The 60,370-nt window shown below is 35.6% G+C and overlaps 2 protein-coding genes across 4 annotated transcripts; one reads left to right on the forward strand and one right to left on the reverse strand.

Moving 5' to 3' along the window:
* Positions 1-15,860: 15,860 nt before the first annotated feature.
* LOC129254689 (bleomycin hydrolase-like) lies at positions 15,861-27,532 on the forward strand. The gene is made up of 10 exons (XM_054893197.2): positions 15,861-17,745; positions 18,202-18,351; positions 18,700-18,930; positions 19,391-19,483; positions 21,163-21,318; positions 21,625-21,783; positions 22,663-22,730; positions 22,933-23,050; positions 23,417-23,489; positions 24,874-27,532. Exons 2-10 carry the CDS (start codon positions 18,220-18,222, stop codon positions 25,041-25,043), a joined length of 1,200 nt encoding a protein of 399 aa, XP_054749172.2. The 5' UTR covers positions 15,861-17,745; positions 18,202-18,219; the 3' UTR covers positions 25,044-27,532.
* A 1,958-nt stretch (positions 27,533-29,490) lies between these two features.
* Positions 29,491-52,870, reverse strand: LOC129254688 (vacuolar protein sorting-associated protein 33A-like). 3 transcript variants are annotated; one of them, XR_010296090.1, is made up of 16 exons: positions 52,503-52,870; positions 51,452-51,517; positions 50,767-51,006; positions 48,342-48,446; positions 47,788-47,904; positions 46,162-46,336; positions 45,365-45,582; positions 43,678-43,768; positions 42,431-42,505; positions 41,218-41,297; positions 36,704-36,790; positions 35,066-35,197; positions 34,357-34,525; positions 33,288-33,404; positions 31,769-32,639; positions 29,497-31,273 (listed from the first exon to the last, which is right to left on the reverse strand). XR_010296090.1 is itself a non-coding variant. In XM_064111322.1 (15 exons), exons 1-15 carry the CDS (start codon positions 52,650-52,652, stop codon positions 32,530-32,532), a joined length of 1,932 nt encoding a protein of 643 aa, XP_063967392.1. In that variant the 5' UTR covers positions 52,653-52,863; the 3' UTR covers positions 29,491-32,529. The 3 variants fall into 3 exon arrangements, 1 of the variants encoding a protein (XP_063967392.1); XR_010296087.1 differs by having other exon boundaries at positions 31,748-32,639; positions 52,503-52,825; XM_064111322.1 differs by having other exon boundaries at positions 29,491-32,639; positions 52,503-52,863.
* Between the last annotated feature and the right edge of the window lie 7,500 nt (positions 52,871-60,370).

The following is a 60,370-nucleotide window of genomic DNA, read 5'->3' on the forward strand; positions in this document are numbered from 1 at the left end:
CTCGCTCCTCATCAGTTTTTTATTTGGTATAAGGTATTCGTCCAGTTCTTGGTAACAAAACATGCATAGAATGTCCACTTTTAAGGTTGGAATATCACACATTTTTGGTTCGCGTTTTGCGCTCGCACTAATTATTGCTCATTAAGGTAGTCATTCTGATCCTGGTGAAATAAAATTCCTAGAATGTCCAGTTTCATGGATAGAATATCACAAATTTTCAGCTCGAGCTTCGCGCTTGCATTAATCGATTGGTGAGATATGTAGGCCTAGCACATAATTTTTTTTATCCCATTCATGAGCCACCAAATGCAAAAGGTTCCTCTCCTGGTCAGTATATGAAAAATTTCAGCTCGCGCTTCGCGCTCGCGTTTGATTCTTTAGTTAAATTCACATCCTTTTTTCATGTTTACGAAATAAAATCGGAACGTTTACTTTTTATGTGGGGCGTTTTGGCCCAGTGGATAAGTCTTCTGACTTTAAGGCAGAGGGTCGTAGGTTCGAGGCCAAGTCATGGCATTATTTCCTTCAGCAAGAAATTATTCACACTGTGCTGCACTCAACCCAGGTGAGGTGAATGGGTACCCGGTAAAAATTCGTTAATGCCTTCCTTTGGGCGCCTAGGCAGCCCAGCTAAAGCCGGGATAATAATAATAGCTGGGAGAACAGTTTTCAGAACTGAAGTGGCTTCCCTGGATATCCATATCATTATTATTATCATTATTATCATTTTAGGCCTACATGAAATTTCCACAAGTTTGAGCACGTGATCCGCTCGCAACATCTCACAAGGATGCCCTTTTAACAGTAATTGACCAAAAAGGTGAATTTTACATCTTCAGATTTGATTTTTTCCCCAAACCGCTTGCTCGCTACGCTCGCAGAAATGAAACGTAAATATATAACTTATCAATCAGAGATCACTTAAAAAATTTTGCTCAACTTAATTACTACAAAACACACAACCTCTTTACACAGATGATAATCTTATGGCGAAAATATCCGTTTGCACCAAAATACCTCTATTGGCCCCTTTTTGGCTATGCCCCCCCCCCCCAAAAAAAAAAGGAAAATACGTTCCGCCGCCACTGGTTTAAAACGCATATTTTTCCAAAATGGGAAAGTTCCTTTTTCAAAAATAAATATGCCGTTTTTCATGTTTTTCGAAATATAATACTTTTTAAAGTATACAAGTTAAGTTTTCAGGCTGGAATATTGCAAAATTTCAGCTTGCGCTTTGCACTCTCAATCATTCGATTGGAGAAATATGTATCCTAAAGAGGTCACTAAATGCTTTCTTTAACAGGTTCCTTTTCTGGTCAGTATGTTTAAGCTCGCGTTTTGCGCTCGTGTTAATTCTTTAGTTAGATGCACATCTTTTTAATGACAGCAGAAATCTGCTCGGATTTTTAAAAACTTATTTTCATTTTTTATTGAAATACCCTTAAGTTTTAGCTTGTGATTTACGCTCGCAACACCTCGTAATAATGGCATTTTAAGAATAATTGACCCCTAAACGAGTTTTACAACTTCACCTTTAAATTCTTTTTTTACCAAGCCGCTCGCTCATTATACTCTCTCCCGAAAAATAAAACCTAAATATACATTTTGCCATAATAAGAAGTCACTTCAAAAAAGTTTTTCTCTACTTATAATCACTATCACACAATGACTTTAAGCAGATGATAATCTTAAGGTGATTATATCACCAAAGTGCCCACTGACCTATGAGTTTCATTTTTTGGCTTTACCCTCCGAACGAAAATTCGTTCGGCCGCCCTTGCCTTCACATCCTCATAACAATTGAACGGCAACAGTGTCCCCCGCCCCCCCCCCCCCCCCGTGCCTCTGCCTCTGCTTTCCCGGTTTTCATTTTTCGGATTAACGAACCTTATTTCGTTTTCGGATTAACGAACCTTCGGAAAAACGAACCTTATTTTGTTTTCGGATTAACGAACCTTAATTCGTTTTCGGATTAACGAACCTTCGGAAAAACGAACCTTATTTCGTTTTCGGATTAACGAACCTTCGGAACAACGAACATTATTTCGTTTTCGGATTAACGAACCTTCGGAACAACGAACCTTATTTCGTTTTCGGATTATCGAACCTTCGGAACAACGAACCTTATTTCGTTTTCGGATTATCGAACCTTCGGAATAACGCCACAAATGTTCGGATTAACGAACCCTTTTTCGTTTTCGGATTAACGAACATCGAGGTATAGGCAATTTACGTGTTTCGGAATTACGAACCTTCGGAATAAAGAACCTTCGGAATTACGAAGCTTCGGAATTACGAAGTGTAACCGTTTAGAGTACGATGTGCGAGGTGTAGGAGGTGGGGCCGTACTATTAGTACTATACTAAACCCAATGATGTAGGTAAAGGTATAAAACCGACGACCAACGTCCGTGACATAACAATTGCTTGTTTAGGGGTTCAATTCAGGGAATTCTTGCCAAGAGTGTCGTTTTGCTAATATTTGATAAGGGTAGGGTTGCACACGCCAATACTTGTTAAAGGACAAGTCCACCCCAACAAAAAGTTGATTTGAACAAATAGAGAAAAATCCAAGAAGCATAACACTGAAAATTTCATCAAAATCGGATGTAAAATAGGAAAGTTATGACGTTTTAAAGTTTTGCTAAATTTCACAAAACAGTTATATGCACATCCTGGCAGTATGCAAATGAGGGGACTGATGACGTCACTCACTCACTATTTCTTTTGTATTTTATGATATATGAAATATTTTAATTTTCTCCTCATTGGAAGGTGAAACAAGTTTTCTTCCTCCATGAACATGGGGAATTACAATTGTTCTAACATTTTATGGTTCAGTAAAGCTGGTCCTTATTGTCAAATCTGTAAAAATGGAAATATTGTCTAATTCAAACAATAAAAAATAAAAGAAATTGTGAGTGAGGGACATCATCGACTCTCTCATTCGCGTGTTGCCGAATTGTGCATACAACTGTTTTGTGAAAAATAAGCGAAACTTTAAAATGTCACAACTTTCTTATTTTACATCCGATTTTGATAAAATTTTCAACGTTATTTGATTTTTCTCTATTGATTCAAATCAACATTTTCTGGGATGGACTTGACCTTTAAGGGGTGCATTTTCTGAATATAGAAAATACGTGTTTAGGGTGCTTTTCGAGACCCCATGGTCGCGCATGGTATCATCGTCAATGGAAGTGTCTCCTCGGGATTATTTTTATGGCATCTGAAACAGTATTGTCTAGTCCCACCGGCAATTCACGTTCATGTGATGTGCATCATTGATTTTATGTGAATGAAGTTTCCACGTGTAGCCTATTGAAAATTGGGCCGCGGGAATTTTGAAAGTGTGGACAGGATGGTGATCATTGAAAGATGCATGAGTTTGGGTTTCCTATGATTTTATATAGGCCCTATAGGCTAACAAATGGATGCTCTGCCGGGAGTTTGATTTAAGCTACGCCTATAATTAGTATCCCGTAATTAGTAACCAACTGGAATAAAATTATTGGAAATGGTTTTTTGACTGATCTGAGTAGGTATGGGTGTCAACATTTACCAAAAAAAAGTTAGGAGGAATACGGGTTGGGGAAAGTGCTTTTTTTCAAGGTCAAAGGTCAATGACCTTTTTAAATATACTGTATCATGGTATCTCCCAGATAAAATATTACAGGTTGGTGATCATGGTGTCAAAATGCACAGATTCTTACAAGAAGATCAAATAAAATCAAATCAAGTACCTAAAATGCTCATTCACCCATGAAATTCAAGGTCAAAGCCTTTCAAAGTTCAATGACCTTTATTACATTATATACCATATACGGTATAATGTTATCTCTGAGATGAAAAGGTGCAGGTTGGTGATCTAGGTGTCAAAATGCAGAGGTTCTTACAGGAAGATCAAATAAAATCAAATTAATTACCCAGAATGCACATTAAACAATAAAATTCAAGGTCAAATTCCGCCATTCCTCGTTCAGCTCTAGTCAAGTTCAAAGCGGATGCTAAAAATTGTAGCCTATAGAAAAAAGCATACAAGTGTGAGAATAAACTATATGGCAATTCTTTATTATTTATTTTTTTGATATATAAATTATGGCAGGGTGAAAAAACTGTGGGATAGAGTGTAGCATTTAGTAACCCTAAATTAGACCCCAAAAGAGCCAATCTGGAATAAAATTATTGGAAATGGTTTTTTGACTGATTTGAGTAGGTATGGGTGTGAACATTTACCCAAAAAAAGTTAGGAGGAATACGGGTTGGGGAAAGTGCTTTTTTCAAGGTCAAAGGTCAATGACCTTTTCGTACATACTGTATAATGGTATCTCTGAGATGGAAAGGCGCAGGTTGGTGATAATGGTGTCAAAATGCACAAATTCTTACCAGAATATCAAATAGAATAAAATTAATGACCTAGAATGCACAATCACCTATAAAATTCAAGGTCAAAGCCTTTCAAAAGGTCAATGACCTTTTTTACATTATATACCATACCGTATCATGGTATCTCTGAGATGATGCTGGTGATCATGGTGTCAAAATGTACAGATTCTTACAAGAGGATCAAATAAAATAAACTTAAGTACCTAGAATGCACATTCACCAATAAAATTCAAGGTCAAAGCTTTTCAAAGATCAATGACCTATTTACATTACCATACTGTATAATGGTATCCCTGAGATGAAAAAGCACACGGTTGGTGATCATGGTGTCAAAATGCACAGATTCTTACCAGAACCTTTTATACTACATATACCATATTATATAATTGTATCTCTAAGATAAAACGGTGCAGGTTGGTGTTCTTGGTGTCAAAACACGCATATTCTTACAGGAATATGAAATAAAATTAAGCATCGAGAATGCACATTCACCCATAAAATTCAAGGACAAAGGTCAATGTCCTTTTTAACATTAGATAATAATAATGGTATCTCTGAGATAAAACACCGCAGGTTGGTGATCTTGGTGCCAACATCCAAAGACTTGTACAAGAAGATTAAAGAACACTAAAATAAGTATAAAGAATAAACTTTCACCCTTGAAATCCTAGCTAGATCAGAGGAAATATATAATCTATATGATATAAAAATAACAAAAAACAATATCTTTTGTGTTCATATTTTATATCTGAATAATGTAAATAACCATGGCTAATTTGTAATGAAAACATGGAGGTTTCATAATTTCGGTCTGATATAATGAAGGTCATGGAGAATGTATTTAGGGGTCAGAGGTCAATGAGCCCTTTCCAAAATATCAGTGGAAATTAAGTTAAAAAAGTTTATAACCAAATAACACTTTTTCATATACTGCGATGCATTGCCAAAATAAATTAAATCAAGTATATAATTTGAAATTATTTTTATCTTAAGTAGCAGCATTTAATGCATCATTATATCTAAATCAAGGTTGTCGTGTCTTTTCTCTCCAGCGATAGGCCACTCACCTCAATGCTATAATAAATACTATAAACTATTAGCTTAATCTTCTGAAAATGGATAGGACAGGTCTAACTCTCAGGTCACAGCTAGCATCATCTGAGAGCATTTCCAAACAGCAGAGGGATAATGATGAAATGAAGGCCATCATTAGAGCTGCAGCTTCTGTCATATACATGTAGTAAATTATATATATATCAACTTCAACAAAGGAGAATTCCCGTATTATTAGTACAGTTTCATCAGTTCATTGCGAGCTGCCAGAATCTCTTGTGATGCTAATGCTGCAAGACAAAACTTCATATCTGCTCTCTGCCGTACGTCACCCATGATCCTCTATTCGTGGTCTATCTCAAAGCCAAATGTGAAGAGATCAGTGCTCAAAAATAATTGGTGCAGGTTGAAAATCTGTTTGTCTGGCAGAACATCAAGGGGATCGGATTAGGTTCGCCCAATGGCGGCTCAAGATCTTTGATCCCACCCTCAAAATTACGAAAAATAAAATATGAAAAAATGTATAGCATCCTATTCAAGCTGTATTAGTGCTCCAAAACAACATTTCTTCAAATTTTGAAGGAAAAAAAATCATCCGGTCACTGTTAGCTCGATCCCAACATTATTTTGTTACTGTATAAGTCTGGACTTGTCTGACTATATTAAGAACTGTTTTACAATGTTAGGTTTTACCACGGGCCGGGCCTGCATTGCGGGAACGATTTTTAAGAGGGCCGCTGGGGGGTACTTGCTTGAGTCTGGGATTATACCATAGAGATGTATACTGATAACGTTATACATCTCTAGCTCTATGGATTATACACGGTGCAAATCATTACCGGTACGTGGCGTTCCATAGCAAGTCTGGTGAATTCTGTTAGGAAAAGGTTAACGATTTGACTTTAATTATTAGAATAATGGGTGGTAAGTTGTTCTTATGTTATTCGGTACATTTTCAGAACATGATTTGTTGGTAGAACATTAAAGTATTACTTCAGTTGAAAGTTAAGGGATTAACTTTTATTCATTATTTTGAAAAATGAAGCTAACGACGTCGCGTCAAAATCGTAATTCGGAAGTCCAGTCACCATGCTCATGCCTTCACTTGGCCCTGCCCACCCCGGCCGCGCAGGTGGGCCAGGCCCACTGAACTGGAAATACGTGGAATACGTGTCCTTATTCCCAACGTACCGTAAGGGTACTAGTATTCAACCCGTTTGGAGAGTTTCCTCAAATATATAGAAATATAGAATTTACCTGAATTTCAGACCCGTCTTATTTCCAAGAGCAAATGCTGGTTATTCTTTTTCCGTTATTTTTTTCTTCAACCAGTTGACTGTGTGCGCGGGCGATCGAATTATACGGCGACGGATTTTAGTACTAGTATTCAACCCGTCGGCACTAGTATTCAACCTAGCGATGAAAGATGGCCCTGTCTCTCAATCTGCCCTTGTCCCATCCGACTATGGACTAGACCATTTGAGATGAGACCAAACAGGGAATTAATCAAAGCCAGAGACTTACCGGTACATAGATGTAGATCTAATTTAACAATGTAAACCCTTTTGAGATTTGCTATCAATCCTCACTAGGTTGAATACTAGTACCATTCAGTGCAAAAGGCCATCGCCGCATAATTCGATCCTCCGCGCATACAGTCGACAGATTGATAAAGAAAATACCGACAACAGATTACCCTGGACATAACAAAGGTATGAAATTAAGATAAATTCCCTATTTCTAAATATTTTGGGGAATATGTCAAAATCTTTGAATTATGCCGGGTTGAATACTAGTACCCATACGGTACACAAAGCCGTGCGGCAACGAAGAGCATCGGGCTTCACGCTCGACTCAGCGCGCCGCCATTTTGCTAGGTCAATACTGGCTGGTCGACAAACGCTGCATGTATAATTGTAGGCAGATGGGAGAAAGGAACGCAAAGAAAGTGTTCCTTGTGCTGTTTAAAGTTTTAGTGGTGCCGTTTTACTTTTAGTTTGCTTTGTTAGTTCATGAACTATATTTTATTGAATAGGCCTAGGCCTACTTTCATAACTGAAAATGTTGATTTAGTCACATTTTTGTATTAAAGCCAAAGGGGAGTAAACATACAGACATGAACAGTAGAGGCCCACGGCCAATATTGGAGACTGTCTCCAATGTGGGAGATTATCTCCAATATCAGAGACTTTTGTAAAGAATTTGGGTATCCAATTTCAGAGACAGTCTCCAGTTTTGGAGACCAATTTCCTTTGTTTACATTTGCTGCAAAAGGATTACCTTGGCGGCAAATAAAAATGTGATAAGCAGATTCCTCATGAAAAATTGCCCCTTTTCACCGTCTACTTTAAAAATTCACCGTCTACTTTTGTTTTGATAAGGATTTTTGTTGTCAATCACACACAAAACAAATGGGCTTCTGACCTCAGTGAGACAAAATTTGGGTGGAAAAATCATGCTTTTGTTGGTGTTGTTTCTTTTGTCCTTTTGCAAAGCAAGTCTCCAATGTTGGAGATTGTCTCCCCTATTGGTTAGAGTCTCCCATATTGGCCGTGCGCCTCTACTGATGAAATCATAAAAAACTCGACCTATTTCACGCACACGCCTGTGACAAAGTCAAAGGCCCCCCCCACAACAAATTTGCTTTCTGAGTAGGCCTACAATTTGTCTGAACAATAAAGGCTACTAGCTGGTTGCGTTAAAATAAATTATTTTAACGATTAGAAATCATTTCCCTTTTCTCTAGCTTTTTTTTTTAAACCTCCCTTCTCATTCAACTATTTATATTCGTCTCATTCGATGGAAATCGTTCCAGACTTAATTCTGATCATAAACAAGGCAAAATTAATTAAGTTTAATCAGTAAAGTAGAAATAATGATACATTCCTCTCATTTTCTCTGATCTTCCTCTTCTGTCCATCTCTCTTATCCTCCCTTTTCTCCATCCCCTTCTATTTCTACTTTCATGCCCCTCTCTTATTTCTCCCCTTTATCATCTCGATCTCCCTCTATATTATTTTTCCTTTCATTTCTTTCTCTCTGATTTTCCTCTTCTTTCTCATCTCTCTCTCTCTTACCTTCCCTTTCTCTCTATCCCCCTAGTTATATCTCTCTTTTATTTCCTCTTATATCCCATCTCCCTTATATCGAGCCCTCTTTTATCTCCCTCTCGTCTCGCCTTTCACCTCTTTCTCATCCCTCGTCATTCCCCCCTTTCTCTCTCTCTTTCTCTTTGATCTTTCTCTTCTTTCCACCTCTTCTCGTTGATCGTCTGTTTCTTTTTTTCTCTCTCCATCTTTACCATTTTGCCTTTCTCATTTCAACTTTCTCTATATAAATTTTGAGTAACTAGTCCCTTCCCTCCCTCTCATACTGTTCTATCACACATTCAGGGTGAAAAATTGAATAGAAGTTTGAATGCAAGAAGGTTGTTACTTTTAAATGAAGCCTTCAAAGTTGGACCTTCGTGTGCTCAGCCATGAAATGTCTACTAAGTACAGTGTATATAAAAATGGGCACAATAGAATTTGAATTCTTATGAAATTTAATTAGGAAGAGCATGGATGTTGCACGACATGTATGCTTACATATATACATCAATACACCTTTACATAAAGGAATGGGTGATGGATAAACAAAACCAAGTCAACTCTAACAAGTTTAATAATACAAATTAGAGCACAAATCAGAAAAGCATAGCAATGGTAATTCCATTTAAAAAGTTGTGGCACTTCAAATTTTGCTTATTTTCACATACCAGTTATATGCATATCCTGGTCAGTATGAAATATTCCACATGTCAAAAATTGCACAACAAGACCACTAACTCTTGTCAAATATTTTAACCCCTTTTTTTAAACCACATGAATTAGCAGGTCCCAGTACATTGTGCATATAGAAATATGTTTGTACATGATTGGCTTAATGACATTAAAATACACTTTGCCATACCCCTTTCATAAACCCAATTATGCGACTAATAGCAGCATAATTTGGTCGTAAAAACGGAGGAGGACCAGAGTTATCCGCATTATTTTGATGCTGCAATTATCTGCATAATAGCGGCATCGGGACCAGATTTTGACTTTATGAACGCATTTCCAAATAATGCGGATAATTGCCATGGTGCGGTCACACGGTCACCCTTTTCCAACACAACCGCATCGGAGGGGGCGTGTGCAGTTGTCATGACGATTATTCGCCTTTTTCAGGACGGGCGCTTGTAAAAATAGTGCGGATTATTTTCGGAGTTTGTGAACGCAATTTTTATTGAATTATCCGCATTACTCTTAGGCGGCTAATTGGAGGATGGGTTTATGAAAGGGGTATAAGTACATCAGTATTAATTTTATATTTATAGAGAAAACATATTGCATCTTGCACATACTTTCAATTGCCTTAATGATAAAAAGGAAGCTGAAGTAGCAAGAACATTCCTGAGTTAATAAATTGCACCTATACAATAGGATTGGCAATGGCTGAGAATTATTTTTTTTAAAGCAAGCAAGCAGTGACAACAAATCAATGAATACAATGTAATTGCACAATTCTGAGTCAAATCTATAAAATAATTGCACGTACTGGCACAAGTATAAACCACAGATGGACTGTGCAGATATCCTGTATAGTTGCATTCAATTCATCAAGTACCTTTACACTGGAAAAGGTCCACCAATAATTGCACACTCTTGGCAAGGGAGTACTCACTGAATTAAGAGAAATTATAAACAAAATCTGCACAGTCCATTGTTTAACCCTAAATCTCCCGGGGTATTTTTATTCTTGTCATTCCCCCCTTAAGATCTCAGCCGCGGATTGCGCGATCACAACGAAAAATTGCATGATGGTAGAGAATGACGTAATCTACGCAGTTGCATTGGTAAATTTCACTGAATTCATATATTTTTATTTTATATGAATTAATTATGCTAATTTATTCATGAAATCATACTTTTTGCTCTGATTCACTAAATAAAGCTCCTAGAATGCTATTTTTTGGTGAAAATATTCTTTATAGCATTCCTAACAATTGTGAATGAAAAAATTCTGGTACCAAGACCGATTTCTTATGTATTTTATTGTTTTTAAAATTTCTTATGTATTTCTTTGTTTTTTTTACTTTTTGTTTTTGTATTGTTTTTTCGATGGAAATCGTTCCAGACTTAATTCTGATCATAAACAAGGCAAAATTAATTAAGTTTAATCAGTAAAGTAGAAATAATGATACATTTATGAATTTTGGCTAAATACACAATTTGCATTGGATTTGTACATGAAATCACGTTTATGAGCAATTTTGGGTCTGACATGCACTTACATAATGTTGCGTAATGTCGTAACCGCTTACCCGGGCGTCACAAATTTGGTCTCAAAATTTGTGCGAGACTTGAAAACTTTGTAAAAAGTCAGTGAGCGGCGAGGTCAAAAAAATTTGCGCAGCAGATATATCGCGAAAATTGTCGGGGCCCCCCCCCCCGGGAGAATTAGGGTTAAGTGCCTTCATTGCCTTAGTCATTTCATAAGTTTAGGACACAGTTTATGTACATTAAGTGATGGTTTGACAGAGGCCAAGAAATATCCTTTGTCACGAAGTATTACTAAAAAAAATGATACGGCAAGGTAGTGCGTACACTGTAATGTACATATATGAACACATTTCCAGTTAGGGCAAAGGGCAACTCATGAGTGTTCATTACTTTAAAAATGTAGACACCAACCAATTAAAATAGTGACTTTTACAAAATATTATTGGACGATTGTAAATAAAATGCACTTGTAAGTGTAACAGACCTGACATGACATGTCATGGGAGATCCATTTTGTGTACAATTGTTCACTACAATAAATAGTCAAATAATCTCAGCAAGTACTACCGGTATTTGAAAATTGTAAAATTCCAGAGTGTGATATGTTTTGAAATTAATGTCATGTCAGTTATGCAAGAATTGCCCAGATACATGTATATGTGTATGTAATGAAATAGAATAGTTTTCTCAAGTTATTCAATAAATAAGGCTATAAAATCCTACATGTACGTACCTTAAGGCAAGAATCCCTTCATTATAGTTTATTCCTTCAAAAAAAAAGAAGCAATATATCCGACCTGGTGGCTACAGAATTACAGTGCAAGAAATTTTTGCTATCTTATCACACCCATGCAGAAGTCATTTTGAAAGATACATACATTTGAAGATCTTCCTATATAAATACTGATTGCATACACTAAACAACCAAACTAAGATTCTTCACATTTCCCCAAATTTATAAAATACACAGTTCTCATTTCATCGGTGAAGAAAAGTGTCAGTTAAATGCATATAGAATTATGAATATTAACATATATTATAGTCATTAACTCAATGAACTGTCCCACTCCATCGACAGAAGAGCACAAAATGACAGTGAATTGATAAAAAAAAAAATCAAACTAGAGTTTTGTCGAAGGTGAATCATCAATATCATACATTTATAGTTCATTACTTTCTTCTACGGCGCGTTCTCGAGCAATTGACCTAGCAAAATGGCGGCGGTCACGTGACTTATCGAGTTCGCCGGCGATGTTTTGCTTGGGTGAACACGACTTCCACGTATTTCCAGTTCAGTGGCCAGGCCAGGCAACTTGGTACCGTAGCGTAGCGGCTTTGCGGCTTGTGACTCGCACGTAAAAATACGACCGCGATGGCCGAAAAGATGTAACAACTCACTTTATGCTTAAAACCGATTTCTGGAAAAGCAATATCAAATAGGTTTACTTCTAATGTAGGTATGTGACCAAAAAAAAGAAAATCATCAAATATCAATAAATTTGGTATCATTTGAAAGGTCTTAAATAGACCTTTCAAATGATACCAACTCACCAAGAACTCTAATTTTCATCAAGAAATTCTAAAGTTATTCCAGTTTAAGTCGCGCATATTCACCCGAATTTGTGGTCGTTGTCTTAATATAAAGTCAATGGAATACAAAACAGAGTTTTGTGACCATTTTGAACCCAAGTCTTCAACAGGCTCTAACTTCTTTGTTTTTTTGCCCTTTGTCAGTAATTTAGGTATCAATGGAAAGGTGAAAGAAAGCTCAATTGATAAATCATGTCACTTTGTAATTTTTCTTCTTAATATGTGTAAAATTTCTTCTAATTAATTTTAATTAATTATGCAAATTACGCAAAATAACAATTACCCGCCCCTTTTTTTGCCAAATGAAGGTGTTCATGATAGATAATTTATATAATTTAGTTAGCATCAAAACAGCATCATGTACTATTTAGATAATTTCCTAAATGAATTTGTTTAAAGTGTTGTTTTTGTAATTTCTAATGTATTTCTTTGTTTTTCTGATATAAATTACAAGCTCTTTTTCAACTTTAGTATTGTATACAATTTTATACATGTATGTACGGGGGTCTTTTTTTACATATGTATGAAAATTATCATTCCTTTTGTACTTTGTATGACCAAATAAAAATTACAAGTGTGCTATCTTCTGATGTATTTGATTGTTTCACTAATTCCTTATGTATTCTATTGTTTCAACAATTTGTTATACATGTATGATATGTAACTTTTGATTTTAGAGACAATGGACATTTGATTACAATTTTTTCGGAGGGATGAGCAGCTGAGTGTAAAATATGTATGTAGCATTGTATGCAATTTATTACAAGTATCAAGAAGTATAAAAATTAAGCTTTAATATATTCTATCAGTTTCCAATGCATTTCTTAGATTTGTATACATTGTATAACAAAGGCCCTGTTTGAGCTCTCTTTTTTAAGAAAAATAAATAATTTCAGATTCTAGAGTGAAATCACTGCATATAAATGTACACAATTTTTTACACATACTTCCATATTATTATGAAACAAAACAAAAAAATTTGCATGATTTTGTGGAAAAGAACCTAACAATCCAAACATACCAATCTCCCCATGGATAGACTTGAAAGGCACCAAATTATTAGTTGAAGCAAAAAGAAAAGAATGGTCTATTTCTTTCAAAACAAAACAAAAAACAACCAGGAAAAAACAGATATCAAAGCTACAAAAACAGATATCAAAGCTACAAAAACAGACATCAAAGCTCCAAACAAACACTCAAAACAAGACACAAACAAAAGTGACACAAAAACTAAGTTGTACCAATCCCATCCCCATTTTCCAGTTTAAAACACAACCCCCACCTGCACCCCTAACGAAAAAAAAAAGACAAGAAAAAAAAAATAATTGAATTGATAAAATAGAAAAAAATCATAAATACAGGACTTGACCCATCTGGAAATAAAATATTCTTTCCTCTGAGTTTTCATGTATTTTCTTACAAGAGTGAAAAAAAATAAAATAACAACAACAAAATAAACAACATAGGGGGGTCTAGTTCTTGCATTTTAATTTTTTAAAAATCAACATTTAAGAAATTCCCCTTTCAAAAGCAAATCCAGTCTCCAAATAATGAAACATGATAAAAAAATTAATAAACAAACAAACAAAAAATTAAAAATAAATAAACAACATAATTTTTGCATTTTAATTAAAAGAAGATTCTGCTAGGATCGAAAGCTTAGGCCCCTTTTGACTTTCCAATTTACTCCATTGGCTCTCTTTTATTAGATAAGCAGTTTTCAGCAGCTTCCTTTTGCCATTGCTTTTAATTAAAAAGTCAACATTTATGATAGTCCCCTTTCTAAAGCAAATCCAGTCTCAAAATAATGAAACATGATCAAAAAGTTTCCAAATATATTTTTTTCCTACAAAAGAAAAAAAATAAACTATAGATTTTGCATTTTTATTTAAAAAGTCAACATATTCCACTTCCAAAAGAATCCAGTTTCCAAATGATGAAACATGATGGAACAATCAACCACCTTGACTCTTGACTTGGGAAGAAAAAATATTTTTGTGACAAAATGTACATTGTATATATTAAAATCAGTATAAGAATAATAATCTACGGTATAATGACAGAAATTTTCAGAAAAAGGCACAATATTATCAAGTAACAAACAATTCTGATCCAGTTCAATCCAGCATGAACGACTCACTATCGACCGCTCCCATCACCCAGCCCTCCGCATCGGGTAGCTCGACTGCCGAGAGACCGGTGGGGGCCCACCCACCTCATTGGGCAGCTCGACTGCCGAGAGACCGGCGGTGACAAGGATAGCTTGCGGCTCATATATCTGGACTGCGTTTCAATAGAATCTAATATATTTGGTTTTATTTTGAACATCAATAGTTTTAGAAGGAATAAATATACATAATTGGAACTTTTTTCTACTTACCATCACAAAATTTCGATCATTTACGCATCCAAAAATTTGATGAACTTTCAAGCTCCGATATCCACACTTCACAGGCGACTGAGGCGAGTATCCATATTGAAACTTATATGTACAAAAAGTGCACATCTTCCTCTGTCTGAAAAAAAGGCACAAGATCACATGCAACTATGTGCGCATGCGCATTAAAAGAGGCGATGCCACTTGCAGCAAAACCCGCGCGAAACCAGTGCAGCCAAAACCAGCGCTTGCGATGCGGCTGTATTCGCACATACCTATCTAATGATCTTTCATTTCTTAACTCTTATGACATGTCTAAAACTATGACTTGCAATTGCATGTATCATCAAGAATGATTAAATGCGAAGAGGAAGAGTTCGGACTGGGTGATTTTTTTTCTGCTCTAAATTCTTAAATTTGTTCTGGCAGGTTAGCCTATGTAGAGGACTTCAGTAACATATTATTTTGTATCATCTAAATATTTCTTTAAATCATGGAGCCTAGCGTTAGACACGGTGCCTGTAGAACTACATGTACGTATACGTGTCGAACGTGGTAAAAATTCTGGATTTCTCTCAAAAATCCACATTTACCACATTCATTTAGGAGAATAACAATTTATTCTTTTTTTTTTCACATTAATACACAGAATGCCTATAAAGAATATAATTTAGTTACCGGTATGTAAAATAGAAAAAATGAGACGTTTCTCACCAGACCGATCTGCTGGCAACTTCAAAATCTTACAATATTCAATCGATAGGCTCGACCCTTTGCTTAGTGGCTTGACACGCTTTGTTATGATGTAGGTCTAGCTACAATGACCATGAGGCACCGTTTTGTAGAACAATTTATAGAAAATTATTATTCAACAAATAATTATCATTTGTTAAATAATAATGACTCAATGACTTGGCGGATAACTTTTTCAAGTTAGATGCAATCCAGATCATTTTTGTAAAGTTTCTTCCCAGCTTTGGTAAGGTAGAATAAATCCTTTGGGATTCCTCCCTTGCTGGTAGTTTTCCAGTGCTTGAATTGGACATGAAGACTCTGCTCAATGTCTTTAGGATTTAACTTTTCCATCATCTTGTCAACGTAAGTGGTAGTGCTGCAGATCATATATGTACCACAACTGCTGATTGCATTGGGGTTTTTTCTGCTGCTATCTTGTTAAAGAGCGCTGCTTAGCTTCCTTCCTGTCTATGCTTTCTTGCAAGCATTTAGCTGTCTGCTTCTTCAGGGCAGCATTATTGCTCCGGTAGAGTTGGAGGTTGCTGGCTCATTTTCTCCTGGCACCTGAGATGAATTTCTCTCTTTCTGCAGGATGCATGGTATCTAGATTGTGTCAAGTCTTGTTGAGAGTCCACAGCAGTACCCTCTCAAATGATAGTACTGTGTTTGCATTTGGCATCTTTCTCTTGAGATAGTCAAGGCCTGCGAAAACTCTTTCTGCCGAAAGACTATCTTTGGGACATGTTTAGGTTTTCTGTCCTCAGCTGTGCATCTGTATTGTGAAATCTCCCTCTAGGCAAGGGATCTTCTTATTCTTCTAATTGTCTGGAGATCAGACACAAACATGTTGTGGAGCACAACAGACAGAGCTTGCTTGGTGAGATGCTTAACATCTTCTGTAGTTGTCTGGTAGAGAGCTCCATGCATCTCATTTCTCTTGGGGGGGGGGGAATTCCTTGAAAAAGGAAACATACTGTTGTTGAGGAGGGAGTGGGAACATTCATCCATTCACCTCTTTTTTTTTTCAGTGCAGGTGCTTGTACTATACATTGGTGTCCATCACATGTATGTCACTCTCCGCCATTTTCATGACTGGAAGGGGGATACGCTGGCCAATTATACCCATAGCACGAATTCCGGCGAATTACAATACATCATCTAAATTTTCTGTCAGACATTTGATGAATTCTCTTCCCATTTTGGGTCAAGCACACAACTCATGAAAGTGTTCTGTATGCTAGATCACTGCAGCACTGTTGTGAAAAGGCACATGGAATCTGTTTCCTTCGTATGCCACAAGCTGTGAAGATGGGACAATGGCCTTGAATTCCTCCACCATACCAGACTGTTGGTCACTGTTGATTACAGAATCTTCTAACTAACAGTGAGAAGACATGCAGACTTGCCCTATTGCCTGGCCCACAGCAATTGTTTTCCCTGCCAAGTTTTCCACTGCAGCTTTTGATCTTTTCCCACTCAATTAGGGCTGCAGATGCATATTCTTGGAGTTTGGTACAAGGTGTTTGCCGCAGTAAAGATCATTGATGGTAGCTATCTGCTGCTTTGTTTCTTCATCAATGTCAGCCCAGTTCTCAGTTACCTTGGGTAGTGTTGATCCACTGAACTTTTCCAGCTTTTGGATGTAGATTTTATTCACTTCACACCGACATGTATCCGTCTTGGTATTTTTTATTTTTGAAAGCAGTGTGTCCATGCTTGATTATGATCTGAGTGAAAGTAACTCATTAAGAGTTTCTTCCATTTCCTTGAAAGGTATGACAGCACTTTCTGAGCTGATGTCATGAAGACACATTCCAACTGTTCCAGAATCAGTTGAGGCCAGGAATGTGGTGTACCCCTTTCCCTTTTTGGAGGTGCTACCAAACTTGTAAACTCAGTGGATTGTCAGAAGTTGCCATCTTGTTTCTTGCAGCCTCCTTGTTTAACATTGCCTGCTCTACTGCAAGATACCGGAAGAGAGTTAGCTTAGGCAAACAGGTGACACTCATCTTTCCCACATCTCTAAGAACGATTCAAATAATGTCCGCCTCATTCCTACTTGACTCTTCTTGTGTGATATGTGAATTACCAAGATGGGTTTTTACTCATTTCCTTGTAACGTACTCCTGTCATTTCCTCCACAGAGATTTCCGATGAAGAGATTGCAGGATTAAGAGCAGCTTTTGAAGCAGATCCTAAGAACCTTCTGGCACAGAATGCTGCCACCAAGTATGATCCTTTGGAGTTCTGTGTTCCTCATCGTGCAGTAGGACAGAACCTTCATGCTTATACTCACAAAGTAAGTTCGTTTGTTAGTCCAGTGGGTGTTAAAGAAAGTTATATTGGACTAAAAGTCATGTTTGAGAGGCAATACCAACCTGAATTTTTATGCATAATGTTTGATGGATCGAAAATGGTGTATGTCCCATGAATGTGATATGGCCAATACGGTGATGTATGATATTCCTCAACCAATTGGTAATTTATATGTGATTTATAGTTATATAGATCTTTGTGAAACACCCCTCATAAGAGCAAATATAAGTAGATCATCCTTGAGAACATTCACCACTGGGAAAGGAAAAAAAACATGACTCTTGTTCACCCTGAAGTTGACCAAATACATGTAATTAGCTGGAAGTCACCTGCTTGAAGGGGGTATAAGTGTGGGCATATTCCATAAAAAACATGTGTTAACATGTATTTTCCTGCAACACATTACGCATGCTCCTCACTTTTTTTCTTGTAACTTTAGGTAGCTGAGGCAAAGCCAATGACCAACCAGCGGAGCTCTGGGCGTTGCTGGATCTTTGCCTGTCTCAACACCATGCGTATCCCATTCATGAAAAAACTCAACATAGAGGAGTTTGAATTCAGTCAGAATCATCTCTTCTTTTGGGATAAGGTGAGATTAATCCATTGAAAATTCAGTACATCCAATTATGATTTTCTTTTATAAGGTAGAAATTGATTTGCTAGATCTATATAATCTTGATTATTTTTTATTCATCTTCATCACACTATAGCATAACCTTTGTACTCTACATGTATATGCATATAAAACTGGTATTTGTAGAAGTGTACTAAGCAGTAATAACAGAAGTAATGGTGGTAGTAGTAGTGATAGTGGTAGCAATAGCAACAGCAATAGTGACCAGTTTTAGTTGTGGTTGAGCTGCCCTAGGTGTTGTACATGTAAGAAAGGTACATGATTTGTAGTATTTTGATGTTATTTTCTGTGCTATATCCCTAGATCGAACGCTCAAACTACTTCCTCACTTCCATGGTTGAGATCTTCAAGCAAGAGGAGCCTGTGGAGGGCCGTTTGGTCAGTTTTATGCTGACCTGTCCAACCAATGATGGTGGTCAATGGGACATGCTGGTCAATTTGGTCAATAAGTATGGAGTGATGCCCAAGAAATGCTTCCCTGAGGCACACTCATCTGGAGCATCACGGAGGCTCAATGTCACCCTCACAACCAAGGTAATAATAATAACATACCACTTCTGTGAAGTGCATAATGCATTAGAATATCTCTTAGTCCTTCATTGATGCTTCTCCAGTCGGTCAAAGATTTATTGAATTTCAGTACTTCCTCTAAATTTATCCTTTTTGAAAACTCTGCTCTGAAGGATTGAAATGCTGTGTACTTGATGAATGGGTCTGCAGTCAATAAAAGTTTGGTCTTAGAGTTGACTGGGAGCTGGGAATATATAACAACCTATACCATTGATTGCATTTATTATCTCTATTTGCCACTCTCCTCCCAGGTGAAGTTAATGGATATCTAGTGGGAGGAAATTCCGTTAATGCTCATGCTCAAGCAACTGATCATAGTAGTGTCAGGGTGATAATGTACAGCACTTTGAAACATTGTATTGAGCACTACATAAATGATGCATGTTATTATTAATATCATATATTAATTCTCATTGTATGACAGTTGCGTGATTATGCCAAGGAGCTACGTGATATGGTGGAAAAGAAATCTTCGGCCTCAGACATTGAGGCAAGGATCAAGGAACAGATGGCAGAGGTGAGCTTAAAGTTTTTGGCCTGTATCACAAAAATGGACTTGGTCCAAATCAGGAGTCAAACCATGGATTACCAAATATCACACAAATCTTTAACAATTTATCTTCCATTTTATCAACTTTTCTTGTACCTCAAATTTTCACAAGCTCTCTGGGAATAATAATTACTATTTGTTGACGATGAATGCTTGAGGTTAATTTAAGGGGGTTTTGACAATGATTAACTCTGACTGAAAATTGTGCTTGAATTGTCAGTTGCATGTGGTATGTAACTTATCACCCCATTGGTCAGATCATACATTGGATACTTTTTATCATCTAATCACCTATTTATCAACAAGATTATGAGTTGATTAGAGTGTGCATGTTGGCATGTAACATGACTACCCAGAAGTCTGGTAAACCTAAGCAACATTACATTTGGCTACTTGTCACTGTATGTAGATTTTCCATGACTGTGCACATTGGAATTAAGAGGGTTTGAATTGCCCATCTCTGTGTGATTATGGGTGTGTATGGGTTTTTTTTTTTTAACCTAGGAATTTGTATTAAAAAAAAAAAAAAAAAAAAAAATGACAGACTTATAAACCAACTAACATGCTTTATCAATGTGATGAACACACTTTATAAATATATTTTATTGAAATGAAATAAAACGTTCTAAACAATAGCTCATATTTGTAATTAATAGTGAAGTAAGTCATGCTGTATTAGATCAATTTAGAGAAATTGGTATTTATTAGCACATTAATGTAATGTGTTTGCCAATGTATACCAGAATTTTTGTACTGTTTTACAATGTGTTTATAGAGGAAAGTCTGCTCAAAGTCCAGAGTTCAATTCCTATTCATCTTCCACTCATCACAGATTAGAATTTTGTACAGAGTCATGCTTCTCACATTTTCTGTTGGTCAATTGTCAGATAATCTTGCAGGGGGTCATTGTTTTTCTTAATGTGTGGTGAAGTTCGAGCCCCACCCCAATGCAACCCCCCTCCCTCAAAAAAATAATAATATTAATTTGAAAGAAAGTAATATATGAATGTATTTTTAGAAATAAAAAAATAACTAGGTTTTAATAGATTTACTGGTATTTATTTTTGAGAAATATCCTTTTTTTTTTTCGTTGAGCACTGGGAATGGTTTTCCCCTAATGAGACTAAGGTATTTTGGAGACTAGAAAAACAAGATCTTGGCTGCTGATTGTGCTATCGTGAAAATATCGCCAAAAAAAAATCGTCAGGCACTTCACCCAGGGTGTAATCTACAGGATTGTATATACCCAGGTACTGAATGGGTACCTGGTAGAATGTGAAAGAAAATGTGATACCTAGAAAATGAATCTTGAAACTCTTGTCACTTGAAATGCTCTTCAGGGAGTGGAGAAAGTGTATACATTTTGTGCAGGCATGCAAGGATCCTATGACTGGGGTAGTAATCTTTGAAGCGCTTGGAGACATCATTCCGATGTATTCATTCTGTAATTATTATTATTATTTTGTCTTGTTTTTATGTTAGTTTTTTTTTATACTTGATTAAAGATTAGATTATTTGTTTTTCTGAAACCAAATTTCCTAGCAATTTTCTCATTTATTACAAGAGAGATTTTTTTTGTAATTAATCATCCTTGTTTTGACTTTTCTTTTGTTTCCTACTTTCCCTCCTGCTGCGTCATACACTAGATCTTCCGGGTAACCAGTATCTGTCTTGGTATCCCACCTACAACCTTCACCTGGGATTACCATGACAAGACCAAGACCTTTCAATCTGTAGGACCAATCACACCTAAAGACTTCTATCTTCAGCATGTCAAACCCGTCTTTAACATGGATGAGAAGGTAAGCTTTAGTTTGGTGTCCCAATTGCTCCGCAAGCCGATACATAACACTCTAATGTTGTCCTTCAAACATGTAACCATTTTGCATGATTATTGTCATCAAATATACCATAAATTTGCGTTCATATATAAGTGGATTGTTTCTCAGCTTGACCCTATGTGGAAACCTTATTTTGATTAAAAATAACAACCTCCAGAGCATATACTTTACTGTATGTATATTTTTGGATAGAATTTTATGTATTGTTTATTTAAATGAATCTAAGGTGAATTTGAATTTATTTGAAGTTTTTCATCTTCTACCTAGGTGTGCATAGTGAATGATCCACGACCAAAGAACAAGTATGAAGAGATGTATACTGTCCAGTACTTAGGCAACATGGTTGGTGGTCAAAAGACCCTCTATAACAACCAACCCATTGACATTCTCAAATCCACTGCCCTTAAATCAATACAGAATGGAGAGGTAAGTCATATTTATTCTTTAAATTCAAGACAAAGTTTGATAATATTGAAGAAAAAAAGTTGGAAACAATCAATTTTATTACTCCCCCCCAAAAAAAAAAACGGAAGAAAAGATATAGTGATGAAAAAATAATGAATTAAATGCAACCTGTATATAACCTTATAGAGCACAATCATCCACTCTACACTGTGCTCAAATCACTGTTTTCATTATTACCCAGGCTTTTGCCAAATTGATGAAAACAAGTAAAAATCTTGAATTGGCTCTTTTTCAAATCTAGATATTTTTTAAAAGTAAAACTTGTTTAGAAATTCATGTTTTGTAGGTTAACAACTTTCAAAAAGTAATTGGTCAATATTTTGCCATCTCATTTTCTTGTAATGCAACTGACCAATATTTATGATTTCATGCTGTTAACAATATACAGCCTGTAGCCTTTCCCAGTGTATTACTTGAAGGGTTTGTCAAGTTGAATTCACAATATAAACTTGATAGAAAGTCTCACCCTTGTAAAACTGACAACACTCAGTAATATAATTGACATAATGCGACTGACCAAGGAATCGTCCTGATAGACTTTGTTTCATTCTTCATTTGTACAAATCTGTGCTTGAAAAAATATGTTTTTCAAGAAATCTAGAATTAAATTTACACATCAATTTTTTTTTTTTACTTTCAGAAAGAATATATTATCATCAATTGTCCTGCTGTCACTTTTTTCATCGCAACACCACAAAATAAGTGTTACAGAATTCTGATTGCAGCAGACGGATTCAAGTGGTTTGGATTCAAGCCTAGAATAGATACCCACACTCGTATTTCATCTTTTGAACTCTACAATAATAAATTAGATTCACTTTCTGTCTTTCACCCTTACAGCCCGTTTGGTTTGGATGTGATGTTGGCAAATTTAGCACTAGGAAGACCGGCATACTAGACACAAAAAGGTTAGTAGATCTTAATTGTTGTCCATCATATATTATCACTTAATAAGAATGACACCATATAATATAATTTTCAAAATTTTCAGCTTGGTTTAGCTGAGCTTTCTTTTGTTATATGTATATGATGCGATTTAATTTTCCTAAAACATTAGTACATGATCAAGCATCTTATGATTTCATTGATGTTTGATTATTTTCTTTTTAGCTTGGACTATGAGTTGGTGTTTGGAATTCAGAGTTTACAACTGGACAAGGCCGAAAGACTTCTGTTTGGAGAATCATTGATGACACATGCTATGGTACTTACAGGAGTAGGAACCGATGTGAGTATTTAGATTTACTAGAGGTGTTTCCCGCATTGACGTCCTTTATTAATCTTGTTATCTTCATCACCATCATTATTGTCATCATCATCATCATTACAACATTTTATCATCTCTGTTGGTATCAGTTATGCATGTAACGTTTTTATATTCGTGGTTATTGGCAATATTGTTATTGTATGTTTCTTTATAAATAATAAGCGATGTTGCTGTTTTCATCAGTTAAACATCAAAGTTTCAAAGTTGTAAACCTGGACCTGGAAAAGTGGCTTGCCAAAATTATATTATGTGCTCATCCGCTTTGTTTTCCCTCTTTACTGTTGCCATGTGATAATGAATGCGTTGTATTTGTTTTCTTCCCAATAGGGTGCTGAAAACGATACCAAGACAACTAAATGGAGGGTTGAGAATTCATGGGGTGAAGACACAGGCGAGAAAGGTAAAATTAAATTCTGAAAACTTTTCAGAGACATTAACTCTACATCAGACCACCATATGTGGGTCCTTCCTGAAACAATTTCTTTTCTAATTCGTATCAAAAGTTTTATTCTCAAATAATCATGGTTAGAGCAATTCATGAAATAAATTGAAAGTTGAAAATTTAGGAAAATTGGGCTTTGACAAACAAAGGATATGATTATTTCATGGAATTGTCCTTATGCTAATAATGATGATGATAATGATATGCTACATCTATTTAACTCTCTAATACTCTAAATATTGCTAGATGGATATTATCACCCCAGCTTAATTGAACCTGTTAACATTGACAAATCTATTCAATAGTCCATTGTAATTCAATTTAAAGGGAGAAATGACTTTGCTAGGAAGTCATATTCAGCCTTTTTTTTTAATCGATTCTACATGAAAAAAAGTGTTTCCCTAATTTCTAATTCCTGTTGGCATATTACAGAGGTAACTAATTTTATTAACCAGTGTGTGATCTTATGTGCAGTGTTACATGCAGGGCTAAAATTCTGAAATATTGTTTCATCTTTTACTTAGTTTAAGTGTCATATTGATCAGTATGAAGTCTGCCATTGACTTAACAATACATTGTACACTTCCGACATAGTGCTCAATAACACATTTTTTTAATTCCATTAAATGATCAATCTTCTTGTATGCCCGACCCCTATTTTTCTCAAGTCTTTATCCTTCAGTTCATAAACTGACCAAGTCATGGTCCTATGAGGACATTACAGACTGTCAAAAGAACATGAAATCAGAGACGGAAAATTTCATGAAGGTCCCACATACAGGGGGTCGGACATGCATATTTCATGGAATTGCCCATCTGTTTATTACAATTTATTGATATGGAGACAAAACAACACCAGCCACAACATCCTACTTGCAAAGGTGTTTTCCTAAAGCAAATGGATGATCTCAAGTTTAGAACGCTGGTGTAAAGAAGGGAGCAGCAAGCAATGTCCACAGCACGCAACATGGAAGTCTGGCTGTGCTCCCTGAGCCAGGAGGTCACCTCATGTTTGGTGTTTAACATGGGTGTTTAATAATGTTGAGGTGAAACAAACACTGGCCACGAAAAATAATTAGAAGCATGACTGGTGTTGAGATTGATATCATGTAGTGTTGAACTATCAGGCGTACGATTTGTATCATTTTCTAAACCCATAATAGGGTTTGGACCCCAGTTCAGCAGACACCATATATGCAATCACCCAATAATGGGATAGGAGAACACACCTTGAGAACAGAGGGTGTCTTTTGAAATCGATTTGTATTTTTACCAGAATTTCATTGAATATGTGTGCAAACTTTAATTATTTGTTTTCTCTTTAAAAAAAAAACCTTTTCAGGGTACCTTGTGATGTCAGATGAGTGGTTCTCTGAGTTTGTCTTTGAAGTGGTTGTTGACAAGGCATACGTTCCTGCTGAAGTCCTAGCTGTCCAAACCAAGGAACCCATTGTTCTACCTCCATGGGACCCTATGGGCTCTCTTGCACATCCTGTCTCTGCCAAACTCTAAATATATCATAGGGTTCATTCAAGTAATCACAAAATTAGATCACAAATAAAATGCATATATAAAAACACAGAAACTCCAACTTGCCCATTTTGGCTTGATATTTCCTGCTTTGAGTCCATTAAAAAAAGTGATCTAGCTATCCAGCTTGAGTTTAAACTTTTCCAGCCCATCCACCTTTATAGTTACATTTTTCAAAATGTTATATTTCAAAAGGTTAAGTATTTTTCCAACTGATGAATAATCATTGAAAGTCAGCCATATTTTCAATTATTACAAAATTAAAAAGTTCAGGGCCTGTCACACAATGCTTAGCAATCGATCATACAGTTGAATTTTACACTTAATTGCATATTGTGAGCAATAAAATCAATCATAATATCAGTTCAATGATCAAATGCCAAGCTTTATGTTACTGGCATCAGAATATTTTTTTTATATATATGGCTGCCATGTCACTTCATCCTTAATAGAGGAACTGACATGACACCATGGCTTCATTTTCAGGGTAATAATAAAGCAAAGTTTTCAACAGGACATCACTTATCTAGTCATTTCAAGTAAATGATGATTTTCCTGAAATAATGAGGTAGGAGAACATAGACAAATTTAATATGTGATTTATGGAATGTCATGAGCCAGTGTGTTTAATTTATTTCTTCTTTTTTTTGGTTCAGGTATTGTATTTGTTCTCTGGTATATTGTGTCTAATATTTTAAGCTCTTAACTTTCTTAGTGTGTAGATACAGAGATTTAGTCACAAATTCTATTCTCAAATAAATATAATTAATGGAGTGATATGTGCCAGTATTGTTTTTAAATTTTGGGTTCAGGGATTTGGGTGATTGAATTATCAAAGAATTTCTAAAATATTATGTATTATGCTTTATGGGTAATTCCATAAATTAATCATCCTATTAGTATATCCAACCCCCATTTTTCTTAATTTTTATTCCACTTCATGCCATGGTAATGGCATGTGTTGGGTGTTTGTCATATGAAAGCATGAAGTAGAGCCGAATCACGCCAGGGTTCCGTTTCATGAAGACTTGTTATAGTAAAGTCAGAATTTCTATAACAAGGTCACCATCAGCCAGTCAAATCGAATGATTTCAGTAGCTTTTGTCTGTTATTGCAAATTTATATAACAAGTTTTATGAAACGGGGTCCCAGAAAGCCCCTCCACCTCATTAGGGGGTTGGATTACATACTTTTTTCTTCGGGGATTGTATGGGTTCTCTTGCGTTTGTTCTCTCTCTCTTATCTAAGCTTTATACCATGTTTGCTGTAGTCCTATAAATATTCATTTCTCTTTGCAACCGATTAGTCAATTAAATGTCTGAGTAGAAGTTTTTGATCAGATTTTTTTTTTCAAAGTTGGACAGATTTCTGTGGTATCCTAGAGATTTTCCTTAGGCAGCATTACCTGTATTAAGAGTCAGAAGTGCTGGTCACCTTTTCACCAAGGTGAACAAAGTTAAATTAAACCATGATTTAAAATTAGTGGTCTCTCTCCACTACATGGGAATGGTAAAAGAAATCAAAATGAGTAAAAAAAAACCACTGCCATTATATGGTCTGGGGCCGATAACACAAAGCTTAATGATTGTAGCTTTCTTAGGGTTGATTTTATGATTGAACATTATGTGAAATCAATCATTTTACTCAAGGATATCAGGCCAGAACTACATGATCATACATTTAACGTTGTGTTACAAATTATACTTAAATCATGTGAAGCCATTTATTCTACATGAATTTCCTTTTCTTGTCTGAAAACGATTTTTTCATGAAATGATAAAACAGTTTTATGTGTATTTGAATCAATCTTCTTTTGGGGCAGGTACGTGTATACATCCTGTAAGAAAAGAATATACTTCATTCGAGATTGTTTTTATAACGACCATTCCTTTTATGTAGTGTTTGAGTTGAAATGTATCTTCAACTAAGTGGATTAAATGAGTATTTACTTATTACTGGTGTAGATAACATCTATATCCCTAATATATTCTAATATTAAGAAATGCTGTATGTATAGACAGGACAACTAGATTTTATCTTTTCGCACAAATTAAGCACTTGTTGTGATTGTGGTGGCTGTTTGGTGATAAATCTTTATATTCTTTTTTTGATCCTGCCAGTTGTTCAACTTTCAAAAGTTAATCTGTTCAAGTAAATCTCAAAACATTTATAAACTCCCGACCTTGATATGGGTAAATTGTTAGTTTTATATGTTTTGATATTAGCTGTGTCTAAATTTTGTATTACTTAATAACTGCAATATTAGATTTACCATTTAGACCATATTGGATCATAGTTGACGTACGTATGTACCTGTAGGGATTCTACTAATGTAATAGATTATCTTATACCATAGCTCTTTTTATAGGTTTTTACCAGAGAAGGTAATAGATTTTGAGGAAATTGTAAATACCCCTATCAATGTATTTGCGAGATTCTTATTGGACTGAATAAATCCTGTACGATTTCTATGTGAATATTTTTCATGTGTTTCTTTTAAAAAAAATGTCTTTCTTAGTAAGTAGAATGTTCCAAAAAGCAGACATGTTGGAGAACAAACAATAAAAACCTGTGCATCATACTGTGATAAATCATTGTTTTTAGATCTGATGCACATGTTTCCCATTGCTATAACCTCCATGTGGCATCATCTTAAACTACTTTATTTATTTTTATTCATTTAGTTTTATTTCATCAGGGTAGCCCCATCAGTAATTTGAATACTGTTTTACATGGGGGCCCTGCATAACATAAAAAACACATAAAATTACAAACATTCATATATATATATATAAAATAAACAGAAGATAGTTATAGTAAGATAAAGTCAATTGCAATCTCTGCTAGTAAAACTTATTACGAAAATCATATATGAACACAATTTTGAAAAACAAATTGTTGCATCTTGAAAGTAATGTGTTAATATAAGGGAAAATCATAATGAATATTTAAACAAAGAAAATCATGATAAACATTAGGTGGTATCTTCAATGAAGTGAACAGTAATCCTCTTATTTTGGAAGGTAGTTATCAAAAAAGCATTAAAACATAAAATTTGTTGTCGTCAATTGTATAATTTCTAGCTGTTGGTTACTAAGTATATACATAGAGACAGGAAAAAAGTAATTGAGTTCCAGACATAGATAAAAAACAAGATATAACTGAAATTTACATGTTAAGGGGAGAATTAATCTTTAAAAAATAATGATAATGGTTGGCATTTAATTATGTTACATAGGTTATGTAGATTCGAATCAGTGATAGGTCAATACGCCATCACGTGACCATAGCTGCGAGGATCACATTTGTTATATTCTGGGTTTTGACGTCACCTCGGTGAATATAACTGTTGTATTGTCAATTGCGGCGTTATATTCACTAAGGTGACGTCACTCGCTGCTTACAAGTTGCGTAATCAGGAAGTTTATTTGATGTACGCACTACTGTTAACGCGTCGATTGCATTAAGAACGCGCTTGATGTATTTTCAAAGGAAATTCTATTATGAGGTAGATGTATCAGAGCTGTAGCAAGAATTTCAGGTTGGAGCCAGATGATGAATGCAATCTCTGATGGCAAATCCACAAAGACTATATAATATAACAGATATTGCCTGGTCTATCGTTTTTAATAAATAACATTTCAACTCCCCTCCGAAGCTATATTTTTCCCTCGGGAGAATATTTTCCCTCAGCGCTGCGCGCTTCGGGCAAAATATAATCCCTTGGGAAAAATATAACTCTGTCGGGGAGTGGAAATGTTATATTCAAACTCTAGGTAGGCAATATCTGTATAATAGCCCATACTTGACAGTACTTAGTATATTCATTCTAATTATTTGTTAACTTAATGTACCTAGTGCAGAAGGATTGTTTGGTTTGGCAGTTTCGAACTTCAGCTGGAAGATTGTTCCAGATAAAAACACCTTCAAAAGAAAAAGCCCTTCTGCCATGTTCAGTTCTTACTTTAGGAACATGTAGTCCACGTTTATAAGATATTCTGGTGCTATACCGATGCGTCATAGCAGACTGAGTAAACATATCTATTTCTTTATGAATTATTGAGTATTTGACAATAAGAACCCTCTCGATTGAATCACCATAGGTTAACAATCAAGAATTAGCCAAACAATTCAATAACTTATCAGGATTTATTGGGATGGTCTAAAAGGTTTGTTGAATGACGGATGTTTGCAACCCTTCACATACTGTACTTATTAGGTAGGATACTAATATAATTCCTGTACCAGCTTTAAGCTGTAATCTTGCACTCTCCTTTCCCCTCCCCCTCTTGCTTATGTCTCCTGCCTCCCTTATATCTCTCCCCCCCCCCTTCTCTCTCTTTTCTGTCTATTCACAAATGAAGTCATCAAAAAAAAAATTTGGCAAGTGGTACCTTTGAAATAAATAGTTTTCAGAGTAACAGAGCTTGAATTCAATTACCTTTTTGTCAATTTTATTATACATGGACCGTTAACTTTTCACAGAATCCATAGTCATCACATAGTTGATAAACACAGCAGTAATTGCTGATGGGCATGAATGTATTGCACAATACTATTAACTTCAAAATATTGGCTGGCATGCCATATATATTTGTGCTCAAAAGTTAGTGAACCCCTTCACAAAATGCACTGTTCATGCTGAGTGTTGAATGTAGACAACAGCACTACAATGTTTGACGCACCCAGAGAAACCTGACTTCACAATTAAATATCTAAAACATGGCAGATCTTTAACACTTAAAATTCATTCATGGATGGAGTTCACAAACTTTTTGAGTACCACTGTACATGCATCTTTAAACTTGGGTGGTGCCATACTTTTAAAAGGGGGCAAGGCCACCAAAATAAACTGCCTATTAGAAGTAGTTCTAAATCTCTTAAAGTATTACTTTATAAGAGGCATACCTAACAATTAGCATATGATAGATAAAATAAACATGTTAATAAATTTTTATAATTTTGGTCCATTATTTTGTTCAAAATCTATAAAGAAATATAAAAAGGATAAACTTATCTACAATGTTTGAGATGAAGAAAATATATATCACATTTAATGAAATTTACAGAATATCCACATTGAATGACTGTATGACAATGACCAAACACAAAGTTCTCTGACTTGACATGACATAAACACAAGTAAATTAAAGTGTTAAGCAAATTATCACCTCTGGTAGAGGTAATAAACTATCACTTTCAGGGCAAGGTGGATGTAGCTATCTTTCCGAAACAAACTTGACAGGCAATGCAATTTCATTTTGCATAAAGTTTCACTTCTAATACGTATGTAAACTGTTTCCATGGATTTATATCTTGCGCAAACCTCACTGCATGTGCATGTAATGAAGAAAGAACGGACCAAAAAAGAAATAATAATAATTATAAGTGACAATGGACTTTCATTCTCAAAATCATTAATAATAACCTAAGACTGTATGGGCTGACGAGATCAGCGAACACATGTTCCATGACCACAAGTAATTGATGGGGAACTAACCTTTAACACACAATTGACATTTGACCAACCTTATAGCAAGATTCTTAGTATGTGGAATATAATTGAAAATATATTTTCTGCCTGAGTGTCACTGTAGATGGCCAGCGATTCATATTGACAACAATATATTGTCAATGATATTATTTGTGATAGAAATGTCAACTGTGGCAAGAATGTGAGATAAAAATCATGTAATCAGATATAACCTAGGTCAGAAATGAGTAATGATGTTAAGTAGGAGTCTCTTATAGCTTAAAACCACATGAGCCATCAATTATCATGGGGAATTTCAAACTATTTGGATGCCAATCACACAGAGTATGGCAGAGATTTATGACCTGCGGACAGTAGTGCCACTGGGAATTGCCTTGTAATTTCATAATCTCACTTTCCCAGGCCGGAAAGTTGCCCTTAGGCAAAGCCTAGTATGGCTGAAGAATTTCTCGGTGGTAGATAAATTTTGCTTTCTCCAAATAAGTTTCTATTGCAGTTATTGTCAATGCTTTTAACAAAGTCTGGGATCAGCAAACTATAATCCACTCCCCATGAAAGCCGATCCCATATGACTTTAAGACTCCACAATATGACCATATATCATAATATAATGACACTGAAACTTAATGGACAGATCTATTGGATACATTATATTACCTCTCCCATAATATAAAAATATGTGGGTTTCTATATGTCTCGGAGAGTGACACATTTGCTCCTGCGACAATTGCTCCAGGCTTTATTTCGTCTAAGATGTAGAATTAGGGTTGTAATAGGGTTTTATGTTAGGTTTAGGGTAGGGTATAATGTAAAACCCAGGGTTGAAGTTGGTTATTCGATAAGTCTGTGGAATTTCTAGGGGAGCGATTGTCGCAGGAGCAAATGTCATCGAACCGTCTCAGTCATCAAAATTAGCTTAAATTACACTGAAGCAGTGACAGTAAGCAACAAAACCCTAACATCAATAATCCAATTCTTAATTTTCCAAGGAATGATAATATTTTGTTCTTGTATAGCAGATGTCACATTATCTATTGTACAACGCCTACTTAGCTTGTTGTACGCGAGCAAATGAGATGCAGAATGTCAACGTCACAATAGTTTAATTCATTGCGCTCAGTAAAATGAAGGTGCAATACGCGTATGCTGGCTAAATGCGCAATGCTGCCCATGTGCGCTTGTGGGATTTTGCTTTTCGCTTTCAATTTTTTGCTCCCTTTTCATAGATTACTGCAGGGAAAAACTTTGTTTTTTTTCATATTTTTCGCTAAATTCTGAGGCGTTGTACAACGCAAATAGCGAATATTCTTATTCGTGCAATGGTGCGAGATTTTGCATTCGGTGAAAGAGACGCTCTATTCAAGATGGCTAACGCCTCGTTGAATAGAGCATCTTTCTTTCACCTCATGCGAAATCTCGCACCATCGCACTCATGCCTATTCGCTATTTGTATAATGTCTCTATGTACTTGCAAAGGATTTTGGATATTATTACCAAGGCCCTTAGCCTGGCAACCTTTTTTGGCCCACAAACGACTTAATTGATTCCTGCCAGATACCCTGGCTTTAGCTTAACCTGCCACTTCCAGCACTCAATGCATTCAAGGAATTAATCCTGCCAGGTACCAGTTCACCTCATCTGGGATGAGTGCAGCATAATGTGGATAGCTTTCTTGCTAAAGGGAAAACGGCTGGGATTCAAACTCTCAACCCTCTGTTTGAAAGACAAGAACAGACCCATGGAGCAGCCACATTATGTGCAACTGCTTGACAAATATTTAATGGGGATTACATATTACAGTTGCGTATAGTTGAAAGTCTAAACATGCAATATCGTCCAGCGCAATTATAGCTCAGTTTAACCTTGATATAATTGCCTATAAAATAGGTCCAGCATCTTTCCGTCAACATGATATAAACAGTAAATACAAAAAGAACTCTAGTAGCAAACCATAAACTAGTACTCTATCCCTTCTCATCTCTGTGGGGTGGTATCTTGAGATGACGGAGTAACTTCCAACATGCTCTGTAGCCAGTTATGACCATTGATGATCTTTGTTGTAGCAATTACAAACTCAGTCGGAGCTGGAAAGAAAATGATTGAAAACTTTTATTTGGACTAGCCACATTAAAATTTGTTGAAAACACAGGTGGTAGCTACAGTGGATAAACTGTATTTTTTTAACAGACTTCATAATAATCTCAAGCCAGGCAAACACTAAATTATCTGTATACGATCTGATTTTCAAAGAAATTCAATATCATTTGATGTGAGTATTCCCACTTTTAAAATTTTAACGATCAAAGATCTGAATAGTGGAATGAACACTAAAATCAAAATTCTGGTATATTTGGAGCCTCCCTGTAGGAAAAAATCAAATTCAATTCCAACTCATGATGATGTGATCATTGGCTGTGACCTGAAGCAGATTTAGACTTCATTCCTACCACAAGGCATAAACCAAACCAGAATTCTGATTTTAGTATTTATAGCATTATGCCCAACTTTAAATAAAATAATTTCACCAGTTTGCTTCTTGGAACTTTAGTGTGCTGCAGGCTTTAGAAATTTTCACATGGCTTGAGTGCGGCATAAAAGGGATACACATCTTGCTGAAGGAAATAAACATGGTTGGGATTCGAACCCACAACCCTATGACCCACTAGACCATGACATAACCACAATAAGCTTAGAAAAAGAGATCGAGAGAGAGATTATTAGACAATACTTACCATCTTCTTGCTGTGAAAGGAACCTAAGAGCAGCAATCTCTGCGTAGGTGACCCCTCCAAGGAAGTAGATTAGTGTTACCTTTGTTGAATCACCTTGGCTATCTCCTATCATAGGCCCTGGAACACATCAGAGAAGAAGATATTACAGAGGATTTCTAAAATCTAAAAAATCTAAATGAAATACTTGAGAACTCTTCCAATGAGCATTAATTTCAAGAAGAGGTCTTCAGTGAATCATCATATTGTCCTAGATATAAATAAGATATATTAGTTCTGACAAATTTCATGCAAGCAAAGTATTTTGAAATGATGAAAATTATTCAAAAATAATGCACAGAAAATAGCCTCCACGGCACAACAGAGATGACCATACGTGAGCAATAAATACCAAATATAGCTTGGTTATGATTACAAAATGAATTCTAACAGAGTTCAACAAACAGACCACCAAGTGTTCTATGTTAAATGCCTTACTATTTAGTAAGGCATTTAACATAGAACACTTGGTGGTCTGTTTGTTGAACTCTGTTAGAATTCATTTTGTAATCATAACCAGACTTGAATTTAGCTTTCTGTGATGTGTTCCACTATGACTGTTACAAAATTTAGTCACAAGATCCCTGTCAACTTTTTGAAGGAAAGTTTACAGGGCACCATTACACAAAGATTTGAAATAAATTGCTTAATGTTAATGACCAATCAAGATCATCGTTGATTGTGCACTTTGTACTAAACACTAATTAGAAACCAATTCAGAAAGGTTCCTTTGTATTTGCCATCCATTGTAAATCTTTGTGTAACAGGTTCCAGATGGCATAATATCTTTCAGTCTTTGGGTAAAGAGATGTATCTCTGTAATATAAGCAGAGCACTATTTCACTTTTCAGTGAAATGACCTATCACTGTGTTACAATATAGAGAACAATCTTAGATGTATTTACTACTTCATAGGGCTTCCTGCAAATTATAAATTAATTCAGCTTTACTTGATCATTTACCACAACAATGGAAAGGCTCTTTAAAATACAGAAGAACCAACATGCAAAATGGAAAAAGTATCAATGGTTACTTTTCTTCTGGAGACCTGTGGGTAGTACTTGCGTCTCTTCTATTGTTGGACCAGGGAGAAGTCTCAAGACCTCGTCTATACTACGCCATCCAGGTCTTGCCAAGAACTGGGCCAGCCTTACGGACAGAGGGGCATATCCACTGAATACATAGGATATATCTGTCGGGTTCTAGGATCAACAACAGAGAACAATCCAGGATAATTCACAAAGATGCAAGAAAGGCCTGCACATTATTGTATATTTGGGTGTTGCATCCAGTAACATTGTATTCGGTTGCAGTAGTAATGCAATACATACCAAGAAAATGAATAGTTTGACAAGAGAAAACACTTCAGACTGTAGAATATTTCATATCCTTGTTGAGTTTATGAATAGTTCACATTTTCCCTCGAGGGGAAAAGTGATATGTGGATCGATAAGGAGTTTCAAAGGTATGAAACAGTTGATGACGATTAATGAATAACAGGCAACAGATTTTAAAAGAAGCTCTATAAAAATTGAAGTTGATATTATTTAAAAAAAAGGCACATGTAGATAAATGTATGGGACAAAGGGTGTTGGGAGGGGAGAATGGTGACAATTTGTACTTTTAATTATTTTTCATTCATGAATTATGGTATTTCACCTTTTTAATTGTACTAAATGCAATAATCCTAGTTGACATTTATCTTGAATGTTTTGATGAAAGAATGGTGAAATTAAACATACCTGTTCATTCACATCTTCCATAACTAGCTTCAGTGTCTTTCTAATGGTAGGATAAGTTTTCTGTTCCTGGATTCGAAGCAAGCCTGCCCTCTCTAGCTGCTGCAGAGACAGATTATTCTCATACCCGTATGTCTATCAACAACAAAATATAAGTGTATTTTTTAACCAAATAGTATATGTAAGACTGGACTTCCTAACAAAGTTATAACCCATGACAGAATTGTTGCTCTGGGTGAAATTTAACTAGGTATATGAGAAATACAAGAAAATTAACAATAGATGATTTCAAGGTCAGTGTTGGTGTGGTGTTGGAAGCACAATTCAGATTACCTTTCTTAGCTTCAAAACCTAATAAATTTACAAAACTTATCTAAATCAAATTATTGACATCTGAACACCTAGTAAGATTCATTCCAGGGTCACTTTTTTACTGTATCTTTTATATATTGATGTTTTGTGTTAACATGACCATACCAAAAACATTTAATCTGAACATGTTATCCTGTATAAAAACAGTTTGATAATAAATAGTTAAATAAAGTTTGGTAATGTGATGATTGAACACAAATTGAACCTAACTCCCATGCCTTTTATGAAAAGGAAACTGCTTGAAAGAATATATTAAAATATAATATCATGCTCGGGTTTGCAATTGTATAATCAACTTCTTTCTAGTTATTATTCACATTTTGTACCTTTGATTTCTACAGTTGCTTGTATTACTGAAACTGCACAAAGTACAACTGAAATACAATCAATGTTTGTATCCAATCCAAATCTCACTCACTAAATTGCTAACACTTTGTATGGTCTTTGACTGATTGTGTGTTATAAATATCTCATCTTAAAATAAACATTTTGAGATAACCATCAATAACATAGAGAATGAATTAGCCTATAATTTCATTCATAGTGGTGAATTATTATTAAAGTGGGTCCACATGTATATTACACAGACTACACAGCTCAGAATGTTGCAATGATGTTGGCCAGATGTGAGTAGTTGAGGACTTGAGATGGCGCCATTAAGGCGGCTGGTTCATTTCTGCTTTAAAATTGCCTTACTTTTACTATATCCCCCTGTATTTCCATCGTATAAGCGAGGGCGGAGTGACGTCACATCCGCTTAACAATGACAGCACTGACCTTAGTGCGATTAAAACAAAGTATAAGAAACACAATGAAATGTCAGAAACAGCACTGAAAATTTCAGAAAGTTTCATACACTTGCAGATAATGAAATGGGTAAACTCGATAATAAGGACGTTCAGCACAAAGTATGAATGCGATGTTTGTGTATTATGCATTTTATTTGTAGGCATGCCAAAACGCTGTACTGCTGCACAGGTTGCTAGTGCATTGTTTTCATCAGCCGGTCAGTTGCTAGGGCTAGAGATTAAAAATGCCAGGATGTTCGCCCCGGCCTATAACACTGAATCTGCCCTCAAGAAAATTAATTCAAACCATCAGGATCCTGCATGACAGTTACTTTAAAAGTAACTTTGCCATCCAATTTTAAGACCATCGTAACAATGCGGCCAATCAAAAGCAAGGATTCCATGGTAGTTACAGTTGAATGGCACAGTTACCACATTAGTTATTTTCATACATTTATTTAATTCTCCATGTTCTACCAACCTGTAATATTTCTCTTCTGTAGTAATCAAATATCTTTGGTTTTAATCCATTGTTTGTGACTGACTGCATACATAGAAGTCTTAGAACCTGGAGAGAGAGAGGATGGGAAGACGAGGAGCATCATTAGAGAGGGGAAGTTCACCCTGACATAAAGTTGGTTTTGATAAGAGCAGTAAAAACAACAAAACATTAATGAAGGCTTGGCAAAATCCATCAAATTATAACCAGAGTTACAGATTTTTAAAGCTTTGATTTTGACATGTGAGCAATTCACCCATATAGTCTGGTCTGTTAGCGGAATTATGTGGACACGGTGGACAAAAGCATGATTTTTTCTCCAGACCTTTGTTTATGTATGAGAATAAAAAATGGGGTATGCTCCAAAAAATCTGGCTGCAGGAACAGTGAAAAAATGGGTGAAAATGTCAGAATTTATGAGTTTAGATTGGTCTGATATATAGACTAGCGCTAGTCCAAAACTCAACAGCAGTGCATTATTTTGCATTGGTTTAGTTCTTGAATTCAGACCCTTTTTGAACAGATATTCTGTTTGTCCTCACATCTCAATGCACCAAATATCTGAATGCAGATGCTAAACAAGCCGAAGGGTGGCGGTGGAGGGGGTTGAATGTTGGTATGTATGTACATATTTTGGTCTTGGGGTAAAGATGTGCAAAACACATTTTTTTGCATGTGTTGGAAATTGTGTTGCCATGGTAACAGTGTATTATGGCAAAAATAAGGTACAAATCTTGCAGTTAGAACTACTTTCTCTGTTGTCACCCGATTCTCATGAAATTTGGCACACACATTGGTCTTGAGGTGTAGATGTCTAAGACACATTTTGTGTGTCTTTCAAAAATCTTGTTACCATGGTAACAACATATTATTTGGTGAAAATTGGGGAAAAAATTACAATTCAAACTGCTTCATCAGTTTTAAATCAATTCTCATGAAATTTGACACACACATTGGTATTAGAGTAAAGATGTACAAGGCACTTTTTGTATGTGTTTCATAAATTGTGTTGCCATGGTAACAACATATTATATGGCAAAATTTAGGTAAAAACCTTGCAATTTGAACAACTTCATCAGTTTTGAACCATTTCTCATGAAATTTGGCTCATACATTTGCTTTGAGGTAAAGATGTGCAAGAACCAGTTTATGTGTGCATTTGTCAGAGTATATTGCCATGGTAACCACATATGATAGCCAGAAATGCAGGAAAATCCATTGTGGATCAAACAACTTCCCCTTTTTTTAGTCAGTGCTCATAAAAGTTGGAAGAAATATTCATCTTTGGGTAAAGATTCATATTAAATTCTAAACTGCATTAAAAAATATGAGTGTGGGGGTATTAATCACCTTCAGTAATATTTCTAGGTTTTGGGGGAGGAGCGGGATTGGTCCTTAAAATCTGACCTCAAAATAAAGGTTAAAGGCGGTGTCAATTAACACTCTTGAAATAAGCATCCCCTCAAGGGCATAGGCTGGGGGTACACTGGGTGAATGTGAAACCTTCCGCTCTGGCAAAGGAGTTCCAACACTGGCAAGCAAAACAAAATGTGTACCCCTTCTACTTTCAACGGCTGATTTTCCAAACCTTAGTTCCACCTTCCCAAGATGTGCACCCGTCCCCATATTCACTGTTCATTGAGCAAATGATGACTTTTATTTCTCTACATATATTCTAGTCATATCCCTTTCAGATATAACTAAAATTTTCACAGAGGATTTTCGGAAAACAACTAAATCCATTTTTTTTAAGCAACAGTTATTCCATTCTGAATGCTGCAACTATGAATTTAATGCACCTTTACCGAAATATAATATCATGACAGCCATTTCTTCAATTCTTTAAACTAGACATTAAATATAGCTAATAGTATTATTTAGGACAGAGTGTAGCCAAAATAGAGTTTAGAAGATTATGAAGAAAAGAATAAATGTCATGGTATAATATTTCAGTGTAGGTGTAAGCATTCAAAATGGAATAATTGTTGCTAGATAATAATGAATTAAAATAGCAAAAAAAAAGTACTTAGAGAGGGAGAAAAGAGGGGGGGGGGGAGGAAACAAAACAAGAAGGTATGGTAAAGCTCTAAAGTGCAAAAAGTGCAAAAAGTGATGTAAGAAAGTCAGAGTAAACACTGAAATGAACAAAGACTGAGTAGAAGGAGATAAATAAAACGTTGATTAATTGGGCACCGGAAATGATCTTTTATCAAACCAGAATGTTTCAGGCTTTAAATTAATACGCTGAAGTGTAAAGGATTTTTCTTCCCCCCTTTTTTTTTTTTTTTTTTGGGGGGGGGGGGGGGTCAGTTCCTAGTTGTAATTATTTCCTTTTACTCTTTATGTGGCAATTTTCTAAAGGCCCCCCCCCCCCCAAAAAAAAAAAAAAAAAAAAAAAAAAAAAATGGAAGGGGTGCTTTCTTTAAGAGTGTTTAAGTTCCTAATGGCCATGTCCTTTAACCTGCTATATTTTTATGTTGTCAGTTTTTAAGGACCTCCTCCGCCCCCCCCCCCCAAAAAAAAAGAACCTATAAATATTATTGAAGGTGATTAATACCATGAATACCCTGCGCTATTTTATGATGTTAAAGGGGAATCCAAACCAAATAAACACTTGTTTTTTAATGAGGAAAAGAAAAAATCAGACAATAGGTCAAAGTTTGAACAATATCGGACAAACCATAAGAAAGTTGTGAATATATAAAAGTTGTAAACATTGGTAATCACTATATACCCATGAAGACTTCAAATTGGCCGCACATGTGATGTCATAATGATGTAAGGGAAGGACCACTCTTCCATGTACAGAAATAATTAATTGACTAAAATGTCTTTTTCAAAAGTTTTATTTCAAATTGTATCTTTCTTTCATGAGGACATAAAGCATTATACTAACAGGTTTATATTACGGCCCCAATGAAATTTAGGAGAAAACCAAAAATCAAAGTACAAGGCCAATGGGAAAGTTGTCCTTGCGGCCTCACCCCTTGTCATAATTTACTTACCCATTATCAATTTGAAATCTACATACTAGTAGCCTTAGGGATCTTAATTTTAAAGCAGCCATAACTTTATTTTGCTTGTCCGATTGCTTTCAAACTTTCACCATTCTTATTTTTCTCCTTTTCCACACAACATTTTATGACCAAGGCTGGATTCCCCTTTAACACTGAATGTGAATCTTTACCCAAAATGAATATTTGTGTAAACTTTTCTGAGCACAGGCTGAAAACTGAGAAGTAGATTGATCCACAATTGATGAGTTTTCCCTGCATTTCTGGCTATATGTGGTTATCAAGGCAATGCACTCTCTGACAAATGAAAAAAAAAAGGTTCTTGCACATCTTTATCTCAAGGCCAATGTGTGAGCCATATCATGCATGAGAATTGGTTTGAAACTGATGAAGTAGTTCAAATTGCAAGGTTTTTACCTAAATTTTGCCATATAATATGTTGTTACCATGGCAACACAATTTCTGAAACAATCACAAAAAGTGCCTTGTACATCTTTACTTTAATACCAATGTGTGTGCCAAATTTCATGAGAATTGATTTAAAACTGATGAAGCAGTTTGAATTGCAAAGTTTTTTCCCCAATTTTCACCAAATGTTATGTTGTTACCATGGCAACAAAATTTCCGAAAGACACACAAAATGTGTCTTAGACATCTACACCTCAAGACCAATGTGTGTGCCAAATTTCATGAGAATCGGATGAAAACAGAGGAAGAAGTTCTAACTGCAAGATTTGTAACCTTATTTTGCCATAATACACTGTTACCATGGCAACACAATTTCCAACACATGCAAAAAAATGTGTCTTGCACATCTTTACCCCAAGACCAAAATATGTACATACACACCAACATTCAACCCCCTCCATCACCACCCTTCGGCTTGTTTAGCATCTGCATTCAGATATTTAGTGCATTGAGATGTGAGGACAAACAGAATATCTGTTCAAAAAGGGTCTGAATTCAAGAACTAAACCAATGCAAAATAATGCACTGCTATTGAGTTTTGCACTAGCGCTAGTCTATATATCAGACCAATCTAAACTCATAAATTCTGACATTTTCACCCATTTTTTCACTGTTCCTGCAGCCAGATTTTTTGGAGCATACCCCATTTTTAATTCTCATACATAAACAAAGGTCTGGAGAAAAAATCATGCTTTTGTCCACTGTGTCCACAAGTAGGGTGTTTTTTACGCTAACAGACCGGACCAATATGTCAACTGATATAAATATTCCCAGAAAATTCTAGATGGTTTTATCTGTATATTCAATATATCATTTCACACATGATTCTAGGAAAAATACTTTCAATTATCATGAGCAATTAAAATATGAGAATCAATGGAATTTATAATACATGACATTATTTCTTGTATCGACATGCCCAATATTATTGCAACTGATGCTCCCATATCAATTTGAAAACTTAAAATCAAATGAGGCTTAGCAAAGATCAGATACTCTGTTGATAATACTAACCTTGACCAATGGTTCTTTCCTTGCAATGCAGTCTTCTATATATCCATTGGCCTTATCTGTGTCAATGCCATTCATGAATTCTGCAAAGAACGGAGAAAGACTTACGGAATGTGTTTAACCATGCTGATAATACAATTTAAAGGACAAGTCCACCCCAACAAATAGTTGATTTGAAAAAAAGGAGAAAAATCCAACAAGCAAAACACTGAAAATTTCATCAAAATCGGATGTAAAATAAGAAAGTTATGACATTTTAAAGTTTCGCTTAATTTCACAAAACAGTTGTATGCACATCCTGGTCTGTATGCAAATTGGCAGACTGATGACGTCACCCACTCTCTATTTCTTTTGTATTTTATTATATGAAATATTCTAATTTTCTCCCCCTTGTCAAGTGAAACAAAGTTTCATTTCTTCCTGAACATGTGGAATTACCATTATTTTAACAGTTTATGGTTAAGTTAAGTTGGTCCTTGTTGTCAAATCTGTAAAAATTAAAATATTGTATTATTCAAACAATAAAAAACAAGAGAAATAGGGAGTGATGGACATCATCGACTCTCTCATTTGCATATCACTGAGTTGTGCATTTAACTGTTTTGTGAAAAATAAGCGAAACCTAAAAATGTCATAACTTTCTTATTTTACATCCGATTTCGATGAAATTTGCAGCGTTATGTTTGATTGATTTTTCTCTATCGATTCAAATCAACAATTTTCTGGGGTGGACTTGACCTTTAAGAGAGATAGCGTTAGAATTTTGCAGTCAAGCTATGGTCACTCTGAAAACTTGTGGGAACTTCGGGCATCTCACATTCGGGTCTGAATGAAAAACTTATGGCCCGTATTCTGAAGTCAAGTTTAACTTAAACTCAGGTTTAAAGTTGTGGTTTAAGTATGGGAAGCCATAAGTATCAAATTTTTTATTAAGTTGTACGTTTCTTATGTTTACTCTGCTCTTTCCTGATTCATCGATGGTGAAGACAATCATCTATTTATACTTCCTAGATAATTATGAATGATTTAAGAGTCAAATGAGCTGAAATATGATATCTCTACTGTTAGTGATTTATGTAACAATTATAAATGGGGACCATATTGTGATTTGTAAAGCAGGTTATAATCGAATACCCAGAAAATTCATCAAGCAGCCCTCAAGCTCACTATTATCAACAGAATGTAGTTGACATATTTGACATCTGACTTAACTGACCTTGTTGTGTCTGTAGTGAATCCATGAAACTTTCTTTATCTGTTCTTTCTTTGATCAGTTCTGCAATCGATGTATCTGATAGAATGAAAACAGTCACATTTATAGTACACAGTAACTTTTAATTCAAGATTATTGTTTCACAAATACCAAAGTAACAAGACATTCTCAATCGTATAATCACATCAAATACAGTCAAACCTGTCTTAGCTGCCACCCTTTCTATAGTGGCCACCTGCTTATAGTGGCCACTTCAAATTCCCACATAGGAAATTCATATGTTGTAGACCCTGTCTATAGCAGTCACCTGTCTAATGTGGCCAGTGGCCACTCATTTTTCGTCCCTTAGTCAATAACCCACCCTCTATAGTGGCCACTAAAAATCAGCTTAACAGAATCTTTGAACTACAACAGTAGTTGAATTGCTAGTCCTGCATCTAGACACGAATCTTTCTCTAAAAATAACAATTGCTTACATGTATGCAATATAGACTACACAAAAAAAATTAGGTCTAACTCATTAAAAACACACACTGTATGTCCAGTGCATAGATTGCACAGTACAATACATTGCAAATCCAAGATGGCCGCCAACCTGCCTATAGTGAATTTGAACCATTTATCTAATGATTTGAATCACGAAACAATTTTGGCTCCTTACAACAGCAACAACAACAATAATATTAAACTTCCCGCTTGAGCACTAATTTAGTTTGGCAATGCATTGATATACCTTCCCCACTCGAGACCAAGGTGAGGTAAGTGGGTATAGTGATAATATTGTTATTAACAATTGCTGTTGTTGGTGGTGGTTGGTTGTTGTTACGTTGTCAATGGGTTTTTATAGTGTTAATCTTCTTAGTTTTCACAACATCTGTTGTTGGCACTGTTATTTTGGGTAGTGACAGAAGATTTGTTTGTGTTGTCACTGTTTTTGTTGCTGTTGTTAGAGGTGGTGCTGTAGCCATTGCAGTTTTGAGGGTGTTAATATTCCTGTGATGATGATGATTGATGATGATGATAACAAAATTACACAGGGTAGCCACTTCAGTTCTGAAAACCGTTCTCCCAGCGGGCCCTGCTTAACATGATAATGTTATTATTACCCCGGCTTTATCCTGTGGTGATATTACTCTTAACGTTTGCTGATGGCAGTCTTATGTTTGGATATGGGGGTGGTTGTGTTGTCATCATTTCTGTTGCTTAGAAATGTTAACGAGGATGATGCTGCCATAATCTGTATTACTCACGTGTGGCTAGAGACATCTTTGCAGCCTGTATGTGATGAAGCTTAGAGACAAATTGTCTGATTGCTGACACTGATTTAGCATCTTTACGTTCCTAAAAAGAATTAAGGTAGGATATTTGACAAATTTGGCAAATAAGAACTTGATTTACCTTAATAAACAAATCATTAACAAATAATAAACTAATGCCAATTTTGATCATGTAAAATAGTTTTCATAAAAGCGATCATGAAAGCCTAGAACAGAGTTAACATACCCACTCTTAGACTAATTAGATATATTTCACACATAAAGTTTTCTGAAATAACCAAGGTGACAATTGCTTACTATAATTCAACAGATAATAATTTCTTCAAAATTTTGTCAAGAATCACTATGATTCAATAGAACATAAAACATGAAACCATTTTCAGATAGTACAAATTAGAACAACCATGATTATTAAAATAAATAAACATAGGAAATTAACATGGAATCTGATTTCTGTTCAATACAAAGGAAAACATGGTGGGTTTTTTTTTCCTTTTTGTTTTCTTCCTGATAACAAGATAATATTAATTTATACACCTAAAAATAAAATGCCCAAACTGAAGAATGAGCTCAAGTTTAAATTTTTGCTCTATGTTCAAGGTCATTGGGTGACCTTGAGGACTCTGACTACAGTAAAAGAACAAGATCGAAGGGTTGACTGACTGGGAAAGGAATGATGTACATTACTGAAATCAACCTTCCTGTAATGAACATCATGCCTCCTGTACATCAACATTCCAAATCAACAATATTGTAAATTACATCAGGCCACCTGTCAATCTTATTGTAAATTTCAACCTGTTGGAATGTTGGCATCTAAATCCTAGTAGATATCTGTCAATCACATTTATTGACTATAGTTTTTAATAATCAAATCTACTAAGGATGTATGTCATTCATATGAATAGGAGTAAATCTGTTATTACTGTTCGATTCCATTGCATTACAAAACTGCAAAGTGCTTTACAACACTGAAGTCATCCTTTCCTACTTTCTTATGAGTCTTTTAACAGAATACTGTTCAGTTTTTCAAATGCAATACCGGTAATATAACACCATGTATTAAGCGCAGGAGAGTTGTGCTCAACAGTTAGTGAACCCCATATTTTAAGTGTTCAACTTCTGCCATGTTAATAAATATTTATTGTGAAGCCAGGTGAGAAAAATTACATTCAATAAAGTTTGTTTCCCTGGTCTTATCGAACATTGTAGTGTTGTTGTCTACATACAACACTCAGCATGAAGGAGTGCATTTTGTGGTAGGGTGCACTAACTTTTAAGCATAACTGTATGTACAGTTGAGGCCAAAAGTTTACATCACCCATGGAATTCAGTGAAATTTGTTCGCTTGCCAAACATCGTTAAATTTACTATACCTTCAGAAATATAAATACTACCATGACAAATTTTGTATCAAATGAAAGAGCGTATTAAGCTCTTTCACATGATTGGGATGCCGTTGGAATTAAAGTATATTTCAGGTGAAATTTTCTTTGAAGAAAAAAAGTAATATTCGTGCTAAATGTATTCTATCGTTTATTATATTTTCAAACATTGTTTCTTAGAAATATATAAATGTCGAATCTATGATTTATATTACATTTTCTATCTTGATATGTCACCACTGACCATCACACCGCAGACCTATGGTAATACTGACCTCATATTGAGCTGAAAGGATCTTGGCCCTACGGCTGAGTTCTGGTCCTACAGCATGGAAGTTCCGATCCCTGATAACAGAAAAGAGCTCATCAGCAGAGTTAAGTTGGACCTTCTTAGGCTCTGATGGTAGATCCTGCTGTTGTTGTTGTTGTTGTTGACCTTGCTTGGGATCATCATCTTTCTTGGCAAATTTCTCTGGTGGTAGTTTGACAGTTGCTGGAAAATATTAATTCAAACATGAATATCAGGTGTTTTTATGCAATGTGACATGACTTTTATTTCTGTAAAATGTTGATAACATGTAAATTCTCAGGTTCCTCCCCTCCACCATCTCTCTCCTCTCTCAACATCTTCACATGTCCCTCTCTCCCCCTCACCCCTCCTCCACCTCTCTCCCCTCCCTCACCTTTATCTCTCTCTCCCTCAACCCCTTTCCCACCTCTCTCCCCCTCAACCCATCCGTCACATTTATCTCTCTCCCCCTCAACCCCTTTCCCACCTCTCTCTCCCTCAACACCTCTCTTTCTCTTGCTTTACCTCTCTATCTCTCTCTCTCCATCTCCCTTTTACCCTCTCCCTTCTCTATCTGTCTCCATTTCTTGCTCCACCTTCTATTCCTTATCCACCTAGCTCCAATCCTTGTAAAAGATTCTTAAAAAATTTCTAAAAATCTAAATCTGCGACTCGATCCAAAAGAAATTATTTTGCAACACAGTTGCAAATGCAAATTAGAATTAAAGACATTTCCAATAATATGTAATAGCAGAAATAAGAATAAAGACATATTTTACCTACCATTTGTGATGCCATAAATTTCATCGATGAGCCCTTCATAAGTGAGCTGTGTCATGAGTGGGGTTAAGAGGTCAACATTACGATCGATGAGAAGCAAACAATCAATCTGCGGTGCAATGAGTCTTTCTGTACCTGCCATCTCTCGTCTCATTCTCATCACCATATCTGTCACTTGCTATATGCCAAATTAAAGAAAGAAAAAGACTGAATTTACACTAAAGATATATTTTAATTAGTTGGATTATTGCAAAATGGCAGACTAAATAAATAAATCAAGATACATTTTGAAAGTTGACACATTTTTCCGAAAGTGGGAGCCCCTTACAAAATAAAAACAGACGTTAAAACTTCAAAAACTATCAATTCTTGCAACTGATGGGGATGGAGGTCCAAAAGAAAGCAAAACACTTATGAAGTTGGGATTGCAATTTAACCCTAAAAAGTTTGGAGAACTAATTTTGCCCCTAGACATTTTTCACAATAAATTTGTAATGTAGAAATCTCATCAATAGAGATTGAGAGCCTACAAATTGTATTTCACTCACAAACATAGTTTAGAAATCAACATTTCTTTGTGAAACTAGATAGATTCTTAAATGCAAGGAATGTGTAGTAGAAGTTTATATCTACACTATTACCAGACCAAATATACAGAAATTCTAAAATTTTCCAATAATGACCTCTGTGACCTTAGAATATTGACCTGAAAATCTAATCAAATCATTGTCATTCCTATATGCATTTATGAGCCCAGTCTGAAATTAAACCCTGAAACATTTTCTTTTCCCCACAAAATCTAATTAGATCATTGTCCTTTACTTTGCATTCATAAACCAAACTTTAAGTTGACCCCTAAACAGTATTTATCTATCTTAACGGACAGATGGTGGGTGGAGGCATAAAAATGATTTAGTCTTAGAGATTGCATCAAAAGCAAAGTGCATATTGATAGCCTTCGTACTGCCAATTCCAAGCTCTTAGGGGGCTGAATAAGTGTCCGTCAGAATCTTAGGCAAAAAAACCCAGTCCAGTCTAATATGAAAGGGTTATAATATGTAACAATAACCACTTCTTGTCCACATATAGGAAAGAAATGATGAAAGTATTCAAGCAAGTCTTTGTATCAGCACTGACTTTGTGGGTTAGACTCATGAAATACCCTACATGTGACCGTCCACCTCAAAACCACAATAAATCAGCAAATCACCAACTAAAACTAAAGATAGGCTTTAACTTCACAACTCCAAAGAATAATATGTATATCATAAAGAAAATAACGATAACTGCTGCTTGTAAAAGAGTGTAGCAACAGATACCCTGGGGTGGTTATGGGAAGGGGGTCCTCCACCTGTACTTAATTGTAATTCTAGGTATTGAAAATTCATTGTTTTAGTTTTAATCACATTTTGAGGGTATGGTATGCAAAACAAATCTGGATTTCAAAATCTGTGGAAATCAGTGGATCTGCAGAAGAAAATCATGCCTACAATATGAAGAATTGCTCTTCCAGATGAGCCAATATTCTCACTCTTCATTTTGGAAGATAAATTACTATTTTGTCAATTACAGAAATCTTGGTGGGCAATATATTGTTGGTATTGAGACAGAAGGTCACATGTTACTTACCCGAGAACACTCTCCTTTTCCATATATATGTGGAATGATGCCATAGAGAGCTTGTATTTTCATCAATGACTTGGCAACATGGAACATGGAAGTAGGATCACCTTGGAGATAACAGTCCTAAACAAAATACCCAAAAAAATTAACAAGATTTGGGTTTAATAAAATAAAAATAAAAATGCATTTCATCAATTTCATTTTTCATCACTCTCTTTGGAACAAATTCCCTTAAAATATCTGACAGATCTCAACTTATTCAATTTCTAAACATAATTACTCAACAACAATCTTTTTGTTTTTCTTGGGTTGTAATAAAGTATGAATCATTTATTTCATGAAAAACCCAATAATTCTTTTCTATTGGATGATCACATTTTCTCATGAATCAGGGATTCAAGAACTAATGCTCATTTCGATGGCACATTACGCTGTAACTCTAAATATCATGAATACATTTATGTATGCCACAGCTAAGGTAGAGCCGGCTAATCACCCCCCCCCCCCCATACCCACCCCCTCACCTACCAACATCTATTAAAGAGTACATATATACAAACCTTGAAGGCAGAATCGGACTCCATAGATAATATATCACTATCAAAAGGTAAAAGATCCAGATTATATTCTCCTACTGTAGTCAGTGTTCCATAAACCCCAAGCTCCTGCAAGGGAAAGGGAGAATCCGTTAGAATTGGTATAAAACAATTCATAGATGAGGTGGTGACATCATAAGCTTTTATTTTATTTTTGGTGAATGTAAAAGATGCTTGAAATCAAGTAGTTTTCATAGAGAGTGAATTACACTACACATAGCTTTTTGTGAAAAGCATTATAAATACCTGTCAGAGAGCAACTGCTGTAAGGCACAACTGGATAAGCTGCCAACCGAGTGTCAAATGCATGAGAATATATGCACATAGTAGAATTGCGCTATATAAATGGATATATTATCATTCAATTTAAATTCAATTCAATTATCAATTTTATAAAATGTAAAGCACATATATGTGGATGGGGAATTACAATATAAGCCTATGGCTGGCAAAACAGTGATCCCCTACATACATACCACCTTTACTAATAAAAGAAGTTTGTAGAATAAGTAGTTTAATTCTAAAGAATTTACATTTCAGTCCAGGTCAGTTTCATAACACTGTCTTAGTTCTCTCATAGCAACTGGTTTTAGACGCACCAAAATGCACATCAATATTTTACCCGATGTTGCATCTGTACAATCTGTCTTTAGTGATAAAAAAATATTGGTTTGCCACATTCTAGTCATTAGTAAGGTGATGCATACCAAACTTTATGAAAATTTGGCTTTAACAAACACCCAGGGGCGGCTGCACAGAAGCATTGTTAGCGTAAAAAAACACTAACAGTAGGGCCAGTCACATCTTTCACGGGCGACCACCGCCTAGATGCATTGTTTTCACTAACAGAGCACTAAAAGTAGACCTACCGATATCGATAAACTCACAGAAGCTTAGCCGAATTCCTAATAATCTAACAATAAAAGGCCCAGCAGAAGCTAACAGTGGCGCTAATGTTAATACAAATCACTAACAGTGCCAAGGGCACCAATAGTGACGATGTTAGTGAATAATTTCTCCCTTTAAAACTTGTCTCCCTTTCTTCTTATACCAAGTAATTTAAAATAGACCTCGACCGAATTTCATCAAAATCTGATTTAAAAAATAACAAAATTCTTTAATATTAAAAATTTAATACTGTATTTTGCAAATGATATTACTGAGCAGCATGTGGCCATGAATATGCAATAAATGGAACGATGATGCCATATCCTCTAGCTCTTTCCCCTTTTTCTGATTTTATTGAAATGAACTCGTAATTGTCTCAAATGTGTGTATGTCGCCCGATCTTTGAAGCAATATTCTGGGTGGACAAAATTTAAATAAATCTAATTTTGTATGATACAACAGACTCTCATTGCATATTCCTGAAGACATGAATACAAATTTCACCGAAATAGGGCCTCATGCAAAATTTTAATATACCATAATTTGTTATATTCATTTCCAATTTTTATTAATTTGTCAGTGTTTTATTTGTCTCACTTTACTGTTCAAACCGTATTATTTTCTTCAGCCTGGAGTACCCCTATAAGTATGGGTATACAGCGGGAGATGTTGATTAGTGCCAAGATATGATCCTTTTCATCAATATTTTTTTCTTCCAAGATATTTTTATTGAAGACATTTTTAAGAATAGACCCTACATTAGAAAGAAGAACAATAGCTGATGAAATTTATCATATGATAATCCTCACTGGCAAATACTCTATCATGAGCATGATAAGTGAAGTCTGTGAAGAGCATTTTCAAACAAATAAACTGATGATAAGTGGGATTGCATTTTTTTTTGTACAGAATCTCCATCGTAATATCATGATAGGCTAATTTTCTTGATCTTTTAAATCCTTTTCAATATTTTAAAAATTAAATTAGTAAATATATACTTGCTGTCATTTCATGTTTAAAATGTAATAATAAGGAAATTTTTTAGGCCTATATAACAATTAATTACATTCCTTTACCCTTTCCTAGACAAGATTTTAAACTCGTAGGATGTGCAAATAATCATAACTAAATCTTAAGTTAAATCTAGATCGCTACGCACAAATTATAGATTTTGCCTAACTCAAATCCCCTAACAACACTTGTGCCTAACGGTGCCTTAACAGTGCTTTATGTGCCTTCTGACTGTGCGGTCATTCTACCCATGTTGTTAGTAGCTGATTTGTTAATGAATAATGATATACAGATTGTGATGTCAAGCATTGATCCCAGATGTAAATAATGCATTACTTTGACATTAGCCATCGCGACGAAATTACCAGTTGTAACAGGTCCCTTTCTTAGTGCAATGTTACGCTAACAGCGTTTCTGTGCGGCCGATACAGGTCTCTCCATGACCATAAAATCCCTGAGTTTTAAGCTGTTTCAATGTTAGGGAACTTACCGTCAACTTTCTCTCACAGAGAAGACTCTTCCTTGGCACAAAGAAAATGTGGAACTCTTTGCGGAAGCGTCCAGGGGTTTCCTCCGCCTTGCGGATATTGTCTGCAACAATTGTCATCAGGTCCAATCGAGGGCGCACAATGAATATAACATTCTGGATAGTACCACCTGCACCACTGGACGAACTCTTCAAAGGCAGATGACCATGTCGAAGGGGGAACATACGGTCAACTTCATGTTCCTAAATGAAGAGATATGAATTTGGCACTACTTACATGACAAAAATGATGTAAATTTGTTATAATTTCTTTGACATAGTATCTATAAACTAGACAAATGAGACTTTCTGAACAGCTCAAACTTTATTCAATGTACAAGCTATGGCCTATATGCTACCCTACTACCATACAATGACAAAGGAAGAAAGTTATTTTTTTAATGGTATTTTTGTGTGTCCAAGTGAACTCGTCTTCAATGTTAGATGGAAGGTACAATGGCACTGCATAGATACCAGTGTTAACGGTATTCAGAGATAGAACATTATTTTCAAATACCTCTTTTTTTATTTTATTCTATTTCTTCTTCATCAAGACTGTCTTCTTGTCAGCTTGACCTCCCACAACTAATGTTGTAGTGCAAGAGCAATAACACCTTCATCGATCATTATACAGCTGTAGACAACCTACCTTTAACAAGGAATATTCAGCGATGAGCCCAATAGGTCCCGTAAGAAAATCATCCCAGACCACTGCCTGCATGTAAAATGATGATCGACAGAAGAATACGGTAATATGGTTCATAAACAAAAGTTATGTATGACTAGTGACCTGTTGTGCTAACAATAAAAAAAAATCCCAAGTGAAATTTTGATTGTAACTTTCATTTGATGAATATTTTGTCAAATTTGAATTGAATTGATTTGAATATTCAATTTAATAATTTTTTAGGACCAATTAAAAAAAATAATCAGTATCATGCTTATTTATTTCTTTTATTAAATATTAAATATCACAATTCTTTTGTTTTGAGGACTTGTTTTTTTTTTTACATAAATGTCACATTTTTGTTACAAAATTGTTTTAATAAATCCCCAGAAACGACGTTATTCCTGTAAAACATTAGATTTAGATACCAACGACTGGCAACGTAACTGGCCTGCATAAAACAAAAAAGGTGTAAATTTACAATCACCCCTAACTTAGACCAAAAGCTTTGGTCTCAGTTTTATTGGTTGTTCTGCTGAACTCTGTTGGCTCCACTCACAAATTATAGACTGAAGTAAGTCACTTTTTCCCCCCTTTAAAAAGTTTTTTTTTGTGTGTGTATTTAAGGCCAAAACTGAATATTAATCTTCATTTTGGTCCAGTTCTATAATATAGGCCTATATTTTTATGAAATAAAGACAAAAATCGAAGAGCCGGCCCGTCGTTTTTTTTTTGTCTTGTTAACCCCCCAGGCCTAATAATGTATAGCTGAGCTGAACCGATATCCAGTTCAACATGTTCAATACAATTACAACAGAGTCTGACACACCCAAGTCCACCCCCCTCAAGTCCACCCCCCCCCCCCCCCCCTTTCCCGTAATCATATGCCCCAGTCACACAACAGGCTCGTCAGAGTCGTGGAACGTAATTAAAGTTAGACCTAGGCCTAGGCCTACTCGTTAAATTTGTAAATTTGTAAATTTGTTGTAAACGAATTCTAATCTAAGTTAAGCAGTACATCAATCAAACTCACCTTACTCCCTATGCATTTGTCCAAACAATCTAAGAGTTCTCTTCTGGCAACTTCTCTCCAAAAGGCTAAATTCACACGTCCACTGACAAGATGTGTGGCCATTTTTTTTTCTTCGTGGATATATGCATACAAAATGAACCGTTGCTGCATATAAATTTGTGCAAGAAAGACCGCGGAGGCCGAGCTAGCTCTAGCTACCGGGGCGCGGCGGCGCGGCGGGCGGGCGGATCGGAGACCACATGTACGTAGCTAAAAAAGGCCAAACAGATTTAGTTCAAGAGAGTGGTTGATTTCATACGCAGCGCGCAGGCAATTGCATAACTAGGCACGTCCCCACTCCCGTCGGCCTACAAAACAAAAATAAAAATATACGGAGGAAAGGGAAGAGATTAGGAGAAATTAAAGAAACAAGGTTAAAAGAGAATAAAAAAGAAAATGGAAATATTAGAAATATCTTTAAAATTCAACCATTGTTAAATGACCGATAAAATTTGAATTATTTTACAATATCAAAAAAATATTCCTTGAAAATTTTCCAACTGATATCTCGGCATGCAAGTCCATACTGAAGAATTAAAATTTATTGATACCCCTAGCTGTTACAAATTAGTTTTAATCCACGGGCGGCTGAAGCACTAAAAAATGCCCCTATTAGAAAAACAGTGCACCCGGCTTACTAACTTTTTCACTCGAGTGCCTCTTTCATCTTCATATAGTGAAAGGTCAAGTCCACCCCAGAAAATGTTGATTTGAATAAATATAGAAAAATCAAACTAGCATAACGCTTAAATTTCATCAAAATCGCAAATGACTGACATTTCAGTTTGGCTCTGTTATTTTTCACAAAACACTGAAATGCACAACACAGTGATATGCAAATGAGACCCTCACTCACTATTTCTTTTGTTTTATTGTACTTGTTTGAATTATACAATATTTCATTTTTTACAGATAAGTATGACAATAAGGGACCAACTTGACTGAACCACACATGTATAGCGTTAAACAATGATAATGAATTGCACATGTTTATGGGGGAATTAATCGTGTTTCACTTGACAATTAGGAGAAAATTTCATATAATAAGATACAAAAGAAATATGAGTGGATGACGTCATCAGTGTCCTCATTCGCATACCGACCAGGATCTGCATTTTATGACTGTTTTGTGAAATTAAGCGAAACTTTAAAATGTCATAACTTTCTCAATTTTGATGAAATTTTCAGCGTTGGGCCACTACAGTAAATATATTTACCTATTTTTTTGTTTGTAAAACAACCATAACTGGTCTCCTTTATTCATTTCATTTCAAAGTAGTACATGTGCATCAATCTTTAATATTTGCCTCCATTTCTGGAGAGAGATACACGGTTTTCTATATTGATCAGGGGCGTAACAGGGGTCGATGGCCGGGGGGGGGGGGGGTGGGGCAAGAGCCAAAAATTTGCCGGTCATAATCATGATATGAACAGGCAGTGTTGTAACGAGGCAAAATATTTGAGAGGACCAGACATGGCGTACCCGGCAGAATTTATTCAAAAAACAAAGTTGCGAGCGAGCAGAAAGTCACATTTTGTGACAGATTTTGACATAATATTCAGAAAATGATATCATTTTTCACCCTTCTCTCTTTCCTTTTCTTTCCTTGTTAATTTTTTTGTCTGGATACGCCACTGTGAACAGGATTCTTTTTTTTTTAATGATTGTGCGCGAAGATCTATACATGCGGGCGGCGGTATAGCGTGAAGAGTATAAAAACAAAAAAAGAGGTGCACTGCAGTATTATGGCGCATGAGCCAAAAAGCTGCGTAATACAAGTCCAGAGCGAGCGAAGCCAGCGAGAAAAAAATAAACATTTTCATGAGAATATAACTTTGAGACATTTCTGACATTATATTCAGTAAATAGGCTCCAACATCATATCTTGCACTTTTCCTTTGCTTTTCTTTCCTCCTTTTCTTTTTTTTGTTTTTTTTGTTTTTGTTCGGGTTGTAGAACTTTTGGGGGCCATGGCCAAACCGCCTGTGCTATGCGAGTGGGAGAAGCGCATGCAGAGCCACCGGAACCTCTTGATATCAAAGCCATTTTAAACCTTACAGAATTTTAATCGAATCGCAGATACATACAGTATATATCTTTTACACAAAATTCAACGCAGTTGCGCAATGAGACAAATATTTTGAGGGGTCACAAGATAGTAATGTGGGAAAATCGAGCGAAGCGAGCCCGAAAATGGCCTTTTGAAATGAAATTCTAATGAATTATTTGATAGATTTTTACATTAAATTCAGCAAATAACATATTTCATTGTTTTCCATTCATTTCATTGCGTTGCCTTCTATTTTTTTTTATTCCCCCTTCTGTGTGGAAGCAAGATCCCCCCTGCACGCCAGTAAAAGTTTAATGTAGGAAGGAGGCCATACAGGGTCGTTCCGGAGCCCTTTGAAGGTTACAGATGAAGAGCCCCTATATACTGCTTGGGGTATATGGGGCAGAGCCCCCGGTAGCTTTGGACATTTAGCCAAAGTAAACACTTGAAAGACTTTTTGACGGTAACTCTTGCCAGCGTAAAGCTTGCCTATATAGGTATAGGGCATTATAACGAAATAATAACATGAGGATTTCAAGCATTTGGCTATAGGGACATTTTTGTCCTGATTGCGACCATTATTGCATAAAATTTAGCAAGTTTAATTGTAGTCCATCCCTTCCTTCCTCTACCCCCTGCTACTAATTATTTTTAATCCTCGGCAGCCCGGTCGTGTTATTACGTTCTTTTTTTTTTTTCTTGTCCCTTGAGTTTTTTCGTTATCCAAATTAGCTCTTGGCTCATTCCATCGGGTATAAATTAATTTCCCGCCTTTGTTTGCTATTTGGATCATCTTTTAATTTATTTTCCGTTCTAAGTAATCATGCTAATGTATAATAGGCCTATTTCGGAATGATTTGTTTTTTCTCACATGTTTTTCTTTCGTTCCTTTTCCCGCTTCCCTTCCGTTTTCCATTTTTAATGTTTTTTTTCTATTCACCTTTTCCCTTTTCCTTTTCCTCCGTTCCTTCCCCTTTCCTTTTCCCTTTCTTTCTCGCTCCCTTTTCTCGTTTTCCCGGTGAAATCTGCCGCGGGGATACACTGGACGTATAGCAAGTTTTCAACATAACAGGTGAAAAAAAAATGTTAATTAGTCTTTTAATTGTTATTTTTCACTTGGATTCATTTCCAACAAAACTTTTATAAAAAGCAAATAATAATTCAAAATAATATCTATATCCTTTTTCTTTTTTTCAACTGATATCAATACTAGAAAATAGGCCTATATAATCTGCAAACGAAAATTTAGCAAGAAGTATTTTTTACTTTTTTCCCCAAAACATTGCCCTTGTTACATTGCAAGAAAAAAAACATGCTAACAATCTCCTTTTTTATTTTTACGTAATTATGATATCGCCCATATCGCAAAATTGATATCCGTCCAACATCACAATGTTGACAATAGGGAAAGGTTGGCAAAGTGTCAACATATTGGACCAACGATGTCGCAAAGGTATTGTTGGGCCAACATCAGTACAAAGTCAACAATTTCGTCAGTCGCGAAATGTTGGCAATTGGAAAAAACACATTGTTGAGCCAATGGGATGTAAATATAGGCCTATATACTTTGACCTGGTATGACAGTCATCACAAAACTTATATTGCGCCAGCAACATCACAGTGTACGTTGACATTAGCATGTTTATGAAAGGTCTAGAAAGCCCCTGGACTGAGTGTCAAAATATATATCTGTTCAGTGGGCCAAGGTTAAAATCTAGACTTTTGCATGTTGTCGCAAAAGTTGTAATAATGTTCTAAGGAAACTAAATTCAGTACTGCAATTGAAACCACCGATTTAATCTTGGCGATGCTGATTGGTGCGAAAAATGCACATTCATTTCCAATGAACAAATTCAAGCACGTGCCCTTGAATTTAATTTATTGTGTATGATACTGTACACCACTGGCGGATCCAGGGGGGGGGGGCACAGCCGGCCCGTGCCCCCCTTTTGAGAAGCAAAACTAAGTTTTGTAATGTAAAACTGATGCCATTAAAACAGAAGTGTGCCCCCCCCCTTTGAAAGTGAATACTTTTTTTAAATATCACTTTTTTTTAACCCCCCCCCCTTTTTTTTGCTTGTCAAATTTTTCCTCGGAAAAATGTGCCCCCCCCCCCCCATTTTGGAAAATCCTTGATCCGCCCCTGCTGTACACTGTTAAAAATACTAAAATTTCACAAAGAAAAATCGTAATTTACAGGATGTTTACCTTTTAAAAACAGACGACACAATGATTTAACAAACCGAACGTATTTACGCAGATAATATTGTGTAACATAGAATTTGTATTATTGCATGGGGTGTTTGTGTTGATTTTCATTTGAATATATAGACTTTTACTACTCCAGAAAAAGCTTTGCGCGTTATTTGCCATTCTCATTATCGGGCACACACGAATGTTCTTTTCAAAACTCATGGTATTCTTAATATAAGATACATGATCTTTACCATTATAATCTTGGATATACAACCTTAGTAGAGATGAACTATACCAGATGTATTTATTCTATGTTTACAAGGAATATCAATATCCATCCCTAACCTATACAAGATCTGCTGGACTTTTCCATTTACCTAGAACAAGGACATTATTAACAAACAAACTGTTCATAATTATCTTCTGCTGGCATCAAACTTTGGAACTCACTTTCACTAGCTTTACGAAATAAGCATACAATATAGCTTCAATAGAGCATTAGAATATAACCTCATGCACTAATAACCGTACACTCAAATTATTCATTCTACTTAGGATATCTTGAGGATATCTTCTATTCTTCCGTATCCCCCCCCCCCCCCCTCCTCCCTTCATTTCGCTTCTTTTCCGTCTCTGGCTCTTTTAATTTGATCTATACCTGTGGAGATTTGTTTTTTGTTTGTTTTCTTTTACTCGTTTCTTGACTTTTTTCAAGTTTGTCCGTTCTTGTTTTGTATAACATTTTTTTCATGCCTTATCCAGCATTCTTTATCTTTTACTTGGGAGAATATGATAAAGAATATATTCAACAAGGATTTACATTTAATTTCTACAAGAAAGATATGATGATTTGTATATTATATATATATATTTTATTTTGAACTAGTACGATATGATGATTTTGTATATTATATTTTGAACTTTGTATTTTGCATTAATATGTCTTATTTATTGAAGGAAACCTTCAATAACAAACTTTGCTTTTCAGGTTTCTTTTTCATTTTTATTATACGTTATATCATAATTAGCTTTACTTTGTAACTTAATTGAAATTTTGAAATGAAATGAATTTGTTATCAAATAATCAATCAATCAGAATTATAAGTTAAATATAAAAAGACAAAGTAAAATATAATCTTTGTAAAAATACAAATGAACTATTGTGTTTTTACGTTGATTGCAGTGCATCTATCGTATAAATAGTGTTCGTATTTGTAATTAACGGAGATTTTCATGTTACTAAATGAATGTTAAAATTGTGTTGCTTTTTTTTTTTTTTTTTTACAGTTATCCATTTTTTCCATATTTAAAAAAAAATTTACAGCCCATCGTAATTTAACAGTTCATACTGTTTGTGAGTCCCAGCTGCCAGTAATAATTACTGTTTTTTTTTTACAGTTTTATTTTTAACAGTGTAGGATTGGTAGGATTGTGGAACTCCATTTTTTGCAATGCTGATTTTGGCCAATTTGGGAGTATGGACAGCGGCCTTACCTACGTTACGGTACACCTGACTTTGTACTACGGAAGTTGTGGAAGAGGTTTCATCTTTCGTCAGGCAAAAGCGCGCGCCCGCCCGGCGCCCATACACATTTTCGATAAACATTTACAATTAATACATTGCACAGCTATAGACGGGCCTTGGGCTTAGAACTCTATTTTTACGACGGCTGGAATATACAATACAAATACATTAATACACATCACTCATCATTAAATGAAATCTTATGCTTTCCAATATGTCCTGTTCTGGAAGTGCGAGGATCCCTGTTGTTGAACTACTTGGAGACAAACTAAAGAACAAGGATCATGAAGAAATTGCGACTGAATCTATCACCGGGAACGCGAAATTTGTTGGCCTGTACTTCTCGGGGCATTGGTGTGCGCCTTGCCGCTCATTTACTCCGAAGCTAATCTCTTTTTACAATAACTTCAAGAAAAGGGAAAGTTCGTTCGAAATAGTTTTCATCAGTTCAGATGAAACTGAAGACCAATTTAATGAGTATTACAGTGAGATGCCGTGGCTTGCTCTACCATACAACCGACGGGACATAAAGGTAAATCTTCATCTATTTTCCAATTCAAGTCTCGATTGAGTCTTGTCATGGCTCTTGCCTTGGCTTGACTCTTGCCTTGAGCCAGTTCAGGAAGTTCATGCAGGCTCGATCGATTCCGGGGCCCTGGGCTGAGCTGATAGTCACTTTAACCATGGACCTATTCGTAATAGGTCCATGCTTTAACCATGGAGCTATTACAGATTAATAGCTCTATGCTTTAACGTTACACCGAGTCAATTTTTGACTGTATCTCCTTAGCTGAAATAACAATATCGGTAGAGGCTTACAATTACATGTAGAATCCAATGTCATGAACTGAACTTAGCGTGATGCCTCGTTCTAACACCAAACACTAGTGACTCCATCCATGCTCTCATAATCGATTATGACATTGGATTGTTTTGTAAAGTTATTAAATCCTTGGTAGATATTAAAAGTTGGTGTTGCCTGATTGTGATGATGAATGATGATGATGTTGATGACGATGATGATTATGACGATGATGATGATATTGATGATGATGGTGATGATGATGGATTATGGATGATGATGGTGATGATGATGATGATGGATGATGCTGATGTTATTGGTTTTTATGAAGATGATGATGGTGGTGTTGGGTCATTCCATGCCAATTCACCCAATGAATGTGCAATTTTGCACCCGACCCTCTCGGAATTCGTTGTAAATTGGTACACATAAAATTCACCATGGCCCACGCACAAAACAAAAAAAATAAGTCCAATTGGTCCGTCGGTTCTCGCATTACGGCCCGCCCTTTTCTCCTTGTTTTGACAAAAATGGGCGTGACCTTCAACTTTCAATGGCCAATGCGTCGTAACGTGTTGATCAATTTTCATGAAACAGGTACCATTTATTAGGAAATTCAGAGAGGAATCCAAAACATGCATCAAATAATGTATTGGAGCGATTTATAAGGTTGTGACCTTTTTCTTTGACCTTTTTTTGTCAAAACAAGGAGAAAAGGGCGGGCCGTAGCGCGAGAACCGACGGACCAATTAGACTTATTTTTTTTGTTTTGTACGTGGGCCATGGTGAATTTTATGTGTACCAAATTACAACGAATTCTGAGACGGTCGGGTGCAACCACTGGGTGAATCCAGATGGAATGACCCTGTTGGTGATGATAGTGACGGTGATGATCATGATGATGATAATGAAAATAATGAAGATGATGATAACATGAGATGGTGACCGTTAGAATAAATGTATTTAATTAAATTAATAAAATCAAACATATTACAACATTGTAGATTATTATGAGTTGAGATAATAACATGAATGGTACTAAGGATCCCTACAGGTCTAGAGAAGCTTGGTGTTTGAGCACTAAAATACTTGCTCATATCTGAATGACATGTTGCCCAGAGTTTGAACTTTGTGGCACATTGGGCAAAAGGCAAAAGCCAATGTCAACTGACAGAAGAGAAGAATATGTTTACCTATATTGCAGCAATTCAAGTAATCAAATATATTTACTCAGTCATTTGCGGATGGTTTTGAG

Source organism: Lytechinus pictus, chromosome 2, assembly GCF_037042905.1.
Source record: "Lytechinus pictus isolate F3 Inbred chromosome 2, Lp3.0, whole genome shotgun sequence".
Classification (NCBI taxonomy): Eukaryota; Metazoa; Echinodermata; class Echinoidea; order Temnopleuroida; family Toxopneustidae; genus Lytechinus; species Lytechinus pictus.

What these genes read in the sequence shown, in the direction of transcription:
- LOC129254688 (XM_064111322.1), bottom strand. Translation starts at nt 52,652, where the DNA reads ATGCAGCAACGGTTCATTTTGTATGCATATATCCACGAAGAAAAAAAA. An exon ending in ACAAATGCATAGGGAGTAAG is followed by an intron (nt 51,518 to 52,502) that starts GTGAGTTTGATT and finishes TTTTACATGCAG; the next exon opens with GCAGTGGTCTGGGATGATTT. An exon ending in TGGAAGATGTGAATGAACAG is followed by an intron (nt 34,526 to 35,065) that starts GTATGTTTAATT and finishes TGTTGATCCTAG; the next exon opens with AACCCGACAGATATATCCTA.
- LOC129254689 (XM_054893197.2), top strand. Translation starts at nt 18,220, where the DNA reads ATGACCAACCAGCGGAGCTCTGGGCGTTGCTGGATCTTTGCCTGTCTC. An exon ending in ATGTCACCCTCACAACCAAG is followed by an intron (nt 18,931 to 19,390) that starts GTAATAATAATA and finishes ATTGTATGACAG; the next exon opens with TTGCGTGATTATGCCAAGGA. An exon ending in AATCAATACAGAATGGAGAG is followed by an intron (nt 21,784 to 22,662) that starts GTAAGTCATATT and finishes TCACCCTTACAG; the next exon opens with CCCGTTTGGTTTGGATGTGA.